This window comes from Pituophis catenifer, unplaced genomic scaffold (genome assembly GCF_029215685.1).
Source record: "Pituophis catenifer annectens isolate HBS135680 unplaced genomic scaffold, rPitCat1.0.hap2 SCAF_11, whole genome shotgun sequence".
In the NCBI taxonomy this organism is placed as follows: Eukaryota; Metazoa; Chordata; class Lepidosauria; order Squamata; family Colubridae; genus Pituophis; species Pituophis catenifer.
This window is the reverse complement of record NW_027256891.1, coordinates 2,228,991-2,301,079: the sequence shown is the minus strand read 5'-3', so window position 1 is coordinate 2,301,079 and position 72,089 is coordinate 2,228,991. Positions and strand designations below refer to the sequence as shown.

At 43.6% G+C, this 72,089-nt stretch overlaps 1 protein-coding gene across 1 annotated transcript; it reads left to right on the top strand.

The window, feature by feature from the left end:
• Positions 1–18,855: 18,855 nt before the first annotated feature.
• On the top strand, positions 18,856–68,210 carry LOC139322791 (vomeronasal type-2 receptor 26-like). Its single transcript, XM_070952023.1, has 6 exons — positions 18,856–19,067; positions 19,904–20,192; positions 22,968–23,762; positions 26,710–26,922; positions 29,547–29,673; positions 67,300–68,210. Exons 1-6 carry the CDS (start codon positions 18,856–18,858, stop codon positions 68,208–68,210), a joined length of 2,547 nt encoding a protein of 848 aa, XP_070808124.1.
• The last annotated feature ends 3,879 nt before the right edge of the window (positions 68,211–72,089 follow it).

Genomic DNA, 72,089 nt, shown 5'->3' with positions numbered 1-72,089 from the left:
GTGGCCCGCCATGGACAGAGACATTGAGCAATGGGTCTCCAGATGTGACCCGTGCCAAGAAGTTCGCCCAGCGCCGCCGCAATCCGAAGTCGCAAAGTGGGAGACCCCCAGCAACCCCTGGTCGAGGATCCACATCGACTTCGCGGGTCCGATGCAGGGGCGACACCTCCTCATCGTGGTAGATGCCTTCTCCAAGTGGCTAGAGGTGATATCCATGGCATCTACCACAACAGAAGCGACGATCCGAGCCCTGCGCCGTCTGTTTGCCACACATGGACTTCCGGATGTGCTAGTCTCGGACAACGGCCCCCAGCTCACATCCCTGGCCATGGAGTCCTTCCTGGCAGGACTGGGCATCCACCACGCCCTATCCGCCCCCTACAGGCCGGCCGGAAACGGACAAGCGGAACGCATGGTCAGACTGACCAAAGAAGCCCTCACCAAGATGGGCCCGGGAGACTGGCAAGAACGCATCGATAACTTCCTCCTCACCCAGCACATCACGCCACATGCCACCACCCACAGGAGCCCGGCCGAACTGCTGATGGGCAGAAGGTTGAGGTCACCCTTGGACCGGCTGCACCCCTAATACAGCCCGGAAGTGACCGCAACCGCCAGCCGCCCGCTTCGCGCCTTCAGCAAGGGAGATTCAGTTTTCGCGCTGAATTTCAACGGCTCTCCTAAGTGGCTGAAGGGGAAGATTGCCAGCACAACCGGCCCCAAATCCTACACCGTCGAGTTGGAAGATGGACAGGTCTGTAGACGTCACATCGACCAACTCCGGAAAAGGTGGGGGGGATCACACGAAAACCAGCCTGACGAGGGAGGCCTACAACACCCAGACGAGGTAGGCCTCCAACACCCTGGCGAGGTAGACCTACCATACCCAGACGAGGTAGGCCTACGACACCCCGGTGAGGTAGGCCTACAACACCCCGACGAGGTAGGCCTACCCCACCCCTGCGAGGCAGAGCAACGCCATCCCGACGAGGTCGGCCCAGCACACTACCAGGTACTGTCACGTCGGCAGTCCAGCGAGGTAGACCGGGGCCAACCGCACGGGGGATGGCAACACCAACCCAGCCAGGTGGGCACCGGGCACAATGGGGCCAGGGACCACCAACCCAGCCCGCAAGTAGACCGGTACCTGCCCAGAGGAGGAGCGGCGCACCCCACCAGTGACGGCAGCCGACGCCAGCCCAGCCAAGGAGACCGCAGTTCCAGGCGAGTAGACCGGGACCCATCCAAGACGGGCACCCCGCAACCCATGGGCAAGGGTGGCACACGGCTCCCCGGCGAGAGGGACCCCCGCCCATCTCAAGAGGCAGCCAGAAAACAACACCCCGACCCGGATGACCCCAGGCACCAACCGACGGTAGACCAGGGACTAGGGGGAAGGGAAAGTCGACAACAACCCGGCCAGGTAGACCTGCACCACCCCGGCAGGGGAGACCTCCGCCGCCCCGCAGAGGTAGTGCCGCAACAACGGCCCGGCCAGGTCGACCACCACCAACCCAACGGGGTAGACCAACGCCAGCCCGACCTAGGGGACCAACGCCACCCCTGCGCGGTCGGGCAGCACAACGACAACCAGCACCACCCACAGCCGGCGGACCGGACCCGAGGGCACCGAGCGGAACCACCACCCAACCGGCAGCAGGCCGGACCGCGACTGAACCGCAGCGCCCGGGAGACCAGGGAGGAGCAAGCAACAGACTTACCGAGACTCAGACGCTCTTCCCGGGTCGGAACCGAGCAACCGAGACGAGGCGATAGATCCACAGGCCAGGAGGAAGACCAACAGAACCAGCCATCCAAGGTCTGCGGTCCGGCCGGAGGCGCTGGGGGTGACCCCGCTCACTCGACAGCCGAACCGAGCCCGGTTCCAGAGAGGGAACCAGGAGACGAAGGAGCCCCGTCCATCCAGGCCAGAGACGGAGAAGAAGTGAGACTGCGCAGGTCAGCTAGGGTGCCGAGGCGTCCTACGTACCTGCGCGATTACGTGACTTTTGTGGACGAGATTGACAGTTCGGACTAAGGGGGGAGGAGTGTTATGTCCTTATAAGGACATCCGCCCTGATTGGCTGCTAGCCATCGGGCAGGAGATTTGAATCCCTGTCAAGGGGCGGTGCGTCTGCCGGGAGTGAATATAAGGAGAGCTCCAGCAGCGCGCCAGCAGTCTTGACTCGTTACTTTGTACCTAATAAAGTTATTAAATGTATCGAGCTGGTCACGTCTTCTGTTCCTGCGCCTGATCTAACAATTGGAAAAAAATACGGCAATGGATTTTGGAAATTACACAGATTAATTTGGAATTAAGACCTGAGATTTTCCTATTGGGGGCAAAACCTTTGAATGTTAAATCAGATATATGGTTCTTGTTGATTCACATTATCACTGCAGCAAGATTAGCGTATGCGCAGGAGTGGAAAAATCAATACTTACCGATAGATTTGAAAATAATATATAAAATTAATGAGTGTGCGGAATCAGATAGACTAACTAGATTGATCAATGGTAAAAAAAGATTCAGAATTTTATAACAGTTGGAAAGTATGGTACGATTGGGTCCAGAAAAGGTGGGATAGAATAGACATATGATGATGTATATATATGATGGCAAATATGTATGTATAAAGGAATGATTTTATACTTATGGACAATGTAATCATATTATACCATGGTGGCAGGATTGTATATTTTATTTGTGTATTAGTGTATAGAATATATTAATAAAAATTATATATATACAAAAAAAAAAAAAACCATGTCAGCTACTTTGAAGGTTAGAGAAAACCAAGAATGAGTGGACTCCAATCACAAGAATCCACGGCCCTCTCAAAGGGACTTGGAGGCATCTCCCAGCAAAGGAGTTATGGATGCCTCACCTATTCTTAGGTTTGTGCAAGCTGTTTCAATGGTCTCTACCGTTCCCCCGCCCTCCTCTAATTTTGAAGGATATGTCCAATATAATTCCATTATCTTGCAGGTCTTCTCTGTGTGCGCCGGGAGAAATTAAGTTCATAGAACATGTTTTCCTCTGAAATGAAGCTATTTAGAGTTCCCTTTAAGGCTACTCTGGCTTCTATTTCTCTCTAAAAAAAAAAATCCAAGCCAGCCAGAAGTTCACATCAACTGCTTTTAAAGAAGCAGACATAAAATAGATTCCTATTAGAAAACCTAATAGAGAAATATGTTCTTTGACATTAAATCGTATCTTTCTCAGTATGGGATATGAAGAAAAGGAGAATTTCTCTCTGCTGAAGACTAAGAGAAAAGCAAAGGGGATCAAAATACCTTAAAGTACAAACAAATTAATCAAGGCACCAGGAAGAGAACCGCAGGCATGGGGACATGGTGTTGGAGACTAGAGCCCAAACAAGGGATCAGCTTGCTCAGCCAAGATCTGATGCCCTCATAAACATCCTTGAAATCTGGGTGTTCTGGTCCTCCCTCTTTGGAGCCCAAGCTGTCAGGTTGGGTGATCCCAGGTGGCTTCTCTTTCATTTGATTGATAAATCCAGCTGAAGCCCTCTTGTTTCAAGCCTGCTTCTCTGCTCCTCATCCTTTCAGCCTTTCGGCATGCAGAGTAAGTGTTTACCTGACTCTGCAAACCCTCCCTGTGACTGTTTATGAAGACACTGGGAGGATCAGCTCAAAGCCCGCCCTCAGGCAAATAAAGTTACTGCATCTTCTATTCAAATATTTTTGATTTTCCCAGAGTAATCATATGCCAACAACACACATGGACAAGATAGATGTGTTCTGTCCCCCTTCCCCACACAGGCAAACACACAACCAGGCACGCCTGCCAAGATTTTATTAAGCAATCAGACTAGAAACCCTTGGAGATAAGAGTTTTGGCAGTAAACTGCGAAATGCCTGCCAAGTCAGTTTTCACTCACAGTTAGCAAGAGAGAGTTTATCCTCAGTCCGGTTCAGTAGCAAAAAGTAATCCACGAAGCAAGAGTTAGCCAAGGTCCAATCTAAATATGCACAAGCCAGATTTCAGGTAACACGATGTGACTCTCAGGTTTTTAATGTTGACCGTCACAAAGCCTGAAGAGCAATCACACCCATTTTTATCCCTTGTGGGGTGTGGCTCAGTGACTCAGCTGAATCTCTGGCCCTCCCACGCCTATTTCGTTGCTGCGCACACTTCTCCGTCCAATGCTGCCTGGGATCAAGCCAGGATTCATCATCCTTGTTCCCTATCTGTTGTTGTTCCGATATGCTTTCCTCCTGGCATATCCCAGGCTGTTCCTCTTGGCCTTCGGATGGAACCTGAGGCATTGCCAGAGAGGAGGGTCCTGGAGAGGGAGGCCTTATCAGTTCCTCCTCACCACCTTCTGAGTCCTCTTCCTCTGTTAGGACAGGCTCAGGAGTTGGGGTCACAACAAGATGTGTAAACACCTGATCGGCAGGAGGGAGGGGTTTCCACAGAGCCAAAAAAGCCAAGGTGGCAGCCCTAAAGGAGAGAAGCAGGAAAGCAGCTGACTCACACAGTGGAAAGCTTTAACTCTGAATACAGTGCGGGAAGAAAAATTGGGTCCAGTTCCAAGCTGGGGGAAAGACACCGAAATAAAATGGAGACTGGTTGCAGGAAAGGAGATCTCTGTTTATTTGGTAGCCAGAAACTACCAAATAAAGCATGTTTCTGGGTGGCTGACACAATGAGGCTGAGAGTAGGTGGGCTTTTATGCATTCTTTGGGACTTTGTGATTGAGATGCTTGTTCCTGTGCAAGAATATGTCCTTTAATATTTTAATGGGAGTTGCCAGTCTCTTATGGGGTCATGCAGGGGTCATGGCTGGCTCTACAGGCAAAAGGGGATATGCAAATCCTAGGTATTTGAGCTAATCTTGTCAGCTTTGGCTATTGTGTTGCTTATTTGGAGTTTCTGCTTGCTCTTTGTTTATGAATAGAGGGGCCCAGCCTTTCTGAATGGATACAAAATCTCCATGCCTAAAGACTGGCCTCTTCTTGCTTCTGCCTGAGGCTGTTTTCCTATGGCAGGAAGACCAGGGCTGCTTTCTGCCTTTAAGAAGATATCCCTCCTGTTCTCCTTCAGGGGAAACATTCTATTTTGCCTCTTTTTAATACTAAGAATAAAGAGTATTTTATTCTGGGGAGGGGGGGGGCTTCCCACAACAGAATACAGAATAACAGAACTGGAAGGAACTTTGGGTCTTCTAGTCTGACCCAATTTAAGCAGGCGACTATATACTATTTCAGACAAACTCTGAGCTCTGCTTTCTAGCCACTAAATTTCTCTTTTTTTCTTCCAAATTCTCTCCATCCTCCATCTTTTCTGCCTGGCCAAGACTCGCAAATCCTTCTCTCCTTCTCTCCGCACACCTTCAAAAAATGAGCAATAAATACAGGACTGGACTGGAATAAAAAATCAAAATTCTGCATTTGAAAACTTGCATTGTTTAATGACTATTGATGGCATCAGGGACTCACCCAGGAAGTGTGGGAATGGAGGATTGGGGGAGAGAGGGAGGGAGATGGGGTGGGGGACTTGCTACCTCGTGTGACGGGTGAGTCTGGCTACAGACGGATCTGGGAGCTGGAACAGAGCAGCCAAATGGACCAAGCAGTTGAGACCCAAGCAGCCCGCAGGAGGGGAGAAGAGAGGAGAGCAGCCAGAAGCTGGGTCTCCAGCCAAGGGGTCCCCAGGAGAGGCTTTGGGGGAGCAGAGAGCCCCAAGGCAGCAAGGTTGAGGAAGCGGGTGGCAGAATGGGAGGACAGGGCTGGGTGGAGGGTCTTGGGGCCAGTCAGAAGCTCCTGCTGATCCAGAGCCTCTCAGGGGGAAGGAGGAAAAGGACTTTTGCTCCCTCCTCGCCCTCATCCATCCATCCCATACCACCCCAGAGCTGACTCTCATCCCACGAAGAAACTGGCAAATATCCCATTCAATCACTCTGGCTTTCACTCTAGGAGGGCCCCCCAAGCATACTTAATTAAGCACAGGGAACTTAAGCTAGTAACAATAACAGTATAAGAGAGTTTGAATGGACCTTGGAGTTCCTCTGATCCAAGCACTGCTCAAGCAGGCTAATAGTTTAGACTTTAAGAGACTCTTAGCTTCAAGAAGCTTGGAAACAATGAAAAAAAATGAAACAATAAAAGACCGAGCAAAAACAATATGACACAGAAAAATTAAAGATACAGTGCAATACCAGCATGATTGTGCAAAGAGCCCTCTTAAAAGTAGAGGGAGAAAAGATCAAGTAGAAAAAATGGAAAGAGGGGCACAGAACTAAAGCAGAATCCAGCAAGCAGACTGAATTTACAAGGAGGGAGTCAGGATAGCAAAGGCCAGAAATGGGCTAAAACGTGCTGTACAAAATTCTGTTTATTATATATAGCACCACAAACCAAACAAAAAGTACAGTTACCATGTGTTTTACTGCTTAATTGCTCAACTGTGACAGGAAACAGAAACTCTACTTAGAACAAAAGAGCATAGAATATATAGATTCAAACTTGTAAACACTGCCATCTACTGGCTAAATACTACTACAGTTGTTGCATAGAAGTACATTCCAACAATGAATTCCCACACTTGCAACTAATGATAAAAATAATAAAAGGAACTTTTATGAAAGGAACAAAAGAAAATCAAAGAAACCACTAATAGGTCCACTAATGGGAGCAAAAGGTAAGAAGGAGACAGGCAGCGGAATGAAAGCAGAAATGTTTAACTCCTTCTTTGCATTTAAGTTTATGCAAAAGGAAAAAAATAACGTATCAAAAGCAATACCGAGGGAGATGGAATCGGTATACAATTCCAAATTGGCATGAAATTAGTAAGAGAATACCTATCCCCTTGGGACAAGGCAAATCACATGGATCAGATGGTTTGCATCCCAGGGTTCTGAAGGAGATGCAGAACTAATTTTGGAGTCATTGAATGCAATCTTTGAAAGGCCCTGTAGCACAGGGGAACTACCAGAGAACTGGTAAAAGAGCTGGACATCAATACCTGGGAAAATCCTGGAACAGAGAATTAAGTGGGCGATTAGTGAGCACCTTAGATACACACATCCACCAGTACAACTATCAGATGGATTCTCAGGTGGCTGACCAACTGCACCCAGTGTGTAGTCCTTAATGGAGCTACATCTACATGGGGCGAAATATTTGGTGGGGTACCTCAAGGTTCTGCCTTGGGCCCAGTACTCTTCCATATCTTCCTAAATGACCTAGATGAAGGGATACAAAGGGAACTCATCAAATTTGCAGATGGCACCAAGTTTGTTGGAATTATTAGAATATAAACTCAATATCCAGAAGGATCTTGACAGACTTAAACTTTGAACCCTACCTAACAAGATGCAGTTCATTGGTGAGAAAATTAAGGATCTGCACTTAGGAAACCCAAATGCCTAGGTGGAGAACGGGCGGTACCTGGCTCAGCAGTAGTAGCTTAGAGAGGGATCTCGTGGCAAAGCATTTAAGGATCAGCCAGAAGTCAGTTGCAGCTAACAAAATAGGCCAGTGCAGTCTTAGGCAGCAATAAGAGAAGGGTAGATTCAGGATGGCGAGAAGTGCTGATACCACTTTAAACCGCACTGGTCAGACCACCCTTGGAATACGGTATCTAATTCTGGTCACTCCAGAAAAGAAAAAGATTCTGGAAAGTGTGAAGAGAAGAGCAACAAAGATAATTTAAAGTCTAGAGGCTAAATTGTTTGATAAGCAGTTGAGGGAATTCACTATGTCTGGCCGAAACAAGCTGGTAAGGATTGGGCAGACATGATATAGTCTTCCAGCACTTTCAGGGGCTCTGACAGAGAAGAGGGGAGAGCCTCCATCTCCAGAGCACTGGAGCGCAGGACAAGAAGAAATGGGTGGGAGTTTGTTAAAGAGAGATCCAATCTAGAATGCAGGAGAAATTTTCAGACAGTATGAACAATTAAGCAATGGAATAGCTTGCCTCCCAAAGTTTTGAGTGCTCCATTCCTTCACATTCTATACAATTGAATTGAAAACCTGATATTGCATTAATATTGCACTATATAGTAGAATGCAATATAGTTACTGCCCTGGGATAAAAGCTGTTTTACAGCCTATTTGTCTTTCTTTTTATTACCATCTGCCATATGGTAATAGTTCAAAAAAAGGGTGCGATCCAGGATGAGATGGATCTTTAAGAATGTTTTGAACTTTCTTAAGGCAGCGGGAGCTATCAAGCTCTTCCAAAGAGGGGAGGGGGCAACCAGTGATCCTCTGGGCAATGACGTTGACCGTCTGGAGTGCTGACCTATCTGCCACTGTGCAACTGGCAAACCATACACAGGTGCAGTAAGTTAAAATACCCTCTATGGTGCAGTGGTAGAAGGTCACCAGCAGTTTTCCATTCAGTTGTTGTTTCCTGAGAAGTCTCAGGTAGTATAATCTCTGCTGGGCCCTTTTGACCAGGGCTGCAATGTGTGCCCCCCAGGTCAGGTCCTCTTTTATGATAACACCCAGAAACTTAAAACTGGCCACTTGCTCCACTCAATCTCCATTGATAAGCAAGGGCTGGATATCTGATCTATTCCATCTATAGTCCACTATAAGCTCCTTGGTCTTACTGGTGTTAAGGATCAGGTTATTGTCTCCACACCACGAAAGCAACCGGTCCACCTCATCTCGATAGGCAGACTCATCCCCACCTGGAAATGAGTCCCACCACTGTTGTATCATCTGCAAATTTAGTAATAGTATTACTAGCGTGAGTGGGAATGCAGTCATGCACATAAAGAGTCTAGAGTAAGGGACTCAACACGCAGCCCTGTGGTGTACCAGTGTTAAGAATAAGGGCTGAGGAGACATGATGACCTAATCGAAGCCTCTGAGACAGGAATCCATAATCCAAAGGCAGATTGAATAAGAAAGTTCAAGATCCATAAATTTAGACATTAGTCTACAGTATGTGGAATTATTGTGTTAAATGCAGAGCTAAAATCTACAAAAAGCATCCTCACTTAGACACACACACACACACACACACACACACACACACACTGTTCAGTGTGAGTCAGAGTCAGAGCAGTGTGAAGAGTGATGGCTATAGCATCCTCTGTAGATCTATTTCTTCTGTATGCAAACTGGTGTTTATCAAATGTATGCGGAAGACCAAAAATGATGTGCTGGCAGACCAGTTTCTCAAAGCACTTCATGATGATAGGAGTGAGTGCCACTGGTCTGTAATCATTGAGGTTATTAATAGGGAACTTCTTTGGCAGCTGAACAATGGTGGAAGCCTTCAGACAAGATGGAGTAGTGGACTGGGATAAAGACCGATGGAAGATCCTGGTAAAGATTCCACCCAACTGATCAGCACAGTCTTTAAGCACTCGACCAGAGATACTGTCAGGACCGGCAGCCTTTCTAGGGTCCACAGCCCACAGAATGCCCCTCACCTCCTCTTCCTCCACAATGAGGTGGGGGCTACAATGGGCTGTATTTTACCTGCCTCTGATGTCTCCATTTCAAAGCGAGCAAAGAAATGATTCAGCTCCTCTGCCAACGAAGCATCCCCCTCAACAAGGATGACATTGGTTCGTTGATGGCTGGTAATTTGTTGAACCCCTCGCCACGCCTGCCTCATGTTATTACTATAAAAATTATCCTCAATCTTGCTCTTATAATCAGTCTTGGCCTTCGGAATACCTTTTTTTCAGACTAGCGAGCGAGCCCCGAATCCGCATCAACCTGAACTCGTCCATGTGAATGGACAACCGTCCATTGTCTGGAGAGCTGGGAAACAAAATATTCTGCCCCTTTTTGGAGGGTGAAGTCTAAATGAAAATGTTGTCCCTTGTATCCAGAATCTAGCACTAGAGATCCAGAAAATCAAGATTTTTCTCTCCATGTCCAGATGAATAGCAGTTAAAAGAGAAATATGTGGAAGAATTAGATATTTTTTCATCTTAAAAAGACTTTGTGTGAATGTGGCTAAAGAAACACATGGATTAAGTTTTGTACAGTCCCTAGCCAAGGACCCTACAGTGGTCCTCGACTGACAACCTCTCATTTCAGGAAAGTTCCAAGTTCCAATGGCACTGAAAAAAGGGATTTATCACAGATCCTCGCATGTACGACCATAGCAGCATTCCCATGGTCACATGCTCAGGACTTGGGTACATAGCAATCAACATGGATTTACAACAAGTAGCATCAATGGGCGAAACTGCATTTGCTTAATGACGACATGATTCACCAAACAAGTGCAGTAATTCGCTTAATAACCATGGCAAAAACATTGTAAAACTGAGCAAAACTCACTTTATCTTATTTATTTATTTATTTTATTATTGCGATTTATATGCCGCCATTCTCCCGAGGGACTCAGGGCGGCTTACAAAATCAATATTCAATACAAATCACAATGAAATTAAAATCAACAACCCAATTAAACAGTTTAAAATTATAGCAATGTACACCCATGGCGGTGTCAGCACGTCAAGATGCATTTATCCTAGTGCTGACATAAGAAGGAGAATGCAGGCGTCTGCAACGGGACGGTTGCCTTTCACCTACTTATTTCCTCTGGAGATAATGTCCCCTAGGAGATGGATGGGAGGGGGGAAATTCTTTGAATTGGAGCAGTAGATTAGGGGTGAATGATTGGGAAGATGGCCAATGTATGCAGAGGAGTGGGGGAAGGAAAAGGAGGGGTTTTGGGTTGGCACGTTAGTGCCGGCTGCAACGAGTCGGTGTAAAAAGTGCTGTGCTTAATAAAATGGACATTTGTTTTATAAAAGACTTTGTTTGCGATGCAATTTATTTGAAGACAGCCTGAAAACCTGACAGGCGGATCATCTTAATGACCACCTAGCTTAGCAATGGCAATACCAGTCCCAATTATGGTCATAAATTGAGGACTACCTTAAGGAAACAGCAGTGGGCTGCTCTGGAAAAGCTTAAGCAGGCTTGGATTTAAGCAGGGTTGGGAGACCACTAGGAAATGCCAGGGTTTGGTTGAGAAGGGTCAACGCTTTTTCTTTCTTTTTCTTCCTTTTCCCTCCCCTATTTTCCCTCCTATTTTCTTTTGTATTTCTGCATGTTATACTATAAAGTAATAAAAAATAAAGAAGAGAGAGAAAAAGGCAGTGGCCAACCCATCCTGCTCTCAAGAAAACCCCCTGGATAGAGCCGTCTAATTAATGGGACTGATCTCACCACATCAAGGGCCACCTTGCTTTAATTCATGTGGGATCTGCGGAGTGACCAGCCAATGTCTGGAATAATGACAGCGACTGCATTACTGCAAGGGATCCACCTATAGAACCCTAGGGATGCAGATAGTCCTTGACTTATGACCACGAAAGGGGCCCAGCTTTTCTTTGCAAAACAAGGAGGTCTTTGTCATGGCCCCTTTGAAGCCCTGCTGGAGGAGGAGTTGGAACTGGGACAAGTTGCAAAATGAGAGAAGCAGGGTGTCAGCACTTCAACCTCTTCAGCATTTACTCCAGTGCTGACATAAGAAGGAGAAGAGGGGGCAGCTGGCAAGAGGACGCTTGACTTCTCACCTACTTATTTTCCCTGAAGATAATGTCCCCTAGGAGATGAGATGGGACGGAGGGACATTCCTGGGAGCTGAAGTAATAGATATGGGGAGAATGATGAGGGCCAATGAGACGCAGAGAATTGGGGAACGGAAAGGGAAGGTTTGGGGTCAGGAAGTCAGAGTTGGCTACGCCACAATCGGGGACAGGTTGTCGTGCTTAATAAAATGAAAGATTTCTTCAAAGATTATGTGTTTGGAAATGCAATTTATTTTAATTGAGACGACATCGAAACCTGACACAGAGTCTGTTTAGAACCTCATCCTTCATAATTGCCCTGGAGATGCTTTGATGGGAAGGAATCCGTGGTGGGATTCAGCCAGTTCTGTCCAAATCGCGCGAACCAGTAGTGGTGATTGCAGGAGGCTCCGCCCACCTGCCTAGGCATAATCTGTGACTACTGCACCTGCTCAGAAGGCCGTGTGCATGCACAGAGGTGGCCTGTGTGAGCGAATCGAGCGTGCGCACCATGCACTCACATTTGTGAATCAGAAGGGAAGGGAAGTGAATCCCACCTCTGGAAGGAATCCACACACTCCAGTGGTGGGTTCCTCCCGGTTCGGTCCGGTTCGGCTGAGCCGGTAGCGGTGACGATATGACGTCACTGAACCGGTTCTTGCCCCCCCCGCCCTCCCACCCCCCCCCACCCACGTTATTCTTACCTTTTATTTGGTCCCACCCCCAATCTATTGCTGCCTCCTGAGTCCCAGCTGATGACTAGAGGGAAAAAAACTGTTTAAACTCTTGCCGCAGGGCTTCAAAGGGCCGTCCTACAGCTGATCAGTGTTAAAAGCAAACAAATGAGCTGGGTCGTAAGTGTGAGGACCTTCCAGAAATGACTCTGACCAGCTAGCCACGCCCACCTAGTCACATGCCCTCCAAGCCACACCCATAAAATAAGCCACGCCCACAGAACCGGTAGTAAAAACATTTAGAACCCACCTCTGACACACTCCAGATCTTTAGTCCAAAGCCTGAAATTATCCAGTGACACTTTTTGCCTAAAGCCAAGTTCTCAGGCAGGAAAGATTTCCATTTCAGGCCTTCTGAGTCAGTGTGAGAAGAGAGCTGCACCTGACTCCCTTCTCTGCCCAAAGGCTCCCCTGCAGGATCTGGCCAAAGAGCAGAGCTGAAACTTGGAGGATAATTCTCCTTCTCGGGAGAGATCCCTGACTAATTCAACCAGTTCTTGGACTCAAAGATTGTTCGGCACTTCTTTGGAGAGAAAGGAAAGGGAAATAATTCCCATGTGGTTCAAAATGATAGGGCAGAGATCAAATTAAATCACTCATGAAGAATTGAGATGTTTGCGAGCTCCAGTCTTAAAATTGGCCTCAGAGGGAATACACGGCACCTGCGGCTAAAGAGAAAGAAATCTGACATTTGTTGGCATTGTGATTAAAGAGAAAACCCCAGGGGCCGGTTAATGCCCCAGCATGTCACGGATCTGAAATAGTTCCCTGCAAAATAAATTTACTTTATTTTGAAAATTAATCCTCAAGGGCACCACCATGAAATAGCTGATGAAATAGTGTGGCCAAGAACACAATCAAGCTCAGTCAAAACTAATCATCAGAACTTTGCATAGTTAAACAAAAATCACGTACACAAAGTGGGAGACTGTTTCTGTGTCTTTGGAAGTGAGTTCTTGTCTACAGGGGAGCCGTGGAGGGTGTCTCACCTCTCTCCTATGAGTGCTGGGCATTTCTTTCTCACTTTTTTCTCTCTAAGAAGTTTTCCAACTTTCACCTTGGAAACAGTCTTGTGACTGGCAAATGGAATGCAATGTTAAATTGCTGCCTTCAATATTAATAATAACCAGCTTTACCCAATAGGTAGGCACTGTGTGCACATAATTTCAGACTCTGGCTTTCTTGCTCTCAGGCCATTTTCGCACTTGAGATATGTATTTCAAATCAAATCAAATCCAAATCAATCAATCCTGCACAATTCATTTCAGCCCATTTCCAGATGGAAACACCCTTATTTTAATCCATCTTGACCCTGGCACCTTCATGAACACATCCAAACTCCAAGGTCTCAATGGCCCCTCAGTCTTCTATGGTATTAGAGGTCCATGCCCAATTCTAAGAGGCATTCATTCCCTTTTGCTTTTCATCAAAGTCTTTAATTAAAATGTTGGTGAATCCAATATCCAGAGTAGGACATTGTGACCAGATTCAATATTTGAGGAATGTTTGAGAATCCCTCTTTGGGGGCATTTTCTCAGCCATTGTGGTACCCACTACCAAACCACTAAACATATTATCCTTCATTCCACACTTGCTAATAAAGATATTGGCATTCCTCCCTTAAATGTTTGTTACTGTTGTGACTCCAACCCCCGAGCCCGTCTTATCGGAGAGAGAAAACTCCGAAGGTGAAGGAGAGGAGTTGGCCAGGCCTCCCTCTCCAGGACCCTCCTCTCTGGCAATGCCTCAGGTGTCTCCCGAGGGAGAAGAGATTGGCTAGGAGCCAGGTATCTCCGAACAGTCGCAGTCGGACAGTGACGGAGATAAGTCTTGGCTGGATCCACGCCAGCGTCGGAGAGACAAACGCACGCAGCAGAAAAGGAGGCGTGCCAGAAATTAAGCTGAGTCACTGGACCACACCCCACAGGGGATAAAAAGGGGTGTGGTGGCCATTCAGGCTCTGTGACGGACAAAACTAAACAACTAGCGAGTTGCATTGTATCTCTGAAACTACGTTATCTGCCTGCCTTGGATTTAATACGGACTGGACTTGACAATTCTTTGACTTTGTGTATTTGTTTTGGTTTATCTGACAGAGGAGGAACACCTCCCTCTGTGAGTAAAGTTCTTGGCAAGCAGCTACTGGGTTGCTGCCAATCCTGTTATCGAAGGAATTTATTGTCTGCAAGTTTTATTTAACCCCTGGCTAACTGTTTGTGTGCGTGTGTGAGACGGGGACAGAACAGTTACATACAGGTAGTCCTCGACTTGCAACAGTTCATTTAATGATTGTTCGAAGTTACAACAGCACTGGGAAAAAAGGCTAATGACCATTTTTCACAGTTACAACCTTTGCAGCTTCCCCATAATCATGTAGTCAAAATTCAGATGCTTGCCAATTGGTTCATATTTATGACCGTTGTTGTGTCCCACAGTCATGTGATCAATTTTTGTGACCTTCTGACAAGCAAAGTCAATGGGGAAACCAGATTCACTTAACAACTGTGGCAAGAAATGTTGTAAAATGGGGCAAAATTCACTTGACAAATGTCTCATTTAACGACAGAAATGTGTTGTTTGTTTTGGGCTCTATTGTGGTTGTAAGTCTAGGATTACCTGAATTGAAAAAAATAGAGTAGAGTAGAGTAGAGTAGAGTAGAGTAGAGTAGAGTAGAGTAGTGTAGAGTAGAGTAGAGTAGAGTAGAGTAGAGTAGAATAGAATAGAATAGAATAGAATAGAATAGAATAGAATAGAATAGAATAGAATAGAATAGAATAGAATAGAATTCTTTATTGGCCAAGTGTGATTGGATAGGCTCTCAGTGTACATAAAAAGACAAGATATGTTCATCAAGAATCATAAGGTACAACACTTAATGATAGTCATAGGGTATAAATAAGCAATCAAATCATACTAGGAAACAATCCTAAGGATACAGCAACAAGTTATAAGTCATAAGTGGGAGGAGATGGGTGATAGGAACAATGAGAAGATTAATAGTAGTAGTAATGCAAGTTAGTGAATAGTTTGACAGTGTTGAGGGAATTATTTGTTTAGCAGAGTGATGGTGTTCGGGGGGGAAAGAGCATCCATCCATCCTAAGAAAGTTACCTGGTTGGAATAGCTATGGTAAGACTTTGTTAGTGGCTGGTCTAACCCTGAGCTCAGCCTTTCTTGAATAATCCAGGTCGCCAGGTTTCTCCAAGATAAAAGATCAGTCAGCCCATTTCCTTCAGGAGCTGGACAAACATGGAGTGGTCTCCCTTAGAAGGTTGTGGGTTCTTCACATGGAGGTTTCTAAGAAGGGGCTAGACAGACATTTCTCTTACACAGGTTGAATGGTTTTCCTGGTTGATGCAGAGGTTTGGTCTAGATCAGTGTTTCTCAACCTTGGTAGCTTGAAGATGGGTGGACTTCAACTCCCAGAATCTCCCAGCCAGCAGCGCTGGCTGGGGGATTCTGGGAGTTGAAGTCCACCCATCTTCAAGCTTCCAAGATTGAGAAACACTGGTCTAGATGATTTTTGTAGTTCATTCCGAATCGACTATTTTATTGTCTTCAGTTGCCCTGACTATGTCTACTTACAGCCAATTGATATTTATTTATTCATTCATTCATTCATTTAACCAATTTAACTATTCACACAATAGTTATTCACATAACTTTTTAATATGCAAGATTAACTTTTTAACAGTTGAACATCCAGTTCATAAGTCAAGAAAATTATCAATTTGTTGGGTCATTTGATTTAGATTCTTCCTGACTCCAGAATGACTCTGGGTGGCTCACAATCTAACAACAACAACAATAAATCCAGATACAATACAAATCAGAACAGGATAAATAAGTAAAGAACAAGAATAAAAAAAGAAGTAGATGGTGATTCTACCAACAAAGTATAAATTAAACTTTACCTGATTCAATGAACAAGAAATTTTGGTTATAATAAAATGTTGGAGCAATGGGAAAATATCTGGATTAAAAAAATAGAAATTTACACAACTGAAATCTAAAAGAGAACTTTTATAAAATAATGTATAAATTGGTATTTATCTTCAGTCCTTTGCTTATCCTCATCTGAAGCAGTTATGTCATCCCCCAGAACTGATGCAGAAAAAGATATATCAAGCAATCTGCTAAGGTCATCAGCTACCATAAGCAGAAAGAGTTCCTTGATGGATCATAGACAGAGAACTTTTGGTTTTTTTGAGGGTTTTTTGGTTTTGTTTTTTGTTTTGTTGTTAATTAGTGAAATATGAATGACTACAATCCCAACCCCAAAAAAATCCGGTCATGGTTTAAAAGGGGGAAAAAATCCCTAAATACACAGTTGTGATTCAGTTAAAGTAGAACTAACAAAAAGCATGGGAAAATGGAGAATTAATAAAAAAAATAGCAAGGTGTACAATATTGATTTACATGGATCTAGTAGAGTGGTTGAACTTATCAGAAAAACGAGACAGCACGGAATCAAATTGTTTCATCTATTGATTCTAAGAATATAAAGACCAGAAGTATGTAACAGTTTTCTAGGATTGAAATGTAGTTCCCTAATTCAGAAATACAGTCCCTAAAATTGGCCTCATTTACAGAGGAGTAAAAAAAAAAAAAAAATCACTCAAAAGAGGGTGAAATTCTGAAAAGTTCTCATTCCATAAGAATAGACTTGCTTAAATAAAAGCACAAAGGTGAAGCTAAAAATCTAGGAAGCTAAAGCAACCTCTGGTGTAAGAGGACCTCCATTCCCCCCCCCCCCAAGACATTTGAGAGCTTCTGTTCAGGATGGCTCCCACCCTGAATGGCCTTCCAGAAGCTGCTCTCCAGTCTTCAGAGGAGAGGGAGGTTGAGCCCCTGCTGGAGGGGATTTGGGGTGATGGGTGGCTTTGGAAAATACACGGTGGCTGTGCAGGTCTTCTCCATCCAGGCATGCAGTGCTGGTCTGCTAGGTTGCGTCTTCATCCTCAAGTGCTACATTATCCTCCTGAGGCCAGACCTGAACACAAAGGAGCAGCTTATGACTAGAAGAAATGTGGAAATGTGAAACAGAGGAGTTTCAGCTTTCAACATGTTCCAACAGGCCAAAGTTATAAGGTGGTCCAGGTTTGTTCCATTATTAATGATTGAAGAGACTGCAAGATGTACAATGTACAGATGTACAATGCACACCAGTGGGATTTAAAATGTTCACAAGAAAGATACCCAATAAAAGAGGAGGTGGATGGGCATTATAGCTAAGAAATAGCTACACCTACAGAAATGCACAACAACAACAACCACCACCACCAAAAAAACAATGATGAAAACTTTCTTGAATGCATTTGGCTTAATATAAAAGGAAAAAGGAATGACATTGCTATATGTGTATGCTACACATATAGCACCAAATCAAATACATAAAATATATCATTTTTTTTGCTAGTCAATTATTTAAGCTGTGTAGGAAGCAAACTATAATAGTAATGGGGAACTTTAACTAGCCTGACATCAACTGGGAGACAAAGTCTGCACCTAATGGGAGATGAAATGGGTTTCTGATTAACCTAGCGGACAAAATTGTCTCCCAAAATGTACTTTCTGGACATAGTTAGGCAGGAAGGACCGCAACCATTACACAGTTGTTATGGAATGAAAGACTGAAAAACATTCCTGGGTCAGCCAGATACAGTTTACTGCGCAGCTTCAGAGCCAGATTTGTACCTGAAATTCTGAACAAAGGAAGAGTTCTGATACAACTGTTTTTACACATATCCAAGACAAAGGGTTTGGTGAGCTCATGCATTTTTCCATATATGGTTAACATGCACTTGTTATATGATAATTGACACTTCCTAATTACTAAACCATTATTTTCTAGTTTATAAGATTATCTTTAGCTAGACAACCTTCCTTAATTCTGTAATTACTAATACGGGAAACTTATTGCTGTCCTTAGGCAATAAGTAACTCTTTGTAACATACATGTCTTTGTATCTTTGACAGTGAGGCCCCTCAGATGTTTTCCATATGGCTGCCCTTCCGTGACAGCTAGGCCTCATCAGGAGATATATTACCAATAATGGGATTTAGCTGATTTTTAATGTAATCTCCAAACAAGCACATTTCTCCCTTATAATAATGTGAATAGAGGGGGTCCTTTAGTGTTCATGTAGCTGACCCTGTATGATTCCTACTTCATTCACATTACAGTAGAATCTCCAGGGGTATATTTGTGATTTTTCATTAACATGCTTTTCTCCAATTTCTCCTCTGCACATGGAGCCCAGAAGAAGTTCAGGGTCCCAAGAGGAGAAGTTGCTTCTGACTGTAATTATCACCCTCTGGGCCTTTGAGAGAAACATCAGACTGAAGCCATATGCAAAGGATCTTGTATCAGAAAAGGATAAATTCATTAGATGAAGCTGTGTGGGAACAAATTTTGGGACAGGCGGGCTCTGTGCTCTTGAATGTACTTTCTCTCCCTTTCCAGGTGTAGCTAAATGTTTCTCTCTTTCTGAATCAGGAAAATCATTGGCATTTCTATTTTGTGAGACTGATTTGAATTCTCCTAAATCTTGTTCATCTTCAGAAACAGGAAAGGGATTGATTCGCCCCATAAAGTATGGACCTCCTGCTTCTGATGCTGCTGGTGCCCCATCCAGTCTCTGGAAAGCTTAGAAAGAAATGCCTACTGAGTTTGGAGCACCAGGATGGAAACAATCCATGGAGCTATTACAGACCAGGAGACCATCTCATTAGTATAATAATCTCTGCAGCAAAAATATCACATATAAGGTTGCCTTTCCACAGTGCTCCTTCTACTCGTTCTGATTTGTAAGTCATTCATGGTAATGGAGCTACATTCCCTCCATTTGCAATTCTAACACTCTCCTTCTTTTCTACTTTTTTCATTTGTTCTTAGATTGCAGGACATGTCTAATTTTCTGAATGATTTTTATTTCCATGGCTTCCCTCTTTTGTCTTATTTTATGGAAGAGATTCAAATCCAAAGATGGAGCTGGAAAAAAACATGAAAGAACTCTAGATTATTTTCAACCCCCAGTTCAATCCTGAGTTCATCACTTGAATACTGACTTTTGTTTAAAGAAGTGATTGAAACAATTGTAGTTGCCTTAGCCCCACCCATTTTCATATTTGAATAACTGATCATTAGTTTTGGATCAATGTTGGCTTACGGCTCAGTAGACCTATGGAGACAGACAGGATTATATTTGAAATAGAGGTAGTTCTCAACCACAATTGAGCCTGAGATTTCTGTTTCTAAGGGAGACCATTTTTAAATGAGTTTTGTCCATTTTATGAACATTCTTGCCACACCACAGTTGTTAAGTGAATTACTACAGTTGTTAATTTAGTAACATGATTGGTAAGTCAAATCTGGCTTCCCCGTTGACTTTGCTTGTCAGTAGGTTGCAAAATGTGATCCCATGATCCTGGGACCTGAATCATTTGTCAAGCGTCTGAATTTTGATTACATGACCATGAGGATATTATGATGGTGTAAGAGTGAAAAATGGTCATAAGTCACTTTTTTCAGTGCCCCTTGTAACTTTGAACAGTCACTAAATGAATGGTTGTAAGTCTAGGATGCCTGCAAAGTGTTTTGTTGTTACTGTTGATGGTAATAACATGAACATTTTTTACAATAGGATTTCTTATGGTTTTTCAAAAATCCTACGATTAATTTTTGCAATTCAAGTAGTCAACAAGAATTCACAGCTCCTGCACAATCTCACACTGGGATATAACATTCATGACAACTATCTGAGCACTTTATACACTTCAGATGCCTTGCTGGACATTCTCTCCACTGGAGAAGCCAACATCCCCAACTACGGTTGCGGAAGGAAGGAGAACCTTCTGGCTCTTCTTGATGCAGCTAGAAGGGACATCTCCATCCAGATGTCAATCTTAGCAGACACCTACAAAGTCCCACAGGTTTGTGTGTGTTTTTCTATATCTGGTAAAGTGAATGAGGTGATGGTGGGTGAGCAATAAATGCAATCATGTCTCCTCCATGGAATTCAAGAACTGCTTTTCACCATGTTAGTGAACATATCAACTATGTTTTACCCTGTTTTACTGTGTTTATTCAAATCCCTGTAGAGAGCTTTCTACTGGCTATTGAGCTGTTCAAAAATATCCCTCTAATGGCATTTTCACATAGAAATAATAACAGTTATATCCAGTTGAATTCAAGTTGGCAATAGTGATGTCTATGTGTATTAAAAGTTGAATAAAAAGGACTCTAGCATGAACAGTTTGTCTAATAGATGTTGCGGCTAAAATTAAGAGCCTTGGTGGCACAGCAGACTAAAGTGCTGTTAACTAGCACAAGCTGCGTGCAATTACTGCAAGTTCAAATCTCACCAGGCTCAAGGTTGACTCAGCCTTCCATCCTTTCGAGGCAGGTAAAATGAGGAACCAGATTGTGGGGGCAATAAACTGACTTTGTATAAAAAATTAAAAAAAAGAACACCGCTTAGATTGATTAAACTTGAGACTGGGTAGAAGAAAAGTGCATTCCTTGCATTAGAAAAAGGTTTTAGGTAGAATTAAAGGTGATATAAATTTGTACAATAAATTAATAATCCAATATTGAAAATAGATTTTTCTTGAAATATCTAATTACAGACTAAGTCAGTCAGGTAAACCAGGGCTTGTTGGCTTTCTAGATGTTAGTGCAGCATTTGACACCGAAAAATGGAGAAATATTATCGAGTAAATTGATTGCCCTTAAAATAGACCTTAGACTGTTCGCCCTGATCAAAGCCCTTTCTACAAGCATTTCTTTGAGAGGGAGATTTGGGCTCAATGGATCCATAAGAAAAAAGGATTGATACTTACTAAAGGGGAGGGGAAAGGTGCATATTTGAACCTTTGTTATTCAGTCTAGATATTAATGTCTTACCAGGACTAATGAAGGATCCTGAAATACACATGTCTAAGGTGCTAAATACATACTGGAACACCCTGATTTGCACTCATAATGCAATATTCATAAATCATACTCGTAAATTGGATGGTGTAGTAGGCTGTTAAGAAAACTGCTACCATAATTCTCTAATTATTGATGAATCAAAGTCAAAACGAAAGTTCTCTAGAAAATGATATCATAGCCATAGATGCCTATTTGACAGTGAGCCAACAATGCAAGTAACACCTTTCCTTACCTAAGGTTAATTTTCCCTGAAACTGGATATTGCCTCCCTCAAAGGAAGCACTTCAGAGAAAGGGCTCAAGTGAATTCACTGCTTAAAGTTAAAAGAAAATTCATAGCTGTCCAGCTTTCTTCCCATTTATTAAAGTATATAATGTCAAAGTTACCCCCAAGCCCTTATACATAACTGAAGTTTGGGGCTTAATATATAGCACTACTAGAGCAAACCCAATCACAGCATCTGAGGAGTATCTTCAAGGTGGATAAAAGGACTTCAGCTGCTGCCCTCAGAGCTTAAATGGGTATTTACACAATTTCTTATTTGTATATTAAAATTTGTTGGATTTTACAACTGAAAATTATATTTGAAGTTGTGGTCTCCCTGGCTCTTGTACAATTGGAGAAGTAGCCAAAAAAATTGCTGCACAAAGAATCTGAGGCAAAGATATAGAAGCAGTGAAAGATGTAGCAAAACACAAAAACTACAAATAATAGGACCCTTTATTGAAACAGAACACTTCAGTTGACATTTGCACGTGGGAGTCTAACTGTAGAAAATTAATGGGTGATAGAGAGAAGAATAGAATAGAATAGAATAGAATAGAATAGAATAGAATAGAATAGAATAGAATAGAACAGACAGAACAGAACAGAACAGAACAGAACAGAACAGAACAGAACAGAACAGAACAGAACAGAATAGAATTTTATTGGCCAAGTGTGATTGGACACACAAGGAATTTGTCTTTGGTGCCTACGCTCTCAGTGTACATAAAAAGAAAAGATACATTTGTCAAGAATTATAAGGTACAACACTTAATGATAGTCATAGGGTACAAATAAGTAATCAAATCATACTAGGAAACAATCAATATAAATTGTAGGGATAGAAGCAACAAGTTACAGTCATACAGTCATAAGCAGGAAGAGATGGGTGGTGGGAACGATGAGAAGGTTAATAGTAGTGCGGACTTAGTAAATAGTTTGACAGTGTTGAGGGAATTATTTGTTTAGCAGAGTGATGGGGTTGGGGAAAAAACTGTCCTTGTGTCTAGTTGTTCTGGTGTGCAATGTTCTATAGCATCATTTTGAGGGTACGAGTTGAAACAATTTATGTCCAGGATGTGAGGGGTCTGTAGATATTTTCACAGCCCTCTTTTTGACTTGTGCAATATACAGGTCCTCAATGGAGGGTAGGTTGGTAGCCATTGTTTTTTCTGCAGTTCTAATTATCCTCTGAAGTCTGTTTCTGTCTTGTTGGGTTGCAGAACCAAACCAGATAGTTATAGAGGTGCAGATGAAAGACTCAATAATTCCTCTGTAGAACTGTGATTTGCATTTTTTATTTTTTGCTTAATTTGTTTCTTGTATTCAATTTTTATATAGTCCTGTTAATATTCTGTCTTTAATATTTTACTTAATATTTTAAACAATGTCTAATCAATAAACTATTCTAGAATATTCATCAAAATGGGGTTAAATTTGTTAATATCTAGTATTTTGGACTTGATCTGACCCCAAATATAACACAACATTCTTCATTGTTTTTTCAGATCAGAGATAGAATTGCTTCAGAGGCTCTAAGTGATAAAAGTCAATTCCCTTTTTTCCACCGGATCCTCCCCAAAGAAGAAATCAACTACCCAGCAATTGTCCAACTGCTCCTTCATTTCAGATGGACCTTGATTGGTCTCTTTGCTTCAGACACAGACAATGGAGAGAATTTCATGAGGACTTTGACTCCTATGCTTGTTAGGAATGAAATTTGTGTTGTTATATCACAACAGTTCTCAATGACTGAACATACAGTCCCCCTCAGGGAGGCCCTCTCTAAGTGGAGACAAGTCAATGTCTTTGTTCACTTCATAGAAAATGTTCCCATTTTGGACAGAGTTCTTCCTTTCCATTTAATACTTGAAGATATGCCCGGACCCATTGAAACGAAAGTCTGGATCCTCCCAAATTTTATAATGTATTCAATAATAAGGAATAGACGTCTCAAATATATCCATAGTATTTGGAACTTTGGTTATCTGTCAAAAGAAAAATCAAATGAAGATGGCTTTGAACCCTATTTCTTTGTAGTTCCCCAGTTTCAAGATCATTACTTTCACTGTTCTCTTTCAAAACATCTATTTTCTGTCAAAGGCCAGAAAAGGTGCACCCAGAAAACACCACTGGAGACTCAAGAGAAAAGGAACAGGATCCGGATCAAAAACCACCATTTTGACTACAGTTTCTTTGAGACTCTGGCCCGTGCCATAAATGCTGCCTATTCCTCCAGATCGAGGAGGAGAAGGAAGGAGGATGAAAAGATGTTGGGGAGTCCAAGGCTGCAGCCGTGGCAGGTATGGGATCCTGCTGTGGATCTATTAATTTCCTTTGGAAAAGGAATCCAAAGGAAAAGGAGGGAAACCATCTCAACCTACTTATGCTACAAAAGGCCAATAGATTTGGCCAATCTAATTGCTCAGGGAATAACGTTCCAAAGAGTAGATACCATGACAGGTAAATTAAACATTGCTACTTTAAAAAAGCTGTATGCATTTTTAAATAAAGTCTTGTATTTTAGGTTTGTGATCAGCACTGTGGAACTTTACCTTTATAAATTTGGAGGAGACTCTGACCATCTCTAGCCCAACCCCTGTTCCCTGCAGGAATCCCAGTTTTTCTGATTGATGGCTGCTCAATCTTTGCATTAAGATATTTGTATTTAAGGGAAGGGAAGACTGAACTTTCCTTCACTGGCTCAGTTCTAAAAAGGCTCCTCCTTTTAAGATGTTTTTCCTCTTATTTAGCCAGAACCTCCTCTCTTGTAACTGAATTTCATTTTTCCTTATCTGACTCTCTGGAATAATAGTAGGCAGATCTTACGCTTCTGTCTAACATCCTTCAGTTATTGGAAGGGTGCTGTATCCTCACTTCTCCAATTCAGAATTTGTGTTGGAGAAACTGCTCCCCTAGTCTTCTTTTTGTTGTCTTTCCTTAAGACTCGCATTCAGTTTGCAATCAACTATGATTTTGAGTTCATTTTCATAAATGTTTATTTATTTATTTTCAAGTAAGTCACGGTAACATACTTTATTTTATTTATTTGTCAAACATGTAAGATAACAGATGTAAGTATAAACATGATTATGAGTACATGAAATGGATACGAATAAATGGGGACATTAGGACAGGGACGGTAGGCACATTGGTGCGCTTATGCACCAGACCTCTTAGGAATGGGGTGAGGTACACAGTAGACAGTTTAAGGTTAAAGTTTTGGGGATTCAAGGATGTAACAACAGAGTCAGGTAATGCATTCCAGGCATTGACCACTCTGTTGCTGAAGTCGTATTTCTGCAATCGAGTTTGGAGCGGTTTACCTTGAGTTTGTATCTATCTATTGTATCTTGTGTATTGTTGTGGTTGAAGCTGAAGTAGTCACTGACAGGTAGGACATTGTTGCAGATAATTTTGTGTATTACGCTTAGGTCAGACCAAAGGCGGCGTAGTTCTAAATTTTCTAATCCCAAAATTTTAAGCCTGGTGGCATAAGGTATTCTGTTGTGAACAGAGGAGAGGAGGACTCTTCTCGTGAAATATCTCTGGACTCGCTCAATTGTATTAATGTCTGATATGCAGTGCAGCTTCCAGGCAGATGACTTATCCAACACAGCTCCCTCCTTATTTGGGTTGGGCTGAAAAAGACTGATTGGCCCAAGGTCACCCAGCTGGCTTTCAGGGCTAAGGAGGATAAATTCACAGTCTTCTGGCCCAGGGGTGAAATGCTCTGAAGTCTGCTACCGGTTCGCTTTGCTCATGCATGCACAGTGCACGCCAAACGTGCACTTCGCACACATGTGCACCGCATGCGTTACCATGCAGCACTGAAAAAGAAGGATTAAGAAGCCTTTTCTGGTAAGTAGAACAGCGGGAGGGGGAACAGTTGTGCTGCGCGATTTAGATAAGCTAGAAAGCTAGATTTCCTGCTTTCTGGCGAATATAAATCGCGCAGAACAGCTGATCGTCGGAAATACCAGTTCGCTCAAACCGGTAGCATTTTTTTTACTACCAGTTCTCCCGAACTGGTAGCATTTATTATACTGGTTTGGGTGAACCGGTCCGAACCAGTAGCATTTCACCCATCCTAGTCCCATACCATATTTGCAGATACCACGATATTTCCTCAATAAATTGTGTGAATCCTGAGGATATAACTTGATTTCAGCAAAATATTAACAATACTTCCTGATAATTAGGTTAATTAACTAACAGTCTTTTGCTTTCTAGCCTGCTTTAGGTGCTTTAACCACAAGACTAAACTGGCTCTCGGGTATACTTACATACTTATGAAGCTTGGTATCATCCTTCTTCCAATGCCTCATTAATTTATTTTGAAGATATGCCTTATATGAGATGCTATAGTAGTATCTCAAAATGAGATACTTTTCTGCAGCTCAGAAACATCTTTCTATGAGGAAATCATAAATATTTTTCTGGAAATTTGGTACTCTTTACATCAGATCAAGTTAGCTTTGTCTGAGAGTTGTTATAAATCTTCCACCAAATCTTGCACACAGAGATTTATCAATTCTTTTGTATTAATGACAATACAGAAAAATTGATGACCAAGGACAAATTGTTATTCATAACTACTCATTTTCTTGAGAAAAATTAAAAAGATTACAAATTATTTGTATTGTTTTTGTGACGGTTTTTACTCACTTAATTACCACACAAGCCACCCTGCATTTAACTAGGTTTCTAATCACATCACAAAATTGCTAGTTCTTTACTGAAATCAAGTTATATCACCAGCATTTGTATAATCTGTTTAGGAAGCATCATGATATGTGGGAATAACTTTCGGGATGAGGGAAGAGATGCTGCCCAAGGAAGGATCAGATAAGAGGGGAGAAGTCTACAGCTGCATAGTAGGAGAGGAAGAAACTCAGAAAAGATCCTCCCTAACTTTTCCGGCTGAAAAAGGAATTGGTATGCAATATGTACTATCAGACTTACAAAATTCTGTTAATGTAGTCTTAAAATAAAGTAAAATTAGCTCAGCTTGGTATGTTTCCTGACTGGTCTTTCATGGAGGAGATTAGCCTGACAACTTTCTTCTTGACAAATCCATGCTTTCTGGTAATCAACCTGTTGTTTTCAAGTTTATAAATGATAACACTTTTTCTCCCAATTAAACATATTTGCAAGTTAGATAACTGTAGAAGAAAGATTCAAATGTAGGATAAAGCTAAGATTTCAGATTTTAAAATTCCTTAAAATTCCTGGATGTTTCAATTCTAGTTTCATCCATTTCTGGAGAAGAATACGTTTTGCAATATTTCCCAGATGAAACTGTACGTAGACCAAAACGGAGAGTTAGCAGCAGATCTGGGCATCAAAAGCTTGTTGGTTCTCCCCAACGAGGATCCCAGGATTGAGTTCCTGGGCACTTTTGAAAGACAGAGACTTCTTATCATCCAAGATGTTCATTCGCAGCTAAAGTTGCTCAACAAGGTGGGAGAAAGCTTGCTGTCCTTTGTTTTCCAAACTCTGAGATCCCATTTTAAGTGGGGGAATAGAAATCTTATAGTTTCTTAGGCTGATTTGGAGGCTTCAGTACTGTTCCATTTTGTGGACCAACTGCAATTTAGTATCTCCATCACACTGGTGGAAAACCCACAAGGCTGGGAAATGTGTTACTACTGGCTTCAGATTTGTTTGTTCCTTGTATGCAATTAGCAATATATAGTATATAGAATAACAGAGTTGGAAGGGATCTTGGTGGTCTTCTAGTCCCACCCCCTGCTCAAGTAGGAGACCCTATAGAAGTGATGGCTAACCTTTTCCAGAAAGTGTTATGTGTGTGCGAATGCGCACATGCACACCCGAACTTCCAAAATGCAATGCACGCTCGCTCCTGTGCATGCACACGACCCCCCTGCATACACCCAGCCCCCACACATGCATGTGCAACCCCCTGCATGCGCCCCAGCTCCACGCATGTGCGGCAGAGACCCGACAACCAGCTGGCCAGTGGGAGGTGCGCACACCAGTAGTGGGTTCCTCCCGTTTTGGCCCGGTTCGGCCGAGCTGGTAGCGGTGACGATATGACGTCACCGGACCGGTTCTCTTTGTTTGGGAGCTGGGCCCTCCAGCCCTTCCCCCCCGTTATTGTTACTGTTTATTTGGCCCCGCCCCCAATCTATTCGCTGCCTCCCGAGTCCCAGCTGATCAGCTAGAAGGAAAAAAACTGTTTAAACTCTTGCCGTGGGGCTTTAAAGGGCCGCCCTACAGCTGATCAGTGTTAAAAGGCAGTGTGCTGGTAGACCAGTGCCTCCAAAAATGAATGAGTAGACTGGGGCCTCCAAAAACAAATGAGTAGACCGGTACAGCTCTGCAAGCAGTTAAAAGCCTGGTAGACCAGTACCTCTGCTAAATCCTAAAGAATTGTCACATGACCATCAAGCCACGCCCACAAAATAAGCCACACCCACAGAACCGGTAGTAAAAAAATTTAGAACCCACCCCTGGTGCACACATGCATGGCGGACCTGAACTGGGACGAAGGCTCGTGTGCCCACAGAGAGGGCACTGTGTTCCACATGTGTCGCGCGTGCCATAGGTTCACCATCACGGCCCTATAGCATCTCGACAAATGGCTGTTCAACCTCTTCTTAAAATTCTCCTGTGATGCAACACCCACAACTTCTGAAGGCAAGCCATTTCAAGGATTAATTGTTCTCACGATTAGGAAATTTCTCTTGCTTCTCTCCTAGATTGGTTTCCATTCCTTCCTTCCTGTTTTGCCTTCTGGTGCTTTGGAAAATGGGTTGACCCCTCTTCTTTGTGGCATTCCCTCAAATATTGAAATACTTCTGTATCACCTTGTCCTTCTTTTCACTAAACTAGACATAGCCAATTCCCACAACTGTTCTTCATATGTTTTACCCTTCAGTCCCCTAATCATCTTAGTTGCTTTTCTCTGCACTCTTTTTAGAGTCTCAACATCTTTTTTATAATGTGGTGGCAAAAACTGGATGTAATATTCCAAGTGTGATTTTTCCAAGGCCTTATAACTACCTAGCTTGGCCTTAGAAACCCCTTTCTGACCCAGGGTTCATTCTCGTGCGCCAACGGCTGCAGCAAAAGATGTCTTACATACCCTGTTTGAGGGACACATTCTCATCTGCCATCTCATCTCACTCCAGTTCTAGAAACTGGGCAGTCAGTTTTAGTCTCATCTCTCCAGTATGGCAGACACACTAATTAAACATATAAATATGCAAATCAACAAAGAACTTCTCCTTTAAAGTTGGCAGCCCTAATTTCTAAGTAGTGGGATATAATTTTGGAACAGACTGATTGTCACTGAATGCTTAAATCTTTTCTCAATTCCATTCCTCCAGACTTCATTAAGTGGAAAAGGTCTTTTATTGCAATGTCAGATGCCAAAAGCAAAAGTGATTTAAAAAATGAAGACTCTGCTCATAGTTATACCTCCTATGTCAGCTTGGAATGAGTCAGAGACAGGGGTGAAATGCTACCGGTTCGCTCCAGTTCGTTCAAACCGGTAGTGATAAAAGCTACCAGTTCAGACAAACCGGCAGTAAAAAAAAAAAAAAGCTACTGGTTCGGTCAAACCATTAGTTAGCTAACGATTTAGGTGAACTGGTAGTTTAAAAAAGCTATTGGTTCCTCCGAACTGGTATTTCTGATGATCAGCTGTGCAGCGGGGTTTAGCTTTGATAGAAAGCAGGAAATTTAGCGAAGCTAAATCGTGCGCCACAGCTGATTTCCCCCCCCCCCCGCTTCTACTTACCTTCCCAAGCCTCCTTTGGCGTGTAATGCACATGCATGTATTGCACATGCGCACACACGCATGTGTTTGGTGCACACTGTGCATGCACATGCAGCACGCATTTGGCATGCAGTGCACAGGCACAGTCAGCAAACCAGTAGAAAACTGGTTCGGATTTGACCACTGGTCAGAGATTTCATATTTACCTAAGTGAAGCTCAGAGACTACTTGATTAATGTCCATGTTCACCTCCATTTTGCATGGATGGTGAGTCCTAACACATTGTCACCTTTTCTTTGACAATGAAAAGGTTTCATTGTCACCTTGTTTTTCTGCTCAGTCCCTGCCTCAGTCCAAATGTGTGGAAAATTGTCATGCTGGGTTTTTCAAGAGGGCTCGAGAAGGAGAGCCAGTTTGCTGCTACGACTGTGTTCCTTGTCCAGAGGGGACCTTCTCCACTCAGGAAGGTGGGTGACACTGAGAAAAATGGGAGGCCTTGTGGGGGTGGATCCATCCAGAGCATTTTCATTAAAGTGCAAGTTAAAAGACAGATTGAGGCTCACTGATTTTCTTGCTTATTTTCAACCTGCACAATTTCTTATCTAAAGGGAAGAATAGCCCAAAAAAAGCACTGAAGGAGAGGCTGGGAAGAGATAGGAGGGTGTGACAGATTGGGTAAGCTTTACTAATAGCAGAGAAAATATCTCTTCTGCATTTTAATTTGGATGTGCCCTTCCACATTTACCTTTCTAGGAACACTTGAGTTCTTTGAAACTCGAGGAATTATCTAGGTCCACCCCCTAGAAGGATTGTTGCAATGCACTCTATGTGAGCTTCCCCTTGGGAAACAGCGGAAGATTCACAATGAGGTGGTGTGGACTGTTATGGGTGCGCTCATTACACCAATATTACCACAGGTCTAAATATTCCAGATTATTTGTAGGTCCAGCTTTCTCTGACCAACAACTAGATTTCACCATATTCTCTGTATTCAGTATATTAAGATTAAGATCTTGTAGGAGAAAAGGATAGAATATTAAATAAATATTTATTTTTGGCTTTTTCAGATACGGAAAAATGCATCAAGTGTCTGGATGATAAATACCCAAATGAGGACCGAATCCAATGTATCCCCAAAGTTGTAACTTTCCTGTCTTATGAAGAACATCTGGGCATCATTCTGGCCTCTTTTGCCCTATTCTTGTTCTTAATCACAGGCCTTGTTTTAATCATCTTCATTCAATACAGAGAAACTCCCATTGTCAAAGCCAACAACCGGGACCTCTCCTACATCCTCCTGGTCTCCCTCCAGTTTTGCTTCCTGTCTCCTTCTCTCTTCATTGGTCAACCAAAGAAAGCCACCTGCCTTTTCCAACAAACGGTCTTCAGCATCATCTTCTCAGTTGCCGTTTCTTCTCTCTTGGCCAAAACCATCACGGTGGTGCTGGCCTTCCTGGCCACAAAACCAGGAAACCGAGCAAAGAGATGGTTGGGGAAGAGCTTGGCCAACTCCATCATCCTTTCTTCTTCTGCAGTCCAAGTTATCATCTGCTCCATCTGGCTAGGGATTTCTCCCCCATTCACTGACTCTGACTTCCACTCCCAGCCTGGAGAGATCATCCTGCAATGCAACGAAGGGGCCGTTGTCATGTTCTACCTCACCCTCAGCTACATGGGCTTCCTGGCTGCCATCTGCTTCACGGTGGCTTTTCTGGCCAGGAATCTGCCTGGGGCCTTCAATGAAGCCAAGCTGATCACCTTCAGCATGCTGGTCTTCTGCAGTGTTTGGGTGACTTTTGTGCCCACCTATCTGAGCACCAAAGGGAAATACATGGTGGCTGTGCAGGTCTTCTCCATCTTGGCCTCCAGTGCTGGTCTGCTGGTCTGCATCTTCATCCCCAAGTGCTACATTATCCTTCTGAGGCCAGAGCTGAACACAAAGGAGCAGCTTACAACCAGAAGAAATCTGGAAATGTGAGACTGAGGAATTTCAACATTTAAACTTTTCAAAACTTAGAAAATGGTCCAAATTGTTCTCCATACATGAGTTGGGCCGATGATTTTGCTTGAAATAATTAACAGATTGCTGAAAGATAGTGCCCCATGTCCTTGTCTAGTAGAATTGCAAGATGGCCACTGAGTTCTTTTGAGCAGTCAAGGCATCATATCTGTCCTTTACTCTTAGCCTACCTGAAGCCTGAAATTCCCCACCCAGTTATTTGAAACATGACACCTGTGCAGTCTTGTGGATATGCTAGAGATAATTGGGAGAGGTATATCCAAAAATGCCATTATTTTGGTTTATCTGTAATTGGGATTCTTTGCAGTTTTAGACTCAACATTGCAGCAGCAGCAGCATATGGAGAGTAGAGAGATCCCTCCTAGCTAAATTAGGAAGAAGATATTCTGAATTATTCTGCTAAACAAAACAGGAACTTAACTATAGCCTCACAAGATTTCTAGAAATTATTTCCCATCAAATGGAATGACTGAGTGTCCCATGGATGTGGTGTGAGGGAGAGACTGGGCATAAACACCTAGTCAAAAGTTGCAATAATTCATACATCTCAATCTTCAGGTGATCATTGGGAGTTGAAGATGGGTCCTGGCATGATCCAGAAGTCCTTACCTTCTTAAAAAGGATGTTTTCAAAGACATCCTATTCATAAAAGGAAGTCAACTGAAATCATGACATTTATTCTAAAATTAGCAGAAATATGTGTAGTTGGCTGTATGTTTACAAACAGCACCAGAGATCGCACTATGTCTTCCTTTTTGGCCACATCATGGCTTTATCTTCCTAGCATCCAAGAGGTTCTCAGCCTTCCACATTCCCTTCTTCGGCCTGAATGAATATACAGCATTTAAATGTCACAGTCCACAGCCTGCAATTAATGAGGTGATCAATCCTGGTCATCCTTCTCTGACCATCTTGTCCAGCCTTCCACTGAAAATTGATGTTTGGAATAAGAAAATGTTTTCTCTACAAATTCTAGAATAGAAAAGTAAAGGTTACTACGTTTTATTTTTCCAAATTTTACAGAGCTGGGCTGAAAGAAAAATAAAAAGATGACATTAACAGTGTGCAATAAAGTGACTCATTTTGTTTCAGAGCAAAACAAGTGTACAATTAGTAAAAAGATGGGGGTTGTTATGAAGAAACAAATGATTTCTCCTCTTGCAGATAGAAACCTGGGCCCAGGGAGTCCTAAGCTCCTCTTTTGACATTGGGCAGGAGCTGGAGATCCTGATTGAACTCTTGGAAAATAAAAAGGAAGGAGAGGACTTTGCAGTACCAGATGGGTGCTTTCCTAGTAAAACCTAATACAAAGTGATTAGAAGAGAGAAAATAAATTAGTAAAATAAAATAAAATAAAGCTTAAAGTACAACAAAGAAATAAAATAGGAGGGTTTTAAAAAACCAGATTGGGGGGCTCTGCTCACAGCCAATCAGACAATAGTCGCATCTTTAATCTATCCTGTCCAATCACCAAAACCATAAATCGCAACTTCACATTATTCATTTTTTGCCAAATTTCCATGGGTTCCAGTTACCAATAAATATAGATGTTGTTTATACTTGTTTACTTGTTGAACAAGTCAGTTTGTTCTTTTCAGCAAGTTCTGTTAATTTCATCAGCCATTCATCTGTGATGGACAGTGCCGAATCTTTCCATCTTTGTGCATATGGTAATCTCACCATAATATTATTTCACATGTTGAAATAATCTTGCATGGCAGCTTTTTTTTAACTGTTTATCCATCACTCCTAAAAGGAACGCTCTGGCTTCAGTTGAACTTCCTAACAATGAGGACAATTAACCAGTGGAACAGCCTGCCTCCAGAAATCGTGGGTGCTCCATCACTGGAGGTGTTTAAGACGAGTCTAGACAGTCACCCGCCTGAGATTGTATAGGTTCTCCTGCTTGATCAGGGGGCTGGACTAGAAGACCTCCAAGGTCCCTTCCAGGTCATTCTATTCTATTCTATTCTATTCTATTCTATTCTATTCTATTCTATTCTATTCTATTCTATTCTATTCTATTCTATATTCGATTCGATTCTAACCTTAACTTTAAGGCGGTCGGACTTCAACTCCCAGAACTCATCAGTCAGCAGGAGCATTCTGGGAGTTGAAGTCCACCTGCCTTAAAGTCCCCGAGGTTGAGAAACTTTGCTCTAGAAGACACCCATAGTTACTTTGCAAGCTTTAGCTGTCCCTCTCACTGCCCGTTAGGAGCAGCCTACAGCCCAGCCTTTAAATCCTAGCTAGCTTCCACAGGCAATACTAAGGACAGCTAAAAGCTGGTCAAGACCCATCGTCCTCCATTTTGTGGCTCTTTCCTGAGGTAATTTTTTTTTCTCCCTCCATTTCAAGCGGGGAAAAGCTGCAGGGGGATTTTTTTCTCTCTCCAGCCTGCAGTCAGGGAAGATTTCCCCAAAGGGGGAAGAGGTTGAGGGAGGCAGATAGGGCAGGGAGAAAGACCAGCAGCCCCTCCCGGTTATTTTGGGATAGTTCCAGAGACTCCCAGGGCTGGGGTGGGGTGTGTCCCCCAGAGGTCATCTAGTCCGACCCCTGAACAAGCAGGAGCCCCTCTGCCCTCCTGGCATGAAACCTTCTCCCATCACAGCTTGGGTGCCGTTTAAGGGACGTTTTGTGTGCTCCGTTCTCCCGGCAGCCTGGGAGGGCCTTCCTTACATCATCTTTCCCCCCTCCTTTTATTCAACAGGCTCCCGGGGGTCTCTTCTTTTAGCTCGCCACCCCTCCTATTCAAAAGGGGCCGTGGGGGGGGGGGCGGGGGCACCCCTAGCATCTCTCCACAGCTGCATCAAAGGTGGTGACTGTGCAATGTCGCCCCTCAGGGGCTTTTCCAGGGGGAGGCTTCGCCCCCTAGGAGCCCCCTCTTCGTGGAAGGCGATGAGGATCCTGGTGAGGAAACTCCTCTGAAAAGGTGACCCTGTGGGTCACAGATCAACCGTTAGAGCAGAGGCCTTCAAACTTGGCCGCCTTTAAGACTTGTGGACTTCAACTCCCAGAATCCCCCAGCCGCTGGCTGGGGGATTCTGGGAGTTGAAGTCCACAAGTCTTAAAGGCGGCCAAGTTTGAAGGCCTCTGCATTAGAGATTTAAAATTAAGCTTATCAACAGCAGAGGTCCAAGTCCACCTTCCTTGCCCCCCCCCCATGGCCCTTTGCCTTTTTTTGGGGGGGTGGGGGACAATCAGGACTAGGGAAAGCCCTGAGATGTCCTCACCCACCCCGTGTTTTCTATTTTAAAAAAAAATCCCTGCAGGCCATAGAAGCCTCCATGAAAATGAAGGTGACAGAGGTGGTTTGGCGGCACCTGGAGTTTTGATTACGTTTTTTAATTTATTTATTTAATTTATTTAATTTTAATTTATAAAAACCCAAGTTTTTAATATCCAAATCGGGTGGCAGGCACCTTTGGTGGATGTCTGTAAAACTCGGGTTGCCAAGGCCCGTCTTAAAGGCAGGTAAATTGTAGGATGAGTGTAGAGACAACTAAAGAGAGCTCGGCTATAGATTGACCTCTCTTCTGATAAAATTTTTGGGGTGGGGGGAGTTGGGAATAGGAGTTGGTTTTATTATAAATTTATAATTTTAATTATTTTTAAATTTTGTCTGTCTTTCTGTTTTTAATTAGGCTGTACACCGCCCTGAGTCCTTCGGGAGAAGGGTGGTATAGAAATAAAATAAATAATAAATATTAATTAATTAATTAATATGCTGCCCCTCTCCGCAAACTCAGGGCGGCTCAAAAACCCATTCTAAAAACATTTAAAAGATTAAAAAACATTAAAAACCTTAGAACGCATTCATGGCCGGATCTCGCCAGATCGCAAAGCGAGATCAACGGCCCCAGGCCTGCCAGAAAAGCCAGGTCTTCACAGCTTTCCGGAAGGCCAGTAGGGTGGGGATGGTCCGGACCTCAGGAGGTAACTGGTTCCAAGAGCTGGGGCAGCCACAGAGAAGGCCCTCCCCTGCGGGCCCGCCAGCCGGCATTGTTTAGCTAACGGGACCCGGAGGAGACCAACTCTGTGGGATCTTACCGGTCGCTGGGAGCTATGTGGTAGAATGGAATAGAATAGAATTTGGATTTTAATTGATCAATCACATTTTTTTTTCCATTTTTGTGACTATTCCTCTAGTTCCTTTAGGAGAGGAACACTGGTTGTTTATCTTTTTTATGTAATTTATCCTGGCTATTCAACAATTGTCCTAAAGTATCATTCAGATAAGCGGAACTGGAAGACAAATACATTTTAACTTTAACTTTAATTAGATTTCTATACCGCCCTTCTCCCGAAGGACTCAGGGCGGTGTACAGCCATATTAAAACACAGATAAATTACAAAATTTAAAAATCCATTAAAATCAAATATACAAAAATTTGGCCCACAAATTAAAACTAACACACACCCATTTAAAATTCATACATTTAGAACATTATATGCTGTTCTGGATATTGTCTCCCAAAACCTATATTCTGATTTTCCAAATAAAATGTTAATGCTATTACTAGCATTATTACTATTACTAATAATAGCTATTACTACCTATTATTATTCTAGCTGCCAATCATCACTATTTGGCAGGTAACTTCCTGAGATGATTAAATCCCCGTGAAAAATCTCAGAAAAGAGATAGAAAATATTTGTTCATGGGTCATACTAAATGCTATTAATCTTAATCGATGTGAGTAAAGTATGTTTGTCTTTTTAAAATAATTTATTTTTTCAATGTTGCAGGAAGAACAATCTCGACTTCCTGCAATAACATCTATAAAACAACAATGGAGATGCATTGAGAAATATAATGTTTAGTTGTAGTCAGTATACAAGACATTAACAATGACATTAACACTTGGAACATTGCATCCAGCTTTAGTGTTTTTAATCACTGTCAGTAAGTTTATGTTTTTAAAATATGGTATTTTGTCAGTGTTGCAGGAAGAACAATCGAGACTTTCTCCTATGACATCTACAAAAGAAGAATGGAGACATATAATACATAGTTGTAGTCAGTATATAAGACATTAACATGAAGATAAATACAATTCCTTTTGGTTAGGTTATCTTTATTTCCAGGGGTGGGCTTCAAAAATTTTAGCAAGGGGCTCTCAGCAAGTTGCTGGGTGGGCATGGCAGCCCACCCCTGTTTATTTCTTTGCAAATTAAATTAGAGACCATCCTTAAGTTTCTAAAATGGAAAATACATTTTTAAAAGAGATGTGTTGCACCTTCCCCAATATTTTTGTTACTTATCATTGCTAAGGCATGTACCAGTTGGGCATCCTCTTTTGTATAGGCATCTGCCTCAGCTTTTTTGGAGAGAATAACAAAGTCATGTGGTTGCTAGCACTCATTCTGAGAGTTGTTGGAGCCACTAACGACCACATGACTACAAGGAATATACATTTTTCCATCCTCCTACTCAGTCAGAACTGAAGAAGCTTCTTGAGACGTGAAATGTCTTCATGGAAAAAACATGGAAAAGTCCAGTTATCTTTTGAAAAAGCACCTTTGGGATAACCATGACCTGGATGACTGAGAATCTCCATAGACAATAAATTTTATTACTAGTGTTAAGAAAATAATGATTCAGTCAATGATCTTTTGTTTTTTTTCCTTCAATCCCCAGGAAAAGGTGCCTCAGGGTGTCACTGGAGCAGCCATTTATTTTTTACAACATCAGCCAGTCAGGATGTTGAGGAGGCACCCATCTCTGCTGCAAACAACCTCCCATTAACAACATGTTAACCAGCATGGATGAGTCAAAAAGGATGTTGGACATCCTTCTTTGCTCAACAATGTGATGGTTGGTAAGTGTTTGAATTAATTAGGTCGCCAGTTTTTCTTTATTTTTCCATTATAAAGATTTATTATTATTATTATTATTATTATTATTATTATTATTATTATTATTATTATTATTATTATTTATTGGTTAATCTTTAGTGAGATTCACAGCCTTTGAGGCTGGTTAATAGCTCAGCAGCTCGAGTCCTAACCAAGGACCTAGGAACTGTTAAGGTATCGTCGGAGGATGTAAGCTGTTCCGAGTAAGGTGGTTTTTTGTAGAGTCAAAATGTTCAAGTCCGGCAAATTTAGAATTTCTAAATAGCGGGGTAGCCCTTTGGGTATTGCTCCAAGGGCTCCAATTACAATCGGGACAACACACGATTTCTTTTTCCACAGTCGTTCAACTTCAATTTGTAAGTCCCGGTACTTTGTGATTTTTTCTTGCTGCTTATCTTCAATTCGTGCATCACCAGGTATTGCAATGTCAATGAACCATACTTTTTTCTTTTCAACTATTGTTATGTCAGGTGTGTTGTGGATCAAGTGCCTGTCAGTCTGAATCCTAAAGTCCCACAAGATCTTGAGTTTCTCATTCTCTAAAACTTTCTCAACCTGATGTTCCCAGTGGTTTTTGCTGTACTCATTATTATTATTATTATTATTATTTAATTTTTAGGTGGGGTCCTTATAGAAAAACCAGGTGGCCACAATCGGGACAACTTGGAGGCTACAAGAAGTGAGTGGATCAAGGACTCGTCCAAAAGAAACTAGTCCTAGTTGAAAGGAGAGGAATTGGGTTCTCTTGAGGTTACCTGGTATCTTTTGCTGGTTTGCATTTCTTGCTTTGGGTTTTTGGGTGGGGATGGTTGGCCTTGGAAGCTAAAAGGAAAGAAAACAGAGAGCTTGTTAATTTTAATTTTAATTCGGTTGCTGAGTTTTATTACTTTTTGTTTCCTGCTAATTTATTCAATAATTGTCCTAAAGAATCATTCTGATTAGAGGAACTGGAGGGCAAATACATTTAGAATATTATGTGTTTTTCTCAATATTAAGTTTTCTCTCTGAAAACCTATATTCTGCTTTTTCCAAATAAAATGTTAATGCTGTTACTTTATCTTCTAGCTGCCAATCATCACAATTTGGTGATGACTGGCAATTTCCTAAAAAGAATGAAACTCCATGGAAAAATCTCCCAAAAAGAGAGAGTGAGAAAGAAAGCATTCATTTTTATCTGTGTTGACCTCAGTTGCCATTATAGGTTTTTGTTCTCTGCTTTATTTTTGAGATATATATTTTACTTTGGTATCACAGTTAGGGAATCAGGCTAGAAAGCAGGAGACCTGGAATTCTCATCCTACTTTAGGCACAAAGCCCAAATTCTTTGATACCACCTTACTACCCACCAGGAAAGTGACAAATCTGTCAAGATAACCCCGAGATACCTGTTTGTCTGGCAACAGTGGGCTAAACACTGATGAAAATGAAGTAGTTGGTAGGGGCAAAAACTACTTACAAAAGCTGAACATTTCAGTGTGTTTAATAGCATATTTTATTAATCCTTATGATTTCAATTGCTTTTCAGCTGTCTACACGACTGCCAAATTCCCAGGCATCCAAAGAATCTTATGGTACATGTGGTCCAATCAGGAAATCGCAGGGCATAAATTACATTTCATGAAATTTCCTGCATAGGTAAGCAATCTGTTATCTGAATAATCTTTTGAGTGTGCATTACCAGGAAATACAAAAAAAAATAGCTCTCATATTCATGGGGTCAATTCTTTTTTTGTGACCTGTTTCCAGATTCAATTTTAGCTACTGGTCTGGGTATTGCTGGTATAAGGTACTTACACAATTATTTGTCACATTATCATTTTCACATAAGAACGAATCAGGCTGAGGGATCAATTCTCTCATACAACTATTTCCCTTTCAAAAAATCCATTTTTGTTTTAATCAGGTGGGGATATAGCCTGAAATATATTTCATGTCATCATAAGAGATAAAGAAGCCCAATATAAGTAGGGGATGTAGTGGGGTGGGTGGGTTATATTCCTCCTTTGTAATGTAATTTGACTTCTCAAGAATTATTTGACAAAAAGAAGGCTAAAAAAGGAATTAATGTTATGCACCAGAATTTTAATTAAATCTTGGCATAGTTAAAAGTGCCTTGTGTGGTGTCCTTTCTTATTGGAAAGATGTACTGTACTTTCAATTGCCCAGAGATTTCCCTTTTTGTGTCAATTCCTTCCCTCCATCAAGTACCAAAGTTTACCTTGTGATAATCTCTTATAATCGGATAACTAGATTAAATCCAAGAAAAACTGAATCATTTAATACCCCAGGAGTTATAAGGAAACTCTTTAATTAATTGCCCAAAATGCAAGACTATGTATAACAAACAAAATACCAAGTATTTTTAATTAGTTTTAATTTTAAACAAGTCTGATGATTGAAGTAAAAAAGAGCCTAAGGGGGCTAATTTTAATCTCGTCTTGATATTTTACAAAAGAAATGTTTTAGATGAGCAGATAGACCAGCTCAGAAAGGAGAATCAAGATCTGAGTTGCAGGGTTCAAAAACAAGATGGGGAGCAAGCAGAAGTTCTGAGAGAAAATAACAATACTAAAGAAGAACTTAAAAAGGTGAGAAATTTTAGACAGAAATCCTGACTTTTTCTTTCAGCCTCAAATTAATTTATTAGAGCTGAGGCCAGATATAAACAAGATACAGAATAAAAGAGGTATTACCTTCGTGTGTGTGTGTGTGTAGGAGAAAAGCAATAAATGGGAGTATAAACATAATTAAGGGTGTAGTTATGCTTGATGCTTCAAGTAAAATTAAGATGGCTAATTTTTCTCTGTTCTTCTTAATTTACAGAAGACAACAGAAATTTCAAGACTGTTATAAAAAGACAAGCTCCAACTGAAGAACAAGGAGCTTATGCAGAAAAATGCCCACCTAATTGGAGAAAAGGAAGAGCTCTGGAAAAATTTTCAAGAAAAACTAAGCAGGTGAAAACTTAAATAGCAGCTCTGAATTTCCCTTCCACAATGTCATATTAAATTCTGGTAGGTAAGAGAAAAAGGAAAAACAGTTTTAATATGTGCAATGTCAGAAAAATAATTTGGGGTTCCAAATTGAGCTGGGGATGCAGAAGAATAAATAAAAATGAAATCCAGACAGCTGTGAGGAAAGGACAATAATTCATTCCCAATAGCAGAGAGGTTTGCCTATGGGAGCAGCTGCAGAGAAATGTTTTTTTAAAGAATTTTATTTATTCATTTCCTACTAAAATATTGGACATAGTGCAACCATCCTGGTGTTATCTCCGCCATATCCACTAAAATAAACAAACATCATATATACTTTTCATACATTACTCATTATATACAATTATTCTGCCCAATGTGCTCATTTATATTTACATATATTACATCACATTTCAGGTCTACAAATCCTGATTATTTCCTGTTCCATCTCCCACCTCTCAGTTCCAACCATTGGTAAAATCTATTCCATATATCATGATGTTCTGTCTCTCCTTTGTTTTTTAATTCTAATGTCAATTTATCCATTTCTGCGCAAGCCAATATTTTCTTTATTATCTCCCTTTCTAAAGGTATATTTTCACTTTTCCATTGTTGAACGTATACCATTCTCGCTGCTGTTATAATCTGTAGTATTAAATATGTTGACCCTTTACTGTGGCCCTCTGTTAAGATTCCTAATAAAAATAATTTTGGTTTAAATTCTTATCTTTGTCCAACCATTTTTTCTAACCACATCTGAATCCATCGCCAAAATTATTTTGCTTTTTTGCATGTTCACCACATGTCGTAATATATGCCTAGTACTTGATTGCATTTCCAACATTTCGGGGATATATTACTAAACATTTTAGCCAATCTTGCTGGAGGAAGATGCCACCTATAAAACATTTTATATAAATTATCCTTATATGATGTGGCCAGTGTTAATTTCCTATTTCTTTCCCACAGTTTTTGCCACTTTTCTAATTCAATATTATACCCAAAATTTTTAGGCCATACTACCATTGTCTCTTTGACTTGTTCTTCCTCCATTTTATAATCTAGTAAATATTTATAAATTACCTTTATCAATTTCTCATCCATCCCCAATAATAATTTATCTAGTGTCGTAATTCTCTATTAATACCTCACATTTTCACATCCTTCGTATAGCATGATTGAATTTGTAGGTATGACCACCACTCCAATTCCACCCCTTGTTCTTTTAATTCTAGTCTAGTTTTCAGTTCCTCTTTTTTGTTTAGTATATCCTTGTATGAGATGATTTTTCCCAAGTTGATGAGTTTTGGGAGTACCGTACTTCTAAGGTAGAGAGCCAGACCGGTATTTTCATATAATTTTATTGTTTGATTTTGTTCCATACCACCAGTAGAGCATGTCGTATATGGTGTCTTTGGAAATATTGATGTGCCATGTGTCTTCCCTATCAAAGAAATGCATGCCACCCTAGTTGAATATCATGGCCCTCTAGTGTTAGTAATCTCTTATTCCTTAAAGTTATCCATTCTTTAACCCAAGTAATTATTGCAGCTTGATAGTACAATTCCCAATCAGGCAAACCAAACTCTCCTCTTTCTTTTGATTCCTGCAGTAATTTCAATTTGATTCTTGGTTTCTTTCCTTGCCATATAAATTTCAACATTATTTTATTCAAACTTCCAAAATATTTTTTCTCTAATTTTATAGGTATGTTTTGAAATAAAAAAAATATCTTTGGCAAAATATTCATTTTTATTGCTGCTATTCTGCTCATAAAGGAGAGTTGCAAATTCTTCCATCTCTCCAGGTCTACCTTTATTTGGTTTGTTAGTTTAGAATAATTATCCTCCTTAATCGTTATATACCTTGCAGTTAAGTAGATTCCTAGATATTTCACTTTCTTCACTAACTGGATGCTTATTCTCCTAGTCAAATTGTCTTTCTGTATATTTGTCATATTCTTGGCTATCATTTTAGTTTTTTCCTTATTTACTTTTATCCGGTTACTCCATATTCCTCCAATACCTCCATAAGCCTCAGGCCCAATTGCAGTGGTTCCTCTAGGACCGTGATGGCAAACCTATGGCACGTGTGCCACAGGTGGCACGCATAGCCATATCAGAGAGCACGCGAGTTCTCCGCCACGCATGCGCACATTGGCCAGCTGATTTTTGGGCCTACTAAAAGCAGGGAAACGGGGGTGGGGAAGGCCCGTTTTTCTTTCTCACCTGGCTCCAGATCCTCTCTCTGAGTCTAGGGAGGGCGAAAACAGCCTTCCCCACCCCCTTCGGAGGCCCTCTGGAGGCCAGAAACACCCCGTTTCCCAACTTCCGGTTGGACAGGAAGTGACGTTTTTTGCTGTCCCCAGCCTCCAGAGACTCCTAGAGAGGCTCCTCTGAGGGGGTGGGGAAGGCTATTTTCACCCTCCCTAAACTCAGAGAGAGGATCTGGAGCCAGGTGAGAAAGAAAAACAGGCCTACAGGGCCATCACATGCCAGGAGGAGGGGGGGTCCTGTGCGCATGGGCGGGGCACATAGAATTAAATTAAATTAAAGCAGCATAAATGAAGAAGGGAAAGAAAAATGACTGTGTGATGCTTTAGGACAAACACACCCCAAATATACACGTAGGAGGTGAATATAGTCAGGATAGTTAAAGGCCTCAGCCTTTTTTTCCTGCTGTTTGGGGAGAAAATGGAAGGACTTTCTATCCATCCCATCCCTTCTTATCCCAGACTGAACCCTCTTTAATCCATTCTTTATTCCAGGGACTTCCAGTATTTAAAGAAAAAAACAAGGCCTAATTACCAGACTGAAAATCAATCAGGCCTTAGATGTTTCCCATTAAGTATTTTTTGAAACATTTTCCATTCCAGAGATGGATCCAAATGAGCTGCCATTCAGTGATGAGAACCCAAAAAACTTCCTTGGGGACCCCTGGAAAATGACTTTGTTCGTCCTTGGGGTCTATTCATTGGTTGGCCTCTGAGTTTTTCTCCACCAGTGCAGGTACGTTGCTCCTGTTCAAGGGAGTGGCGTCACCACAACCTGGGGAGCCCTGGGGCACTGAAAGCCCCCCCAAAATGTTGGTGGGACTAACAGGAGAAAGGATAGAAATCCCTCAGGGCTGGAAGGGACCTTGGAGGTCCTCTAGTCCAACCAGTTGCCCAAGGAGTCTGTTTTACCATCCTGGATTAATGGTTGCCCAATTTTTCCTTGAAAACCTCCAATTAATGGAGCCCCCAGTAAGAATAAGCCTTATTATGACTGTTAAGAAAATAATGCACCAGTCAAATGTAATTCTCTTTTCCTTTTTCAATCCCCAGAGAAAGGGCCTTGAGGATGTCACCGGAGCAGCCGTCTCTCTCTGGCTACAACAGCCGGTCAGATGATGTCGAGGCGGCGCTCATCCCTGCGGCAACCTCTCAATCCCAACATCACCATCACGGATGACAGAAGAAGGATGTCAGATGTTCTTCCTTGATCTATAATGTGAGGGTTGGTAAGTGTTTGAACTAATGTGGTTCTCAGTTTTTCTTTATTTTCCATTTTAAAGATATTATATTATTATACACTTTATTGTACTACCAAGAGCCTTGGTAGTACAAGGGTTTAAGGCACCCTGTTATTAAGCTGCTTAAGACCAGCTGCCTGCAATTACTGCAGGGTTCGAATCTCGCCAAGGCTCAAGGTTGACTCGGCCTTCCATCCTTTCTAAGGTAGGTGAAATGAGGACCCAGTTTGTGGGGGCAATAAGCTGACTTTGTATAAATATACAAAAGGATGAAGGCTATTGCTGAGCACATTGTAAGCCGCCCTGAGTCTTCGGAGAAGGGCGGCATATAAATCAAATTAAAAAAAAAAAAAATTCATTAAACATGAAACTCAAGTCAATTGAACATTCAAAAATTCATCACAATTACCATGGACTGGTGCTAATGGTTGATATGGGTTGCTGCCAGCGTGCTAGGTATCAACCAAGTACCTTCTTAAGATGGTACGATGTTCCGAGTAGTGCAGTTTTTTGCAGTTCCGCTGGTGTTATTGCAGGAAGCTGCAATTTGTTGATGTAGCTTATAAAATTCTTGGACATGGTACCAAGTGCCCCGATGACAATGGGTATCACTGTTACATGTTTCATCCATAAATGCCTAGTTTCGATGGCCAGTCCATCTCACTGCCTGCGGAGGCCAGATGTGACTTAAAGGCCAGACCACAGACTGCCCCCTACAGGCAGTGAGAGGGACAGCTAAAGCTGGCACAGGCCCCGCAGTGGCCTCCATTTCTTAGAACTCGGGGTTCCTCAGGGAAGCCTTTTGGCTGCCTAGTGAAGCCTTTTCCGGAGTCCGACTGGCTTTGGCTGAGCCCCAGCAGGACGGAGAGGTGGGATGTGTGTGTGGAGGCTTCTCTGGGCCCAGGTGTTTCTCTCCTTTGCTCCTAGATGGGGTCGCTGCCTCAGAGTTCCATGCCCTCCCGTGTGTGCTCGTGTAGAGAACCCTTTGCTGCCTTTGGGGGAGAGAGAGAGAGGAGAGACCGTTTCCTCTGCTGTGGAACCTCTTCGCCTTCCGAAAATAGGAGCCCTCAGGGGATTTAGGCCAGGCACGAAGGGGGTCATCGGGAGGGGGGGTTCAGGCCCTTTTCTTGGGATTCATAAAAAGACTTATTATCCACCAAGATGCTCTTTCACAGCTCAAGCTGCTCAACAAGGTGGGGGAAATATTGGTTTCTTTTCTCTACTTTGGAAAGCTGTAGGGCCCATTTCAAGTGGGCTAAGCCTAGTTCCCCGAAATGGTTGACCTTCAAAGGGAAAAGAACATTGGGAGTAGAATACATCGTGTCTTCTTAGACTGCTGGAAAGGTTTCAATACTATTGCCCAAGGTGTCCTATTGATTGATTGATTGATTGAATTTATATTGCTGCCTATTCGCCCATGGCAACTCAAGGCATCTTACAGAATATAAAACCAATTATATGCTATAATTTGGAGCATTTTTTAAAGATGATTTGGGATGCTATGTGATCGTTATTTTAGGATCTGATTCCTGGTGTTGGACTGTGAAGGGAGCAGGATGATGGACATGGTCTTGGATTTGGCAGGAAGGATGAGAAAGAACTGTGGTGCCCACAATACAAAAGTAGATGCTGAGGCCCTGAAAAGTGCGCAGGGAAGAGCAACAAAGAGGATAATGGATCTGGAGGCTAAATCATGTCATGAGCCACTAACTGGGTCTGGGTATGTTTAGCCTAATGGAGAGAAAGCTCAGGGGGGACACGATAGTATCTTGCAATATTGGAAAGGCTGTCAAGGGAAAGAGGGTGTTGACTTATCCTCCATAGCATCTGAAACAATGGTTGGAAGCTCCTCAGAGGGAGATCTAACCTGGATAGAAGGAGGAGTTTCCTGACAGGGAGAACAATTTTTTTTTTAATTTGATTTATATGCTGCCCTTCTCCGGAGACTCAGGGCGGCTTACAATACGTTAAGCAATAGCCTTCATACTTTTGTATATTTATACAAAGTCAGCTTATTGCCCCCACAGTCCGGGTCCTCATTTTACCTACCTTAGAAAGGATGGAAGGCTGAGTCAACCTTGAGCCTGGTGAGAATTGAATTCGCAGTAATTGCAGGCAGCTGGATGTTAAATGCTGCCTTAGGAGGCATTAGCCTCCTACGCCACTCAGGCTCCTCATTAACTAATGGAGTAGCTGGTTGAGTTGTGAGCGCTCCCGTTACTTACCTCAGCTCCTCTGCCCACCTGGCAGTTCAAAAGCATGCAAATGTGAGTAGATGAATAAGCACCACTTTGGTGGGAAGGTAACAGCATTCCATGGGCCCTGGGGGTATAGCCATGCTGGCCACTTGACCACGGAAATTGTTTTCGGACAATGCTGGCTCCCTCGGCCAAAAAGGGGGATGGGCACCATCCTCTAGAGTCGGCCATGACTGGACAGGGTAAATCTTCACTTTTACTTCATTATCCTAAACATGGAGAGCCCTGTTTGAAGGGGCAAAGAAATCAGCTGGAAATTCCAGGCACCCTGGTGGTGGGGGTTTTTTTTCCTTTTTTTTCTTCCATTTCCTTATTGACATAGCTGTGACTTTCCATCCTGTGCTGTTTCATGAGGGATGCTATCTCTTGTTTTTTCACAGCCCAAAGGCGCCGAAGCCAAACTCGGAAACAAAGGGAAGAAATTGCTGGGTCAGGTCCTGTCCACATTACGGCAGGAACTGAGCCTGTCCCCATCGAAGAAAAGGAAGAGGTTGTCTCAGTCAGGATCTCCCTTTCCTCCACTTTTCTTCTGATGTGCGACTAATGCGGACCTTTGCTTTTTTTCTCCCAAGTACTGTTGGCCTTTTGAGTTTTCCTAGTTTTCCTTTCTGTCTTTCCTGTCTTTCTGCTTGGCAGGAGCAGAAGAAGAAGGAAGAGGCAAAGAGTGGCAAGCGGCTTCGTCCAGAAAGTCCTGGGCCCAGTTGAGATATTCCAATGTCTCCTGTCCCCATGGCCCTCATGCTTATGAGCAGCCATCTCCTCACCCTTCCCAGATGCATGGACATCCACGAGAGAACCACCACCAACCAAATAGAAGGCATTGCATCCAGCAGTGAGAGATTATTAGCCTGTCCCAGCTTGGCCATTTAGGAAAGACAGATTCTCATCTCCATTTACAGTCGAGTTGCATTTAGTAAAAGGTAGACTTTTACTAAAGCCATGTGGTTACAGCGTACGCAAAGCTAGATCTGAGGATTCCTGCCTAAACCCGGTAATTTTCCCTTTCTTCACCCTCATCTTCTTGTTAGTGTCCAATGTGGGTCAAATTAGTTGTTTTGGTTACAATTCCCCAAGTTTGGTGCCTCTTTGGTGGGCATTCACATTCCTTTCCCATGCCTGTGTCCTTGGATCGTTCAACCGTTGTCTCTGGTTGGCACTTCTGGTTCCTGTCATCCCCCTGTCCCTGTATTACCCCCATCTCCCCTCCCCATACTTTATGGCAGGCTGCCATCAAAGCGAAGCAGGGCTGAAGCGGTGTGATGGCAGCGCGAGATCTTCTTGAAGACCAGAGAAGCTCTTCCCTTCTTCCTGATGTCTGATCTAGCTTCCTGAGATGTGGGGAGGTGGCAATGCATGACCATCCTTGGTCCCCTTATTGGAACCACCTGGGCTACCTGGTTCAAGAGTCTCCCAGTTTATCTCTGGATGGGCTGTTCCTGCTATGGATACTTTAATGATTGTGTTATTGTTCCTCCTCCTCCTTTTTCTTATTCTCTTAAAAAGAGATAATAAAAATCAAATGAAGAGTAAACAAAGGCAGAAGTACAGATGACAAAGTCCATGTGGATAAAGTCCTTGGGCTTGAAAGGGTGCTACCTTCTTCCCCTTTCTTGTCATGCAGGACGAAGCAAATGGCAGAGGGACCGCAAATTTAACTACAGTGGCAATGCCAACCCAAATTGCAGCAGAAACTGTTATCACCCATATGAGTCATGCTGGCACAAGGACCACTATGTGGATTGTCAGGTGCCCAGAGACCAGTATCGGAGCTCAGGAAACTCAGGAAACTTCCAGCCCAGCAGCCTCTCTCGTAAACGCCCCTATGATCAGTACAACAGTGAGCGCAATTACCGGGACTACAGGTGAGGTGCTAAGCAGGCCGTTCAGGCAGGTCATGGGGATTCTGCAGGATTCAGCATTCCATAATAAAGGAACCTTGAAAGCCTGCTCTCCCTGCCCTCTTACTCCAACAAGGTCCAGAGGGTGTTACTTTGAGTCTCTTTGAATGTTACGAATGGTTGAGGGTATGAGATAGGTATGTCTGGCCTATGGAAGAGAAGGAAATGATCCTTCTCCTTATTTGTAGATCCAACCTACAAATAAGGAGAAGTTTCCTGACAGCAAAAGCAATTAAGCAGCCAAATAGCTTGTCTGCTGAGGTTGTGGGTGCTCCATCGGTAGAGGCTTTCAAAGATAGGCTGGACAACCATTTGACTGGGATGGTATGAGGCTTCTGCCTTGACCAGCGGGTTGGACTAGAAGACCTCCAAGGTCCCTTCCAACCCTATGATTCTGTGCTTTCTCACAGCCTCTCTTTCTCCGGGACAGAGTTGCTGTTCATTTTTTCATAACAATCTTGCATTTGTTCATCAGAGGACTCGAGTGCATCGCTGCACCCCTCAACCGTGTTCTAGATTTGTATTGCAAGCTTTGCCCCTTTTTGCATGTGTATGTGATATCATGACCCACAATACAAAGTGTGTTGGCTTGGGCTCTGCTGTTGTCCATCTTCTTTCCTTCCTTTAGTGTCCAAAACCTGCTGAACTGGGCTGACATTCCTGTTCTCTTCCATGCCTTTGTCACCAGAGGGAGTTAAGCATCCCAAGATACGGTCATTTTTGACTCTTCTATTGAACTGAATGTTTTGAGTTCTTCTTTCCCCTCCAGGTACTGTCATGAAGCCAAGAGAGAAAGATTAGATGCATTCCGGCCCCAGAATGACCAACAAGATTTTCAGAGGATGTCTGACTATAGACCTCTCTTGGGTTATCATGGGCAAGGGCCATCTGACCTTTACCGGCATTTCCACCCAGACAAATCGGCTGATTACAAGCAACTCCTTCCCACTCCTCCCTCCCAGGTCCCTGACCCTCACTCTCCAGTTTCTCAGAAATCCCCACTTGATGCCAAGTCTCCCATCCAGCATTGTTCACCTCTGGATAGGCCCTTAGAGCAGAAGAACAATCCAGAGTATAACTGAAGTGGCTGGAAAACCTAGAGGCCCAGAAGCAGAGGCAAACGGAAAAAGCCAGTCCGGCTCGAGGAAACGCCAGTTTCAGGGCCATCAATGCTGGAACTAGAAAGCCTGACTAGAGTGCTGTAGAGCTTTGGGCTGTAAGAATTGAAAGTGAGTCAGAAGAACTGGATCCACCAAGGGGCCTAAATTTTAGCCCCAAATTTGCCTCCCATCAGTATACTGGCTGAACGTTGAGAGTGGCCTTCCCTGCACCAAGGGGCCTATAGAGAACAAGGTCAAGTCTACCCCTTGCATTTGTGTCCGTTTGATGCATTTATGAAGGTTTATTGGAAGATTGAAGGAGGAGATTCTGGCTGCTGTTTGGTTTCTACCAGTCATTCAGTTGCGATAACCCTACTTGATGCTGTTGCATTTCCCTACAAGATCCGGGGTAGAAGAACTTTGGTGCATAAAGTTATGGACTTAAAGAGAAAATGAAATTCCTGTGACTAAATATAGTAATTAATATTAATTTATATTTGTGACAAAGGAATCTGCCACTCTAAGTGATTTCCAATGTAAATATGTTGCTTATATATTCAATATTTTTTCTATGGTTCCTGTACTTTGGGATGTTGTACATTAAAAGTTGAGTTTTTCAGAAATTGGAATTTCCATCTTTTTTTCTTCTTCAATAGTTGTCCCCAAGGTTATTTAACTATGGTTTTCTTGTCTGAAATTGTGTTGAAAATATTGAAGAATTTATTAATTCAGCTTAAAACCGCGATTCTAGATAGTAAAGACAAAATCTTTCTCAGTCATTCTTCACTTCCTTTTCTTCATATTGCTTGACATTTTCTGGATGTATTTTTTCTTTTTGCTTCTGACATCAAATCGATCTCTTCTCTGAAAAGTTTCCAGTACTTTGGAAAAAATCTCAATGCAGGAATTTGAAATTAGGCCAAAAGTTATATATGAGCTAGGTATCTTCCTCATCACAAATCTATTCTAACTGAAAGCTGATGACACATTTTTAAAAATTGTTATTGATCTTCGGTTTTCTGAGTTAGCAATGGCAGCAAAGTGAGCTGGCTTTTACAGTAAACTAGCCAATTCAACAAACACAACAAATGTGATCCAGTTCATGCCATTTTTTTCATTCTAAAGATTGCATGAACAGAAATTCAGGACTGTTATTAGGAAGAAAAATTTATTTGCATTTTTTAAAAAATCAACAAATAATTTACCGGATTTACATCACAACAGCCCATCCAATTTCCACACACATGAAATAAGCTGGAAAGGGAGGCAGTGTGTTTCTTATATGCTTTCCTCGTCATTCAGATTTTCATCCCCCAGGAGAAACCATTCTCTCTCTCTGCCACAACCCTGAAAAGCCTCTTGAGAACCAGGCAAGAGTACACTCCATTTTTGCATGACTTTTGGAGGTTCTGTACAGGATCATGGTCAGAATACTAGACAAGCAATCCAAAGTCAAGGCCGCCTTTTCCAAGCCCCCTGAAAACTCTTCGTCTTCCAATCATCTCCCTGATGGTTCTTTAGCAAGACCAGTGAATGCAGCCAAGGACCAAAAGCCTCCAGGAGAAAGGATGCAAGAGAGAGGGGGGCCGTATGCGTCTTTCTTGGATCATCAAGAGGGAAAAAGGCACCAGAGGATGGAAATAGGAGCACGTGTTCCCATCTTCATCACCCAAGTCGGACTCTTTCATCTAAGAATTGTGTAAACCAGGAATTGCCTGGGAGCTTCCCAAATATTTAGAAGGAGGTTTTACTGACATATGCTGTCATCTGGACATCTTCTCTTCAACGAGGTTTTGGAGGTACTTTTTCGGGATTTAGGAAAATGGATAGTAGGACTTTTCCTCAAGAATTTCAGGGCTGCATAGCAGACTTTTGTGACTCTCATCCTTTCAAAAACAACTTCTGGGGAGATTTATGAGAAGAAGAGCTGGGTTGGGGGGCATTTGGCTGCCATCCGCCCTTGGCTCCTTACTGTAATGGAGCCCCGATGCAGCCTAGCTCTGATGGCATGATCCATTTTCTGCAGGTCTTCCATTGTGGTCTTAAGTTGATGCACTTTCTCCTGGAGACAGCAATGTTGCTCTTTCATCCATCGATTGTCTTTCTGGAATTTCTGGGTCTGAAAGTCAAAGGAGTCTCTCAGTTCATCAACCTGGAGGTTGGGACCATCAGTGGTCGCTAAGAGATTGCCCAAGGATATTGACTGTATGACCATTTCTTCCTTCTTGCTGACCTGTTTGAAAAAAGGAGAGACACAGTCACATCCTTTCTCAGTTCAGGGCCAATTTTGCTAACCTGCCTTCTCCATTCTGGCTTCATCCTAAAGTTTTGGAGTCCATCATTTTCTCTAGCATGAGATGCAGGAGGAGTAAAGAACCAACTATCTGCAGAGGGGTCTCCTGCCAAAGGATCCTTTAGATATAATCTATCCAGATCTGTTCTCAACTACAAAGCACCAGGTTCAAAATACGATATTTGAGGGTACATCAAGTGAAAACCAGCTCTCTGCAGATATTCCTAATGCTGGGAAAGGTGGAAAGGAAGAGAAGGAGAGGACAATTTGGGGTAAGGTTGGTGGATGGGTGAACTTTTAGGAGACCTGAAAATCCAGACTGGGGACAGATCATCCATCTACTTCTGTGGCCATTCAGAGTCCACACAGTTTCAATGCTGTCAGTCAATGCAGATCAAACTCCCTGGAGAAGTCTGCCATGCTGGCATGGATGAAGGAAAGAGAAGAGAACAAGCAGCTATAGTGGGGATGGGGCCAGGTTGGGAGACCTGAAAGGACCAAGTTGGGGACAAGTCTCCACTGAGAAAATTGATCAATGGGCTGCTAGGTGTCAACATTCAACTTGACATAGAATCAATCAGTCAAATAGGCAGGCCGACAGTTGACTTACAAGGTCCCTTTTAGCTGTAGGCTTCTACTGTCTACTTCCTTTTCATTATCACCTTAACCTAAGAATAGGGAACAGATTAGAGTTAATACAATCAAATAACTATAGCTTAAAGCAGAGGTCAAACTCAATTTCATTGAGACATCAGGGCTGTGTTTGACCTTGGGGACTGGATGGGTGTGGTCAGGTTGGGCGTGGCCAGCTCAACATCACTCATGTCAGGCTCCATTTTCGGCAGTGACGGCCTCCTGCAGCCAGGGGTGAAATTCAAAAATTTTCCCTACCGGTTCTGTGAGCGTGGCTTGGTGGGCGTGGCAGGGGAAGGATACTGCAAAATCTCCATTCCCACCCCATTCTGGGGCCAGCCAAAGGTGGTATTTGCCGTTTCTCCGAATTTCCGCTACCAGTTCTCCAGAGCCTGTCAGAACCTGCTGAATTTCACCCCTGCTATGCCAGCAAAAACACGAGTTCGGAAGGGTGGTGTGTGGCCCTCCCATACTCTATTTCGCTGGCAGAGGCATCGCTGTTTCCAGGGTGGCCCTGTGAGCCAGATCTAAGCACCCTGAAGGCCGGATCTGGCCTGCGGGTCTTGAATTTGACACCCCTGGCCTAAAGCAGTCATTAAATTACAGTATAACAACTGTGTAAAAAACACAAACTTGGCCCATTTAAGACATGGATGGCCTTCAACTCCTAGAATTCTGCATGCTGGCTGGCTGGAGAATTCTGGGAGTTGAAGTCCCCCCATACCTTAAAGGGGCCTAGTTTGATAAACACCAACATGATCCCTTAATACTGATCTCTCTTCAAACTATCCTGACTTGCCATTTAATTCTGAGTCCAACTCAAGGCAGATCATCGCTCAGAACCCTCCAAAGGAGTCAGTATTGTCTCTCCATCTATTTGGCCATCTTTGCACTGCTTTGGTGCTTCTGATAATAGGGAAAGGTGGTAACCGATTTGAATTAAGATAGACCCCCCCAAATACTTACAAGTCCCATCTCAGCCACAAAAGTCAGGTGGGTGACCTCGAGCCCCTCCCTCTCTCAGCCTTCACAAGGTTGTTCTTGGGGGGAAGAAGGAATCTTAGGTATGTTCACTGCCTTGAGCTATTTAGAGAAATAATAAAGGTGGTGTGAAAATCCAAGTAATAAAAAATGAAAATAAATGAATACTCCAGTCACCAGGCCAAATATGTTACTGGGAAATAATTATATCTGGCCAACGGAATCAGAGTTTAGGTTAATTTCCCCAAATCATTAAGCAGGTCAATCTCTGGCTTTGTGGTTGCAGTGCCCATGCAACTGGGACATCCTGAAGCCAATTTTTGGGCCCCTAAACCTTGCAGGTTTTTCTAGTGCATTTTACCAGCCAGCCAGCCAGCCCCAGCCCCTTTCCGGAGACAAGAACCTTTGACATGGTGGATGAGGAGTTTGGTGACAGGTATGGAGGCTGCGGACACGGCAGGTATCAGCATGTCTGTCATGTTTGGTTAAACCCCATTTTTCTAATCTCCCCCCCTTAATTCTGCCTTAAAGGGAAGGGTCTCTCCCTCCTGAGGAGCCCAGGTGAGGGAGGCCCTGCGATGCCCCCAGTGCTGCCATCCAATCCAGCCACTTTCCAGGGATTTTGAGCAGAGCCTCCATTATGTGGTCCAGACTCCCCAAGGATGCTGGAAGTTGCCATGGAGAGCTCCAGCCAATGAGCTCAGGAGGAGCCTCTGACGTCACAAGCGAAGGCTCTGATTGGCCTGGACCTGAGATTTGAAAAATAACCACCAACGGCTGCCTTCACTTGGGGGCGGGGCTTGTCCATGGATGAACCACCTCTGAAGGGGCTTCGAGCCCTGAATTCCCTTCAGCCACAGCAGCTCCCTCTGAAGGGGAACCCTCTGAAGGTTGGCTGGGGAGCCCCAGATTCTGTCCCTTCTTTGCGGGTGAAATTAGAATTTTGTCCCTTGGATCTGGAATCTGGTATTAGGGATCCAGGTTTTCCTTTCCATGCCCAGAGGATGAAGGGGAGATGAAAGGGAAATAAATCTGCATAAAGGATCAGATATGATTCCTCTTAAAAAGGCCTTGTGAGAATAATGTGCCTAAAGAAGCACATGGGTCAGCTTTAGCTCTCCATCTCACTGCCTGCGGAGGCCAGGTGTGACTTAAAGGCCAGACTATAAACTGTCTCCAACAGGTAGTGAGGAAAGCTAAAGCTTGCACAGGTCCTGCAGCGTCCTCCATTTTGTGGCAGGTGTCTCTCTCGAACTCGGGGCTCCTCAGGGAAGATTTTTGGCGGCCTGGCAAAGCCATTCCCGGAGTCTGACTGGCTTCAGCTGAGCCCCAGCAGAATGGAGTGGCTGTGGGGAATGGAGGCTTCTCTGGGCCCAGGCGTTTCTCCCCTTTGCTCCTGGATGGGTCCGCCACCTCAGAGCTCCATTTCCTCTCGTGTGGGTGGAGAGCCTCTTCCCCGCCTTCGGGGGGGAGAGAGGAGAGTCCATTTCCTCCACTGAGGGGCTACTTCGCCTCCCAAAAATAGGAGCCCTCGGGCGATTCAGGCCAAGCACAAGGGATTCCTCGAGGGGTACATAAAATAATGGCACACACATCCAGTCAGCTCCTGTCGGCGAGCAAAGGGCGAAAGGCGCTCCTGACTCCCGAGCAGCTTCAGGGGAGGCTCTCCGAGGGTTGCCCAGAGGGAGAAAGTGGAAGATCCAGGAAGAAGCGGGGGAACAGAGCTTCAGAGAAGGGATCTCTTGATCACCACAGAAAGATCCCCAAAGGGGAAAACCACATCCATGCACACGAGAGTGAGGAAAGGTCACTCGGGGCAGAAAGGCGTAGAAGGTGGGAAATCTGGAAACTGAGGGGTTTGAGGTGTATTCATTTTTAACACTGTTCTATTTGAGAAAACCTTTTTTTGGCACCTCTAATAAAGTCCATCTTGGTTTAAGTCCTGGAGTTTCCTCCTGGCCTTCTTGCACCCATCTGAGGCCGGCTGAGCTTGCTGACTCCTAAAAGCCAGGCCTGGATGGGGGAGGGTCTCCCCTCCAATCCTCTCCTGGGTCCCCAGGGGGCTGGTTGTGGGGAGGAGAAACTGAGGGGGGTCATGAAGGGAGGGGGCAGCTGAATGGACCAGGAGCTCTTCCCCCCCAAAGACCGGGGTCCCCAGAATTGAAGGAGGAGAGGTTCAAACATGGGGTCCCCTTCTCCCTAATTACATGGGAAGAAGGAATGGGATGTTGAACACGGGGGTCCCAGGGAATCCAGGAGTTTTCCCTCTTCTTTTTTATTAAGAAGATTTCTCTTTCTCGTCAACCAGCAGAGGACCCACACCAGCCACAAGCTTCTACTTTTATTCCTAGAAACTGGGAAGAACGGATACTGTTACGTAGTGCCAGGCAGATATTCAGCTGTGGCAAACTGATGATATCCCTACAACACACTTAACCTGGTCCCTTCACCCAGGGCTCCATTCACACTTGCAACTTTTAATCAGGGTTGTTTTCTGAGGGTGGATCTGTTGGTCGAGGAGTCAGTGAATTACGGGAACGCCGAAGTTCATTAATTCAGTGGAAACTAGATGAACAATAGCTGACAAATGAAATAAGCTGTGGAAACTTTTCTTCCTGCAAGGACCATATTTGCACAACATACTTGACCAGGCTGGGGAAATGTCCTTGCAGCCATCCTGAGGTAAAATACGGGTCTAGGTGCACTAACCAAGACCCTTTAGCAGACCACTGATGGCAGCAGCTACCCTTCCTTCTCTCCCCTGGGTTCTTTCCTGGGGCAAATCCAGAAATCCATGTGGGCACATTTCTGACCGAAAATAGGAGCATCCTCTCCTCTGGCTACAACCAAGCTTCAGTCAGACATGGCAGAGAACATCCTGGAGGAGAGCAGCCTTGTTACCCATCAACCTGTCATCCTTCCATGTTCAAAAGGAACAGCCTGAACCCAGAACCACCCAGGATCTCATAGCCAGTAGAACCTGAGGGATGTTCAGTGCCTCCTAGTCAGCTCTCCTCTGAAAATGTATATTGCTAGGAAAGATGGGCAGTTTAATTTCACTTCCGGCACAACTAATGTTAAAATCAGCTACAATTTAGGATTAATATATGGAGAAATGAAAATCCCAGACAGGCCCCACTCTTAACATTAGGCAGAAACCAAGGGGACTGATTGCTTCCTTGGGGTTCAAAGACCGGCAGCAGCAAAATTAAGAGACATCAATCTGGAGTCTCACCAAACTCCGTAGCTCTGGGTGACCTTCCCCAGCAGCCCCTGGAGACAAGAGGCCATGTTGTAGCACAGCAGAAGTCAATTCCCTTGTAATTGAACTATCATCATTTTTGCACCATTTTCTAGACATGTCCAGACAGGAAGAATCCCAAACCATTACATAACAGAGCCCTCAGGGGCTTTTTCTCCTCACTCACATGTCCCCCCCCCAGATAATTCTCCTCACATGGATCTGCAAAGAAGTTCAGTGTCTCCAGTGGAAATAATAATAATCACCATCCCGGTCTTTGGGGATTGTTCTGCTACTTCTCCAATAACTGCCTTTGATGTAAACATCAGACTGAAGCAATATGGAAGAGATTGTTCATCAGAAAAGGATAAATACCTTAGTTCACATTCTGTGTGGCCCAAGTTTTCAGACAGGCAGGTGCTGTGCTCTTAAATGTACTTTTCTTTCTTTTCCAGGTGAAGCTTGGGGTGTCTCTCACTGAATCGGCCACTAGCATTTCCATCTTGTGAGAGTGCTTTGAATACTTCTCCCTCAATTTCTTTCTGTTAAGAACTGGGAAGGGGACTGATTCATCCCCAAGAATTATGGACCTTCTGCTTCTGATGCTGCTGGTGTTCCAGCCGGTCTCTGGGAAGCTTAGAATGAAATGTCCACTGAGTTTGGCGCACCAGGATGGAAAACAGCCATGGAGCTTCTACAGCCCAGGAGACCATCTCATTGGTATGATCATCACTACGACCAACAGTGCTTCTTCTAGTCAGTCTCATTTGTAAGTGATGGAGTTGCATTCCCTCTATTTGCAGATTTTTTTTCTTCTTATTTTACTTACTTCTACATTGCAGGACTTATCTAATTTCCTGAATGATTCTGATGTTGATTTCCATGACTTGACTCTTTCTCCAGTTTTTGTGGAATCAAATTTAAAGAAGGAGCTGGAGAAAAATCCTGGGTTCATCACTAGACTACTGGCCTAACTGATCCTGGGTTTTGGATCAATGTTGGCTTGAGGCTCGGTAGACTTGTGGAGACAAACAGGATTGAATGTTTTAAAAACGATTTGTTGTTGCTGTTGATAATAATGTGCACATTTTTTTTGCAGTACGCTTTCCTTTGGTTTTATAAAAACTCTGCAATCTATTTTTGCCATTCAATTTTTGAACAAGAATCTCCAGCTCCTGCACAATCTCACACTTGGCTACAACTTCCATGACAACCGTTTGAGCACTTTACGTACTTCAGATGCCTTGCTGGACATTCTCTCCACTGGAGAAGCCAATGTCCCCAACTATGGCTGTGGAAGGAAGGAGAACCTTCTGACTATTCTTGATGGAACTCACAGGGACATCTCCAACCAGATGTCAACATTACTAGGCACCTACAAAGTCCCACAGGTTTGTTTGTGTTTCTTCTATCTGATAAAGGGCGGGGTGGGTGGTGGTGGGGGAGGAATGGATGCATTGGCTGGATTCGGGTTTTCAGCTCTCTCGCCAGCTCGTGGCTTTAGCTCTTTCCGTGGCTTCTGACCTCAAAATCCCGCCTTCGTTGCCAATGTTAAATTGGGTGAATGAGGACACAGCAAGCCAGGCAGTGAGTGACAACAGCTCTTTATTGTAGGGTGAGAACCCAGCAACTGACCAGGGGAAACAGCTCCCTTTATATACCTTGCAGCTGTGGTGGTCAGCCAATCAGCTGACGGTCAGTTAATTCAAACTGCCCGCCCAAATCTACATACATAACAGTCAGAATTCAAAAGATAAATATAATAAAGTCCCTTATCTGAGCAAAATGGTTCAATTGAGTCTGATTGTGATAAATTATAGGGGAGATATAGAAATGATTTACATTCTTTAATCTTATTTTTTCTTAATTTATTCTTGCATTCTGTTTTTATACAGTGATTTATTAATGTTCTGTGTTCTACAGTATGCATTTTGATATGGCTTAATGGCCAATCAATAATAAATTATTCTAATATGTTCAAGAGGACCAGGGTGGATACATAAAAGTAAATATCCAGGACTTGTTCTGATCCCAAATATAACACAGCATTTTTCATTGCTTTTTCAGATGACTGTTGTAGCTGCTTCAGAAGCCTTGAGTGATAGAAACAACTTCCCCTTTTTCCACCAGATGCTCCCCAAAGAAGGGATCAACTACCCAGCAATTGTCCAACTGCTCCTCCACTTCAGATGGACCCTGATTGGCCTCTTTGCTTCAGACTCAGACAAGGGAGCGAATTTCATGAGGACTTTCACTCCTATGCTTGTCAGGAATGGAATTTGTGTGGTTATATCACGACAATTCTCAACAACTGGACCTACAGCAGGCCTCAGGGAGGCCCTCTCTAAGTGGAGACAAGTCAACGTCTTTGTTCACTTCCTGGAATTTGATGCCATTTGGTTCAGAATTCTTCCTTTCCATTTAGCACTGATGGGTTTGCCAGGAGCCATTGAGGGGAAAATCTGGATCTTGACAGTCTTGGGTTATTTAGAAATTAGAAGGCACAGACTTCTCAGATATATCCACAGTATTTGGGCCTTTTTTTTTCAGCAGAAAAATGAGAAAACACATTATCCCTTTGAACCCTATTTATTTTTGGAACCTCAGATTGAAAACCAGTATTTTCGCTGTTCTTTTTCAAAGCATGTCTTTTCTGTCAAAGGCCGGAGAAGATGCACCCAGAAAGCCCCACTGGGGACCCAAAAGAAAAGGAATAGTATCTGGATGTCAAATCACCCCTATATGTACAGTTTCATTCAGACTCTGGCCCACGCTTTGAATGCTGCCTATTCCTCCGGACTGAGGAGCAGAAGGAAGGATGTTGAGGAGAGGTTGAGGGCTCCAAGGCTGCAGCCATGGCAGGTATGGGGTCCTGATGTTTTACTTTCCATCCCTCTGTTCTTATACAAGATACCATAATTTGTCAAGTGCAAGTGGCTAAATATCATGTCTTTTTCTTCTGGATTTAATGTATGCACCTTTCTTCTATTGAGAAATTATAAATATGTTTTCTGGAAGCTGGGACTTTTTTTTTAAGTAATCTAAGAATTTTTGTCTAACAGTTGGAATAAATCATGCATCGCAAAATGAACATTTATTGATTTTATCTGCCTGTATTAATGAATATACTGCAGAATAGATGAGCAAGGAATACTTGTTATTCACATCTCCTCATTTATATGAGGAACATTAAACATTATTTCAATACAGTTTGTAAGACTCTTTTTCCACTTAATTATCACAGCATCTAACAATCATTTCAATAGGTTCATAATAGGTAGACTTTAGGAGAAACCCATCCATACTTCCACCTCTCACAATATTAGACAACACAGTATCAACAGTAGAGACCTTCAAATTTCTAGGTTCTACCATATCGCAAAATCTAAAATGGACAGCTAACATCAAAAACGTCATCAAAAAACAAAGAATGTTCTTTCTTCGCCAGCTCAAACTTCCCAAGAAGCTGCTGATCCAGTTCTACAGAGGAATTATTGAGTCTGTCATCTGCACCTCTATAACTGTCTGGTTTGGCTCTGCAACCCAACAAGACAGACACCGACTTCGGAGGATAATTAGAACTGCAGAAAAAACAATTGCTACCAACCTGCCTTCCATGGAGGACCTGTATACAGCACGAGTCAAAAAGAGGGCTGGGAAAATATTTACAGACCCCTCACATCCTGGACCTAAACTGTTTCAACTCCTACCCTCAAAATGACGCTATAGAGCACTGCACACCAGAACAACTAGACACAAGGACAGTTTTTTCCCGAATGCCATCACTCTGCTAAACAAATAATTCCCTCAACACTGTCAAACTATTTACTAAGTCTGCACTACTATTAATCTTCTCATCGTTCCCACCACCCATCTCCTCCCACTTATGACTGTATGACTGTAACTTTGTTGCTTCTATCCTTACGATTTATATTGATATTGTTTCCTGATTGCTTATTTGTACCCTATGACTGTTGTACCCTATGATTCTTGATGAACGTATTTTTTCTTTTATGTACACTGAGAGCATAGGCACCAAGACAAATTCCTTGTGTGTCCAATCACACTTGGCCAATAAAAAAAATTCTATTCTATTCTATTCTATTCTATTCTATTCTATTCTATTCTATTCTATTCTATTCTATTCTATTCTATTCTATTCTATTCTATTCATGACTTCATGAAGAAGTTTGTTAATAGTTGGATGAAATCAAGTTATATCACAAGCATTCCCATAATATATTAACAAAGTTTAATTTTATATGAGAATGACCTTGGGGGTGGAAGAAGAGTTGTTAAGGTAAGGTAAGAGGGAGGGGAGTCCTCAGCTGCATAAATGGCAAAGAAAGGAGCCTGCTCAACATTTCATGTTGTACAAACAATTGGGCAGAAAATTATGCTTTCAAGATTCTCATAAAATGCTCAGATAGTAAATTAGAATTAGCTCCTCTGGTCATGTTTCCTGTCTGTTTATCTGGAAGAAGATTAGCCTGAGAACTTACTTCTAGACCTTCTAGACTTCTAGACATGCTTAATAGTAATCACCTAGTTGTTTTCAAGGAGTTTATGAATAATCTCTTTATTGGTTTGTTTGATTGTTTGATTGTATTGTATTGTGACTACTCTAGAATATTCAATATATAAATGACAAATTTTGTCAATTATGTTTTATCAATATATGATTTTTCTTGTTCTCCAAATGAGGAATATATGTAATTGTAGAAGAAAGATTCAAATGTGAAAAGACCATGTGGGATAAGAAATCAGGTTTCCTGCTTTTAACATTTCTGGATCTTTCCATTTCAGTTTCATCCCTTTCTGGCAAAGAATGAGTTTTGCAATCTTTCACTCATTAATTTGTACTTGGACCAAAATGGAGATGTGACAGCAGATCTGAAGATCAGGAGCTGGGTGGTTGTCCCCAAGATCAAGATGGATCTCACCGAAGAGCCACTAGGGAGTTTTGAAAGACAGAGACTTATTCTCAACCAAGAGGCTCTTCCACGACTGAAGGCGCTCAACAAGGTGGGTGAAACATTGGTGTCTTTTCTCTGTTTTCCGATGCCTCAGGAACCATTTCAACTGCGCTAAGCAGAGTCACCATGATGGATGACCTTTGCGGAGAATTGAAGGTGGGAAATGATAGTTTTCTTAAACTGCTTGGGAGGCTAATGAAGAAACTTCCTCCAGATGCTATAATGTGGAACAATGTTCAAAGCTGGTTCAGAGAATCTGGGATCTGGACCATTCTTTAGATGATGGTCTTTTGTGTCCCCTGTGTATTTACTGTCTCCATAAACCTGGTGACAGAGGCCGTCGATTGCAGGGGATTGTGGTGCTGACAGCCTCGAGATCGCTTCGTCCTTATTTGTGAATATCAAAGAAGAAGGCAATTCTGTTGACCGGTGTCTGAGTTGAAGTTAGGATTGAATCCAATGAAGTTTATTCAAGGCTGCATGGAGGTCTTTGGTGTCTCAGTGGGAAACAAGCTTTGGAATTAGAATTCAGCTTCTCCAGATTTGTCTGCCGCTTGTCTCCCGTGTCCAGAGGGACTCTGAGAGGCTTGCAAGAGTGCCTTGTTTGAATAATGCCTCCCTTTGTATAATGCCCTGACCCAGAAAACTGAACTAGTGAAAGATTTCTTTTAGCCAAAGAAAAGCCCTTCCTGAGATCAAATGTAATGAGGGAGAATTTGAAATAAAAGCTGCTTAGTTTTGTCTTTTGTCTTACAAGAGGGCGAAAAGGAGGTTCCAAATTTAAGTAATAATAAATGTGGGTCTCTCTTTCCATGACAGTTGGTGTCATCTAATTGTAGATCTTCAGAGGAATTGGATAACCAGACGGGCCCTAGAAATACCCCTGTTTGACAAAGGGCTCTTATTCCTGTCCCATCTGCTATAGCAAAGAGATACCTCACTTTTGGGGGAACACACTCTTATGGCCTCACCTCCATCTCATCCCACTACAATTCTAGAAACTAAAGAGTCCATTTTATTATTGTTTCACCAGGATGAAACCATATGTATTCAACAAATAAACGTACAAACAAACATACAAACAACATCATCCGCTTTCAACTTGATAGTCCTAGTTTGAAAGAAATTTCTCCTTTGTGTCTTAACTGGAAGACTGTTTTGGAGTACTTTCAAAGAGAAAATTTAGTATGAATTGATCACCATACTTTAAAATCATGGCTATATGAAGACCAGAGAAATGCCTGTTAATAGGGCCATGAGGAGGAACCGTCTGCTTGTCACTTAATGCTTAAAACTTTTTTCAGATCCATCCCTCCAGACTTTTTTATCCAGAAATGGCCTAATGTCCATTTCTCCCCCCATTTTCCATAGATGGAGAGTCCTAATGTATTTTCTTTGGCATTCCTTGTTTTTCTGCTCAGTCCCTGCCTCAGTCCAAATGTGTGGAAAGTTGTATTCCTGGATTTGTCAAGAGGGCTCAAGAAGGAGAGCCAGTTTGTTGCTATGACTGCGTTCCTTGTCCGGAGGGGACCATCTCCACTCAGGAAGGTGGGTGACACTGGAGGAAATGGCAAACTTTGTGGAAATTGGTTTATCCAGAGCAGTTTGAGGAAAGTCCATGTTGAAAGGCATTTTGAAGCAGTGGTGGAAATACAAATTGTTTTACTACCGGTTCTGTGGGTGTGGCGTGGTGGGCGTGGTGTAGCTTGGTGGGTGTGGCTTGGTGGGCAGTGGCAGGGGAACGATACTGCAAAATCCCCATTCCCTCCCTACTCCTGGGGGAAGGATATTGCAAAATCTCCATTCCCACCCCACTCTGGGCCCAGCCACAGTATTTGCCGGTTCTCTGAACTACTCAAAATTTCTGCTACTGGTTCTCCAGAGCCTGCTGGGTTTCACGCCTGCTCTGAAGCTTAATTGTTTTCCTGTTCATTTTTAAAATTCAGAATTTCTTATCCAATGGGAAGAATAACCCAAAGAACTTGGAGAGGGGCTAGGAAAAAATAAGAAGTTAGGGCAGATTGTGCAAGTTTTACCATTGCCATGGATTGTTGGCTGGGATGTGCCCTTCTATGTTTTCTTTTCTAAAAACATCTCAGTTCTTTGAAACTTTAGGAATTGTCTTAGGTCCACGGCTTTTGCTCATCTGAAGCAAATGTATGGAATGTCATCCCCCAAAAATGATGCATAAAAAGATATATCAAGCAATCAATTTCTGTTAAGGACATTAATTACGGTAAACAGTAAATTCTATTTAAAGGCTTATGGAGGGAGAGCTTTGAGCTCAACAGGGAAAGGAGAGGAGAGGAGACAAGAAAAGGAAAAGGGAAAGGGAAAGGGAAAGGGAAAGGAAAGGAAAGGAAAGGAAAGGAAAGGAAAGGAAAGGAAAGGAAAGGAAAGGAAAGGAAAGGAAAGGAAAGGAAAGGAAAGGAAAGGAAAATGTAAAATTATTGGGGTAAAATATGTTTACTTTTCTCCAGTGCTTTAATTCTCCATGTTAAAAGGTAAAACATTAATATTAATTTGAAATTCAGTTCAAATTTTTTAGTATCAATGGTAGTGGACCTTCCACTTTTAAATCTCCTTTTTATTGTTGTTACATATTGTAACAACAATATGCCGAGGGCCCTCTCCTGGGTCCTCGGCATTTCATCAGCCGAGGGCCCAGGGGAGGGGCGGGGGTGGCGGTTATTATTAAAGAAGATCTTGGTTCGAGGGAAACCACTGTGCCACAGATTGCCGGATGTGAAACCCTCTTTGTGAGATGGGGTCACGGGGTTCAGATGGGCCTGTTGCTCACGTACCTGGCTCCCTGCCGCGTGGCAATGGCCCTGCCCGAGCTACTCGACGTGATAGCCACGGTGGCAGTTGATACACCCAGGCTTATGGTCATGGGTGATTTCAACCTGCCATCCGCTGGTGATACGTCTGAGATGGCACGGGAGTTCATGGCTTCCATGACGGCCATGGACCTGACCCAGTTAGTTCATGGCCCCACTCACAGGGGGGGTCACACTCTGGACTTGATTTTTGTCTCTGGCCAGTGGTTGAGTGGCCTTGTTATAGGGGATATAGACATGGAACCCTTGTTATGGTCTGACCACTCGCTCCTTCGCCTAGATCTTCGAACTGCTACACACCGCCGCAGGGAGGCAGAGCTACAAGATGGGTCCGCCCCAGGCGCCTGATGGATTCTGATAGATTCCAGATGGAGCTTGGGCCATTTCCTGAGGTTCTAGCACAGGATTCGGTCAGGGACCTGGTGGCGGCCTGGGATCGGGCCGCTAATGGAGCCTTAGATCGAGTTGTGCCTTTGCGGCCTCTGACCCGGTCCCGATCCCTCTCAGCTCCTTGGTTTACTGAGGAGCTGAGGAAGATGAAGCACCAGAAAAGACACCTGGAGAGTGGTTGGAGGGCCAGTCTCACCGAATCTGATCGAACACTGGTAAGGTCGCATATTAAGACCTACCTAGTGGCGATAAAAGCGGCGAAGTTCAATTACTTTTCCACTCTTATTGCGTCATCAGAGAATCGTCCGGCGGCCCTGTTCAGAGTGACCCGCTCCCTGCTTCAACCGGGAGTGCGGGAGGACCCTCTGGAAGGCAGGGCTGAGGATTTCGGACGATATCTGTATGACAAAATCGCTCAGATCCGGTAGGATTTGGACTCTGACTGGGTAGATCTGGGCAGGATGACGAGGAATAGTCTTGAGAATGTTATCTGGGAAGAGTTTGACTCTGTGACTCCGGATGACGTGGACAGGATTTTGGGGAGACTTAATGCGACCACATGTTTACTGGACCCGTGTCCCTCCTGGTTGGTACTGGCTTCCCGGGAGGTCTCACAAGGCTGGCTCCAGGGAATTATCAACGCTTCGTTGAGTGAGGGTCACTTCCCCGCTACCTTGAAAGAGGCGGTAGTGAGGCCTCTCCTCAAGAAGCCCTCCCTGGATCCGGCAGTATTGGCTAACTATCATCCTGTCTCCAACCTTCGCTTTGTGGCGAAGGTTGTTGAGAGTGTGGTCGCACGACAGTTCCCACAATTCCTGGAGGAAACGTCCTATCTAGACCCGTTCCAGTCGGGTTTCAGGCTTGGGCACAGCATGGAAATGGCATTGGTCGCATTGGTTGATGATCTCTGGAAGGCTCGGGACAGGGGTTGCTCTTCTGTTCTGGTCCTATTAGATCTCTCAGCGGCTTTTGATACCGTCGACCATGGTATCATGCTGCACCGGTTGGAAGAGTTGGGGATGGGGGGCACTGTGTTGCGGTGGTTCTCCTCCTTTCTCTCAGACCAGTCACAGTTCGTGTTGGCAGGGGGGCAGAGGTCGACCTCGAGGCCTCTCATCTGTGGAGTGCCGCAAGGGTCGGTCCTCTCGCCCCTTCTGTTCAACATTTATGTGAAGCCGCTGGGCGAGATCATCCGTGGCTTTGGGGTGAGATACCACCAGTATGCTGATGACACCCAGTTGTACATCTCCAACCCAGGCCACCCCAGTGATGCCCTTGAAGTGATGGCCCAGTGCCTGGAGGCTGTACGGATCTGGATGGGGAGGAACAAGCTCAAGCTCAACCCTTCCAAGTCTGAGTGGCTGTGGCTCCCGGCATCCCGATATAGTCAGCTGACTCCATCGCTGACTATCGGGGGCGAGACTTTGGCCCCCGTGGAGAGGGCGCGCAATCTGGGTGTCCTCCTGGATATGCAGCTGTCTTTGGAGGAACATCTGATGGCTGTTGCCAGGGGGACCTTTTGTCAGGTTCGCCTGATTCGCCAGTTGTGCCCCTTTCTTGATCGGGATTCCGTGTGCACAGTCACTCATGCCCTCGTCACCTCCCGCCTGGACTACTGCAACGCTCTCTACATGGGGCTCCCCTTGAGGAGCACCCGGAGGCTCCAACTGGTCCAGAATGTGGCCGCGCGGGTAATTATGGGAGCTGCATTGCGCTCCCGCATAACACCGCTCTTGCACGAGCTGCACTGGCTCCCAGTGGTCTTCCGGGTGCGCTTCAAGGTGTTGGTTACCACATTTAAAGCGCTCCATGGCATAGGACCTAGTTATCTCCGAGACCGCCTTCTGCCACCAACGACCTCCCATCGACCTGTGTGCTCCCACAGAGAGGGCCTCCTTGGGGTGCCATCAGCCAAGCAATGCAGGCTGGTGACCCCCAGGGGGAGGGCCTCCTCTGTGGGGGCACCCACCCTCTGGAATCAGCTGCCCCCAGAGATAAGGAGAATCCAAGACCTCCGTGCCTTCCGCCGTGCCCTTAAAACTTTCCTTTTCCAACAAGCCGGGCTGGCCTAACAAATCCTTTTAAATGATTTTAAATTTGTATGTCTTTTAAATTTTTGGCCAAATTGAGATATTTCCTTTTAATCTGTTCTTAATGCTTGTATTATGTGTTTTTATCTGGCTGTACACCGCCCTGAGTTCCCAGGAAGAAGGGCGGTATATAAATTTGAAGTAAAAAAAAATAAAAAATAAAATAAAATATGAACAATTACAACTCCAACCAAAAACAAAATCAAAAAGAAAAAATACTGCTTTATGCACAATGGGATTCAATTGAAACAGACTTAGCAAAAACGATACAAAAATGGAGAATTAATAAAAACAAGAAGTTGCACAATAATGATCTATATGGAACTACAATTTTATAGTTTTACAGTTTTACAATTAGCAAGTGGAACAGCTTATCTGCAGAAGCTGTGGGTGCTTCATCCCTGGAGGTTTTTAAGAAGAGATTGGACAGGCACTTGTCTGAAATTGTATAGGATTTCCTGCTTAACCAAGGGGCTGGACTAGAAGACCTCCAAGGTCCCTTCCAGCCCGATTCTGATAGTTCAGACCTTGAACAGATTCTAAATTTAGATAGTGTGGAATGAAACTGCTTCATCTGCTCATTCTTCGAATAGAAAGATTTTGCAAAAAACCCTCTCTCCTTATTTATTACTTAAGGAATTAATTTTCTTAAATTTTCTTTAAATGTGCATAAGATCCATTTACTCTAAATCCCAAACCCTGGTGAACCAAAACTCTTGACTGAATGCTACACATTTTTAGGAATTTAATTTAACATCACATTTATAATTATACTAACGACTATATTTATTTTCAAAGTGTATTAATAGAAGCTGTTTGGAAACCAGCATGGAGTTTGGGCCAGAAATATGAGTTAGAGACCCCTCAGATTTCTTACATCATGACAAAAGAAGTCTGTCACTTTTTGTGAAACTGTTTTAAGCAACGCATCTTGGGGAATAATCCTGATATCAGTTGTCTCAAGAAGATATTTCTTGAAAGATAAAAGGATAGAATAACAAAGGAATATTGCTTTGCTTTTCTCAGATACAGAAAAATGCACCAAGTGTCCAGATGATAAATATCCAATTGAGGACAGAGTCCAATGTATCCCCAGAGTCGTAACCTTCCTGTTTTATGAAGAACATCTGGGCATCATTCTGGCCTCTTTTGCCCTATTCTTGTTCTTAATCACAGGCCTTGTTTTAATCATCTTCATTCAATACAGAGAAACTCCCATTGTCAAAGCCAACAACCGGGACCTCTCCTACATCCTCCTGGTCTCCCTCCAGTTTTGCTTCCTGTCTCCTTTTCTCTTCATTGGTCAACCAAGGAAAGCCACCTGCCTTTTCCAACAAACGGTCTTCAGCATCATCTTCTCAGTTGCTGTTTCTTCTCTCTTGGCCAAAACCATCACGGTCGTGCTGGCTTTCCTGGCCACAAAACCAGGAAACCGAGCAAAGAGATGGTTGGGGAAGAGCTTGGCCAACTCCATCATCCTTGCCTCTTCTGCAGTCCAAGTTATCATCTGCTCCATGTGGCTGGGAGTTTCTCCCCCATTCCCTGACTCTGACCTCCACTCCCAGCCTGGAGAGATCATCCTGCAATGCAACGAAGGGGCTGTTGTCATGTTCTACGTCACCCTCAGCTACATGGGCTTCCTGGCTGCCATCTGCTTCACGGTGGCTTTTCTGGCCAGGAATCTGCCTGGGGCCTTCAATGAAGCCAAGCTGATCACCTTCAGCATGCTGGTCTTCTGCAGTGTCTGGGTGTCTTTTGTGCCCACCTACCTGAGCACCAAAGGGAAATACATGGTGGCTGTGCAGGTCTTCTCCATCCTGGCCTCCAGTGCTGGTCTGCTGGGCTGTATCTTCATCCCCAAGTGCTACATTATAATTCTGAGGCCAGGCCTGAACACAAAGGAACAGCTGACGACCAGAATAAATGTAAAAACATGAGATGTAACATCATGTTATTTACATCATGTTATTTAAAGAATTGCATTCTTTTATGCAATTGCATTGTTTGCATTGAGTTAGACTGGCTGACTGCATTTTACCTTTTTATTTGAAAGAAGACACACGTTGTTTCCACTTAGATGGTATGCAGGAATAAAAGAAAATCATATATGTATGTTTCTAAATGGGAAATGTTTGAATGACTGGAATTCTTGTATTTCCCTATTCATCCCAATAAATCTAGCTGAAGAGAACTCTGTGAAAGTCATTTAGAGGAATTTAATGTTCAGCAACCACCAAAGAACCAGACACCTCATGAAAAATAATTTGAGAAATTATTCCTACTGACAGTGGCTAAAAGTATACATATGTGTGAGAAAGAGTAAGTAGGAAAAGAGGTAAGAAGGAATCAGGCTCCAAGAGTTGTAGGATCTTCTTCATGAGAACCGTTGCCCTTCACCCCAAGCCAGGTAGGGGGCGTCCTTGAAGTCTCCCTCACCTAGAGACCCAGTCAGCACACATTTCCCACAGCTGCCCTGTGAAGGAGAGTTTCCTATGAGATCCTGCACCCTGCCTCCGTCCCCTAATTGGGTGATCAGGACCCCTCAAACAGCCGGTTCTCTTCCCTGATACTCGGGGCAGGTTGAGACTGGAGTCAGGGAAGCTTTGAGAAATGAATGTTTTGGGGAGGCACCATATGGACTCCTTTTGATGATTACTATCATTTTGTTGGGTTTGATCTTCCACAGCTGTGCATCCAGGAGAACACCCAAGTTGCAAGCCCTCTCTGAGGGGGCCAAGATCTCACCCCCAATAGTCAGCGATGGAGCCAGCTGACTATATCGGGACCCACAGCCACTCAGCCACAGCCACTCACCCACAACCACAGCCACTCAGTCTTGGAAGGGTTGAGTCCGAGCTTGTTCCTCCCCATCCAGATCCACACAGCCTCCAGGCACTGGGACATCACATCAAGGGCATCATTGGGGTGGTCCAGAGTGGAGATGTACAGCTGAGTATCATCAGCGTACTGGTGGTACTTCACCCCAAAACCACGGATGATCTCACCCAGTGGTTTCACATAAATGTTGAACAGAAGGGGCGAGAGGACTGACCCTTGCGGCACTCCACAGATGAGAGGCCTCGAGGTCGATCTCTGCCCCCCTGCCAACACGAACTGTGACCGGTCTGAGAGAAAGGAGGAGAACCACCGCAACACGGTGCCCCCCACCCCCAACTCTTCCAACCGGTGCAGCATGATACCATGATCGATGGTATCAAAAGCCCCTGAGAGATCTAACAGGACCAGGACAGAGGAACAACCCCTATCCCGAGCCCTCCAGAGATCATCCACCAACGCGACCAATGCCGTTTCCGTGCTGTACCCAGCCTGAAGCCACTGGAACGGATCCAGATTTCATCCAGGTACTGGGGAAGCTGTGCACCACCACACTCTCAACAACCTTTGCCACAAAGCGAAGGTTGGAGACTAGACGATAATTTGCTAACACTGCCGGGTCCAGGGAAGGCTTCTTGAGGAGAGGCCTCACCACCGCCTCTTTCAAGGAGGCGGGAAAGTCAAGCTCACTCAATGAAACATTTATAATCCCCTGGAGCCAGCCTCGTGTCATCTCCTGAGAGGCCAGCACCAACCAGGACGGACACGGGTCCAATAAACATGTGGCTGCGCTCAGTCTACCCAGAATCCTGTCCACGTGTTCGGGAGTCACAGGATCAAACTCTTCCCAGATAACATTCTCAAGACCTGCCTCCATCATCCCTCCAGAATCTACCCAATCAGAGTCCAAGTCTTCCCAAATCTGAGCAATTTTTTCATACAGATAATGCACAAAGTCCTCAGCCCTGCCCTCCAAGGGGTCTTCCTGCGCTCCCTGGTGGAGCAGGGAGCAGGTCACTCTAAACAGGGCAGCCGGGCGATTATCTGATGACGCAATAAGAGTGGCAAAATAGTTACATTTTGCCACTTTTATCGCCACTAGGTAAATCTTAATATGAGATTATTATTTTTTTTATTTGATTTATATGCCGCCCTTCTCCAGAGATTCAGGGCGGCTTACAATGCATTAAGCAATAGCCTTCATACTTTTGTATATTTATTCAAAGTCAGCTTATTGCCCCCACAAACTGGGTCTTACCAGTGTTTGGTCAGATTCAGAAAGGCTGGCCCTCCAACTGCTCTCCAGGCATCTTTTCTGGTGCTTCATCTCCCTCAGCTCCTCGATGAACCAAGGAGTCAGGTGAGACCGGCGCCGGGTCAGAGGCCGCAAAGGCACAACCCGATCCAAAGCTCCAGTGGCCAACCTATCCCAGGCGGCCACTAAATCTTCAGTTGAGGCGTGAGCCAGAGCCTCAGGGAATGGCCCAAGCTCCGTCTGGAACCTATCAGGTTCCATCAGGTGCCTGGGTCGGTACCATCTCATTGGTTCTGCCTCCCTGTGGCGGGGTGTGACGGTTTGAAGGTCAAAGCGAAGGAGGGAGTGATCTGACCATGACAAGGGCTCAGTCGCTATATCTCATATCTCAAGATCACTCAACCACTGACCAGAGACAAAAACCAAGTCCAGTGTGTTTCCCCCTGTGTGAGTAGGGCCATGAACTAACTGGGTCAGGTCCATAGCCGTCATGGAAGCCATGAACTCCCGAGCCGCCTCAGATGTCTCACCGACGGATGGCAAGTTAAAATCCCCTATGACCATAAGCATGGGGGTATCAACCGCCACCGCAGCTATAACATTGAGCAGCTCGGGAATCTGTACCCCATGACCTCACTTCACAAGGAGGGACTCACATCCGGCAGTCTGAGGCACTGTGACCTACCTCGGCCCAAGACCTTCTTTAATGACAACCGCCACCCCCCTCCCCTCCCCTGTGACCTTGGCTGATGAAATGCACGAAAACCAGGTGGGCACATTTCAATGAGGGGGACGCCCCCTCCTGTCCCAACCAGGTCTCCGTAATACCCGCCAGGTCCGCTCCCCCCTCCTGAACAAGATCGCAAATGACGGGGCTTTATTTACCACGGACCTGGCATTGTATAACATCAGCCGAAGGTCCAGGCCCTGAGGATCTGTTCAACCCGGGGAACGAGCAGAGCATTGGGGACCGGAGGGTGCAATCATTCGAAGACAACAAGTGCGCACTCCCGAAACATGATATGGCTCCCTGCTCCCACCATATCTGCTCCTCCCACCCACAGTACTGATGGAACGGCCCTCATAAAAATGGACTCTAGCCCCCTCCCTAACATCCGACCCCGCAACCCTAATGCCGCAGCCCCCTGCCGGCCCCAGCCCCAACCCCGGTGGGTTTTTCCCCAAACCCACTCTGGTTACCCCCGAACCCCTTAAAAACTTACCTAAAAACAAACTTAAAAGGCCCCTCAACCCTCTCTTCATGCCATGCCACCTCTCGAGATTCCAAAACCCATCATCGAGGTAGGCCCTCGATAGTGTGGAGGGCCGAGCCTGCGAGAGCGGGGAGTCTCACAGTACAAGGTGGTTGGCTGTTGTATACATTAAAAGGGCCCGAAAGGGAGGTAAAGTCTGGCCAGGGATCCATCGATGGTCTAAAAAATGCTGGAACAAGATGAACCTGAAAAATGCTGGAACAAGGTGATCTCTCCAATGGGGGAGGAATTTGTATTGAGTCTGCGTCCCCTGCTTTGAACGGGAGGGAAAAAGATCCCCTCACTTTTCCTTCTCTTTGGATTGTTCTGTAGCTACAAATACCTGGACACACATCAGCCTGGCATACTCCAATCTTCAGAGCTCAAACCCACCAGAACGCTGCCTTCTTCACAAGGGAGCCCACACAGCGGTCTTTGGTTCTGGGCATTTGTTGACACCCCCCCTCTTACCC

What these genes read in the sequence shown, in the direction of transcription:
- LOC139322791 (XM_070952023.1), top strand. Translation starts at nt 18,856, where the DNA reads ATGGACCTCCTGCTTCTGATGCTGCTGGTGCCCCATCCAGTCTCTGGA. An exon ending in AGCTAAAGTTGCTCAACAAG is followed by an intron (nt 26,923 to 29,546) that starts GTGGGAGAAAGC and finishes TTTTCTGCTCAG; the next exon opens with TCCCTGCCTCAGTCCAAATG. An exon ending in GACCTTCTCCACTCAGGAAG is followed by an intron (nt 29,674 to 67,299) that starts GTGGGTGACACT and finishes TGCTTTTCTCAG; the next exon opens with ATACAGAAAAATGCACCAAG.